General features: G+C 41.7%; 1 protein-coding gene across 1 annotated transcript; it reads right to left on the bottom strand.

The window, feature by feature from the left end:
* Positions 1–48,119: 48,119 nt before the first annotated feature.
* Positions 48,120–52,408, bottom strand: LOC143891383 (protein LIFEGUARD 4-like). The gene is made up of 4 exons (XM_077395959.1): positions 51,913–52,408; positions 51,631–51,756; positions 48,687–48,844; positions 48,120–48,535 (listed from the first exon to the last, which is right to left on the bottom strand). Exons 1-4 carry the CDS (start codon positions 52,139–52,141, stop codon positions 48,329–48,331), a joined length of 720 nt encoding a protein of 239 aa, XP_077252074.1. The 5' UTR covers positions 52,142–52,408; the 3' UTR covers positions 48,120–48,328.
* Between the last annotated feature and the right edge of the window lie 19,681 nt (positions 52,409–72,089).

Below are 72,089 nucleotides of genomic sequence, written 5' to 3'. Positions count from 1 at the left end.
TTTACATCTTTCGGAGGCCAAAGGAACCCCCTAGAGACCTTCAGGATCGTGAATCAACTTCAAAACTCCCATAATGAGGTGAAATCTACCCTAAAATGCATGGATGCCTAATCTAATGCTGAATATGGACTCAAGACTCAATGATACTACCGAATCTTTCGCTTTTTAAAGGGTAGCAAAATGGGGGTGTCTACACAAAATCTAAAGATTTCAAAAATACTTTCATTCTAGCTTTCCAATATGAATAGTTTGAGCCATTGAAGAAGGGAGGTCTAGTAGTGGATTGCCCCTCATTGCTATGAGAAAAGGTTGCCATTTGGATCTTTCCCTTGTAGGTTTTCAAAAAGAAATCCTATGTAAGAGCCTACACTCTGATACCAAGTGAAATTCCACTTAGCAACCCAAGAGGGGGTGAATTGGGTGTCTTTTCAAATTTTAAGGATTTTAAAAACTTAGTTTGCACTAGTTTTATATTGAATAGGAAATCAAAAATAGTATTCAAAACAATAGTAAAATACTTACAACAAGAGAAGAGGTGAAGAGACATAGAAGCTTTGACACAAGGATTTTATAGTGGTTCGGTCTTAGCTCAAGACCTACTCCACTCTTCTCAAGTTACTCTCCTTGAGGATTCCACTATTTTCTTCAAGGAACTTACATACGGCGCTCCTTCCGCCTTGTACAAATCGAGCTTCAAGCTCCAAGGGTCTTCTACGGGCCCTTTGTGCCAAATACAAAGAAGATGAAAGGTTTTAGCTTGCTTGCCTCTAGATAAGCTAATTTCAACTAAAGCTCACTCACTCTCACAAGAAAAAGATTAACAAATGAAAACCCAAAAGTCTCTCAAGAATAATCTAAGCTAAAGGCACAAGAGAGAGATGGAGAGTGAAAATCTTGAGGAGAAGGAGAATCAATGCTTTTTAGTGCTCTTAGAATATTTTTTGAACTCCTTGGTTGGTTCCCCAAAAGTCCCAAGGTTCATATTTATAGAGGGGAGAAAATACACCTATTTTAAGCTCCCCAACGGTCTTCTCGAACTCCGGGCTCGGAGCTCCGAGTGGGCCGAAATTCCTTTGTTTTTTAAACCTGGAACCATTCTCGGAGCTCCGAGAATATTCTCGGAGCTCCGAGAAGCCTATGCACAGCAGTTTTTCCTTATATTTTTTGCTGACTTTGTTTGGGCTTTTGGAACTTTATTTTATCAAGTTAAATGGAATGTCATGAGGGTTCAACAATGTTGGGACACCACTATGAACATTCACAAACCCATTAATAGTTTGATTTTAACTCTCCTTTGTGCCATAGACCTAGATTATACATGAAGGACCATTTACAATTTAATTCTAGTTGGTCTTCAATCTTGTTGGCACCTTGTAGAGGCTTTGACATGTCTTCACTCAACTCCATTGATGCTTGAGCCAAGCTTGAACTTTTGAGTTGTTTGCCATTCTTGTTAGGGAGTTCAACCTTGTCTTTGAATACCTTTGACTTGCCTTTGTATTGGTCTTCTCTTATCTTTAAATTTCCTTTGTGATGGTGATGCCTTCTTCATGCTTTTGATATCACTTTGAGCTTGAATGATTTGCCATTTGTCATGCAATCTTGAGGATGCTACGCTATGAACACAATAACTTTGCCAATGGAAATCATTAGTGTATAAAACCTTTTTTATAACAAATTGAGTTTGTTAATCATCAAAACATTTCAATAGGAGTACTTCTTGAACCCTTGGGCTAACAACCCTCCTCTCACAGGATGAGAAAAAGGACCACAAACATCAGTGTGGATCAATTCTAGTACACTTTCGGCTCCTCCAGTTTTGCCTTCGAAAGGAATTTTGGTCATTTTGCCTTGGAGGCATGGTTCACAAGTTGAAAAGGGTTCCACTTGGATAGAATCCAATTGACCATCTTTCACTAAGCTAGTGATCCGCTCTAGGCCAATATGACCTAATCGAAGGTGCCAAAGGTGTGTTGGAATTACTGTGTCCTTGCCCTTTTGAGGTTTGGAACACTAACACTTTGAATATTCTCAATATTGCTTACGTTCTCTAAGGCGTCTATTAATTACAAACCATTTGCCATTGTACCTCTCACTATAGAGGAATTTTTCCTTTTAATCAAAACAGAAGTTTTATTAAAATCTACCGAATAGCCATCACTAATAAGTTTAGAAACAGAAATCAAATTCCTTCTAATGGAAGGTACATAAAGATAATCTTTTAATAGTATATATCCGCCAGAGAACGCCAAAACGCAATCACCTACAGCTTGGACTAGGGGTGAGCATTAATTGGTTAGAACCGAATTAACCGACCGAACCGAATTCGGTCGATCAATTCGGTTCGGTTCCGAGGTGGTTTGGTTCGGATTCAGTTTTAAAGAAATGAAATTTCGGTTTTCGGTTTCGGTTTTCGGTTTGCAAGGGAAAAACATTCGGTTTAACCGAAAACCAAAATTTCACTGAAAAGGTTTTAATATCGATTTTCGGTGTCGGTTTCAGTTTCGGTTTTACAAATCGAACTTATGATCCATCCCCCCTTTTCACTTGGTACAGCCCCCACTACACTAGAGACACAAGCCAAGAGGTTGTCCCAAGTAAAACTTTCAATACCCATATGAAAAAAAAAACAACAGAAGTCACAAAATCCTTTCTATTTTTGTTTTTTCCTTGTCATTCAACAAAGCAACCAAAGGTCTAAAACCCAAAGCTAGGGTTTTTTTCTTCTTCTCTACTTTCTACCCTAGATCAGCCGCCTCTCCGAGACTCCGACTCCGGCGAGTGGCAACCCCTTCTATGCCTCACCGGTGACCTCGGATTGAGCCACCATTCCTCCATCCGACTCCGGATCCGCAGATTCACGGCCATTGAAACCCTGAAAATTATTCCGAGGTAAGTTTGTACTCTTCAAGGTTCTCTTTCTCTCTCTCTCTCTCTGATTTGTAGGAACTGATATGTTTTTCTCCCTTCTCTCTTTTTTTCTCCTTTTTTTTACCTTTTTCTTTTCTCTAGAGTTTCGGTTTCAAGAAAATGTCTTGTTTTCTTTGTCTCAGACTCTCAGGGACCTAGAAAGGTGTTTCGTTGATTTGTAAGGCTAGATCTTGCTGGATTCCTTGTTTTCTGCGTATTAGGTTAGGTATTGGTAACATAGGCTCTAGATTAGGGTTTTTCTATGGAGTTTTTGAGGAAATGCTTTCGGAAAATTGTAAATCTGGATTTTTTAGCTGATCTGAATGCGTTTTTTATGCATAGCTTGGATGAGTTAGGGTTTCTACTTGCTTTGAGTAGATTTATAGTGAAACTAGGCAGATAGTTGTAGTTGATGCATGTGTTGAGTATATTTATAGTGTTTGGAGATCTATATAACTTTCGGCTGTAAAATTTGGATGCCTAATGATTGTTTACGTTTTGAGTCCCTTGCCGATTTAGCTCTTTGCAGGAAAATTCTGAAAAAAACATTATAGATCTGTTTTTCTCTCTTCACAGGATTTTAGGTTTTATTTCTCGTTTCGTTTTTATGATTTAGGTGTTTTCTTGATAATCTTGTGTTGGAAAGCTTTCTGCTTTCTGCTTTACTGCTTTTGTTTTTGTAAGGATTGATGGGTAGCTTTGGTTGCTGTTGGTGTTTCTTAAGGTGGATTTGAGGGTCGAAGGGAAGGGTTAGGGTTTCTGTTGGTGGTATTGAGTTTCAACTTTCAAGAGAAATTTGTACTTCTAGTTTGGGTCTCTCTGCTTCTCTCTATCTGAGATTCTGAGGTAATACATCTGCTTCTCATTCGGTGCTTGTTCAGTTGTTCTCATCCTTTGTAGTCACATATTGCTTTTCAAGGTTTATTATTTTGTATATTTAGCTTTCTAGGATTTTTAATTTCCATTAGATTACCTATCATGCTGATATGAAGACAAATATGGTGTTGACTGTTGTGAATTGTGATTCTTTGAATCTACATTTTCTTCTGACAGGCAACAATTGTATAATGCGTTTTCTTCTGTTACAGTTACAGATATTGAATTATGCAAAGCATGCCAGTTTTGGGGAATTCGGGTTGAGCTTTTACCTTAAAATCCAGTAGGGTTCACTGGTTCAAATTGATTCCTGTTCTTTTTTAGCAAAAGCTCAACCCAACCTGACCCAAGTTGCACCCCTATTTAATTATTTATTGTTGTTCTTCGATGTGAAGATTTCTTTGATTTTTAAGTTTCAATATAGGGTTCTTACTTCTTTATTGATTTTCTTGATTGTTCCACCATAGATTCATTTACAGCGACCTCGAGCCACCACTCAAGGAGTCAAGGGGCAGTTAGTTAGCATCATTCTATCTTCTTTGGCTCTTTGTTACTGGGTACAAAGGTAACAATTAATCACTTATGACTCATCTCATTCTTAATTCTTAGGATAGTGATATTTGTGTTGGGTATCTTGCTTTTGCTGCGTATCTTATTTTCTTAGGATAGTGATATTTGTGTTGGGTATCTTGCTTTTGCTGCGTATCTTATTTTCTCACCCCTAGTCTTATACTCTTATTTCTATAATTCTATTTTTTCCGTAGATGTCGCAAGAAGGAGAAGCTCCTAATGTTATTTCTAGCGAGCAATCATCAAACCCCACAAACACAAACCAAACATTTGGGACTGTACAGAAGAGAAAGACGATGAAGTCAAGGTCAGATGTGTGGGACCATTTTACAAAATTTGTTAATGAGGTGGGTGAACATAAGGCTAGTTGTATGTATTGTGAGAGGGAGTTTTGTTGTGATCTGAAGAAAAATGGAACTTCCTCACTTAAGAATCACATCACTGCATGCAAAAAGTTCCCTGGCAATATGAACACATCGCAGTCACAGTTGAATTAGCAGCCGATCAAGGGTCAAGAGGGAGGTGGTAGTGGCACCCTTTCTATTTGGAAGTTTGTAAAAGAGGCCATTAGAAATGCCTTAACCCGTATGGTAATTGTTGATGAGCTTCCATTTAAGTCTGTGGAGAAGGAAGGGTTTAGACATTTCGTATCAATTGCATGCCCTCGGTTTCATATTCCGTCACGTTCGACGGTTGCGAAGGATTGCTATCAATTCTTCGAGGAAGAGAGGTCGAAGTTGAAAAAGTTGTTTAAAAACTCATGTCAAAGAATTTGTCTCACTACAGACACATGGTCCTCTCTACAAAGAGTTAACTACATGTGTCTCACGGCTCATTACATAGATAGTGATTGGAAATTGCACAAGAAGATACTTAACTTTTGCCCAATTTCTAGTCATAAAGGTGCGGCTCTTGGTAAGGCCATTGAGAAGTGCCTTCTTGAATTGGGGATTGATAGGGTGTTCACTGTTACTGTGGACAATGCTAGTTCAAACGATGTTGCGGTTGGATACTTGAAGAGAAGACTTGTCAACTAGGGGTCTAGCATTTTACAAGGAAAATTTTTACATGTGAGGTGTGTGGCACACATAATTAATCTAGTAGTGTGTGATGGATTAAAAGAAGTAGAAATTACAGTTGATCGTGTTCGGACGGCAGTCAGATATGTAAGGAGTTCTCCAGCTAGGTTGAAGCTCTTCAAAGAGTGTATTGAGAATGAAAGGATTCAGAGCAAGAGTTTGTTATGCCTAGATGTATCTACTAGATGGAACTCGACATACTTAATGTTAAAGGCGGCTGAAAAATTTGAAAAAGCATTTGATAAGTTTGAAGTTGAAGATCCTTTTCTTAGTAGTGAACTTGATTCAGGTGATGTGGATGGGATTAGGAAGCCGGATCATGAAGATTGGGAAAAGGTTAGGAGGATGGTGACCTTACTTCAAAACTTTTATGAGCTCACTGTACGGGTTTCAGGATCATTATATGTTACATCCAATACTTTATTTCCTGAAATTGTTGAGGTTGAGTGCCTTTTGCAAAAGTAGCTTGAGAGTGACGACTTTCACTTGGTAATGATGGCGAGGAGAATGAAAGATAAGTACGACAAGTATTGGGGCAACATTGAAAAGTGAATAAATTAATTTATATCGCGGTTATTCTTGACTCTCTTCACAAACTAGCTTTTGTGAAGTTTGCTCTTATTTCTATGTATGGAGAGGGAAAAGGCAACGAGTTGGCAGAAAAAGTGTTCCATGCCATAGTTGAATTGTTTAACGAGCTCAACTATAAGAACACAGTCAACACACCTCAAGAGAATCAAGTTAACTTGGGGCAATCAACTTCAAGAGAGCTTTCTGAAGAACCGAGACAACATGTGAGGAAGATGATGAAGGAAAAGTTTAAGAAGCATAAGATTGACTCCGGAGGTGGGGATAACAAATCAGAGTTGGAAAAATATTAAGTGAAGACACCGAAGAAGGTCCCAATGAATTTGATATTTTAATGTGGTGGAAAGTTAACAATCCTAGATTCCCTGTCTTGTCAGAAATGGCTCGGAATCTGTAGGCGGTTCCCATTTCCACCGTTGCTTCAGAGTCGGCATTTAGCACGGGGGGCGTGTTCTTGATGTATTTAGGAGCTCTTTGACTCCTAAGATAGCACAAGCTCTTATATGTGCTCAAGATTGGCTTCGATCATCGCCAATACCAGTTAATGTCGAAGAAGCATTAGAGGACCTTGAAAAGTTTGAGAATGGTAAATTTGTATTTACTTTATTTTTTATTTTTTCAGTGTGTTTCTAATTTTCAATTTATTGCTTTTGACTTGGAACTCGATATTTGTTATATTTAACTATTTGTATTCCTATTTTCAGAATTTTCAAATGTTGGGGATGTTTGATGTTTCTTCAAATTTTGAGTGTTGAAGCATGGAAGAGTGGAAGATGGTTTCAGGTTTGTAATTGTGTAGTTACTAGTTATCTTCATATCTTGTGACCCATCTTTGCCTTGTAATACTGGAATTTTTGAATTACTTACAAATTTGGTGTTAGAGATAGAAAGCCATTTTGCAATTCATTTACAACTTGTTCAGTTATTTTTCATTTACAATTCATTTACAACCTGTTCTGTTACAAACTTACAATTCATTTACAGCCTGGATTCTGTTACAATTCATTTACAACCTATTCATTTATAGAGAAATTGTTTGATGCCCGACTGTGAAGTACCGTCAAGGTGGTACGTCAGAGGTACTAGTAGCACCTCTGATATTTGATCCAACAGCAGCCTCTTAAAAAGTGGTCTGCTGTTGGATTAAATATCAAGGGTGGTACCACTTTGACGGTACTTCACGGTCGGGCATCATATAAAAACTCTCATTTACAAACTTTCTATTCCATTCTTAACCTATATTCTTATTGTTTTTTATATGCAGGTTGAATCTCTTTTGCATATCTGGAGTCCTTTGGAGGATATTCATGGCACAGCAACTCTAGAGTCTAGTCTGTAGACTCTCTACTAGGATGTTTGGCGATTTGCACTATTTGTTTCAGCATTGCTTCTTTTTCTTTGCATTTTGGACTTTCGGCTTTTGTTATATGTACCGTTTGTTATTTTACTCATCTCAACACAGAGAATAACAATTGCTATTCTATGGTTGTTGCCTGTTGGCGTTTTGGACTTGCTTGTTGGCTTGCAATTATGGTTTATGGCATTTGAAAATCTTCTCTAAAAGGAAGAAGAATAGAAGATAAATTGATTCTTAGAAAAATTTAATGGCTTCGGGCCTTCGGCTTGCTCATATTGTATTTTTGCCCAAATTGAATGGTTTATGCCTAACTTTGTATGGTTTATGCCTAATTGAATGGATTAAACTTTAAATGGTTTGCCCAAATTGAATGGTTTATGCCTAACTTTGTAGAATTGTATTGTATTTTTGCCCAGATGGAATGGTTTAAAATTCAAATTAGGGGTGGCAGGTTCAAACTGGAATGGTTTATGACTTTATGCCTAACTTTGTATTGTTCTTTCAAACTTTCAATGGCACGGTTTAAACTTTCAATGGCATGGTTTGCCCAAATTGAATGGTTTATGCATAACTTTGTAGAATTGTAATGTATTTTGCCCAGATTGGACGATAATATGATAGAAAAAATGAATTATCGGTTTATCACTGCACTGGCTCATATTGTTAGAAAAAAAATGAAGTTTTCTACTAAAATCGAAACCGATTAGCACTAAAAACTGAACCGAAACCGAAACCGAAAAACCGAATTATGCTGATTTTTAGTGAATTTGGTTTTCGGTTTTAACCGGAAAACAGATTTCGGTTTTCGGTTTCGGTTCGGTTCGGTGGCTAACCCCATCGGTTTCGATTTTGGTTAAAAAATATGGTAACCGAAATATTTTCGGTTTCACAATTTCGGTTAGTTCGGTTCGGTTTAAACCGAATAACCATCCCTAGCTTGGACTGCAACCGTTGCATCCGTTCCAACTTGTAGGTAGAGCTCACCCTCAGTCACCCTTCTGCTTTTCCTGAATGCCTGCAAAACATTGCATATGTGTGAGGTCGCTCCTGTATCAACGCACCAAGAAAAGACAGGACCAATCATATTGGTTTCAGCAACAAAAACTTACAACATACCTTGAGAAGGTTTGTCACCTTGCTTGCTTGCTAAGTAGGTCCTACAGTTGCGTTTCCAATGCCCAGTCTTGCCACAGTGGAAGCACGCATCGTTGCTTTTGGTATCAGGGCCCGGGCTGTGAAGTGACCCTAGCTTATTTTGTTCTGATTGATGATCCGTAAAGTCGGATCGAAGTATTAATGGCCTAATATATAAATTTCATGATAGAGGGGATCTTCTCATGGATTCTAGGGAATGTGAGGATGCTTATTTTACCAATGAAACTTCACGGATCAATACATTAGGCTATTGTTGGTTAAAGTGTAGCAAAATGAGGGTGTCTACAAATGCCCCTCTTTGGCAAAGGTTACTTAGTAACTGCATGCCAAAGCTAAAGAGACATTTTCATTTTGTGAAACTTTAACTGACAATAGTCGCATTCAGATGGATGATGTGATATATCAATTTGTATTTCTATGGCAATTTTACAAAACAACCCGATACCCCCCAATGCAATGCAATCCTAAATGCAGACAAATGCAGAATTTTTGTGATTTTTATTATTTTTTTCATGCAACATACTTTTCTATCCTAATGATGCAAAATGGGATGATAGAAGTATGGCCGCAGATTACGGATGACTGAAAAGATGATGATAGGAGACCTTGGTCTACTCAGACAAGGTTAGGGATGGAGTTTTGGTTCAAATGAATAGGGAATTCACCCGGAGGCCAAAATATGGTTCTTGTGGACGATTGTCCTGCCTGCGGAAGCGACTGTCTCCGGAAGTAGCCTGTCTATCAATAGACGAGGCCGTTAAGACTGGGGTCAGTGAGACAAAATGGTCAGGATTTGGATCTGCGATTGGGAGCAACTCAGGTCAGATTTTGAGGTGTAAATGGGTGCGGTTGCAACTCAGGTTAGATTTTGAGGTTAAGGTGAGTGCCGGCGCAACTCAGGTCAGATTTTGAGGTGCAGGTGGGTGCGGATGCAACTCAGGTCAGATTTTGAGGTGCAAATGGATGGAGGTGCAACTCAGGTCAGATTTTGAGGTGCAGCTGGGTGTGGGTGCAACTCAAGTCAGATTTTGAGGTGCAGGAGGGTGTGGGTGCAACTCAGGTTAGATTTTGAGGTGCAGCTGGGTGCGGGTGCAACTCAGGTCAGATTTTGAGTTGCAAATGGGTGATGGGTGCAACTCAGGTCAGATTTTGAGGTGCAGATAGATGCAAGTGCAACTCAGGTCAGATTTTGAGGTGCAGCTGGGTGCGGGTGCAACTGCGGTCAGATTTTGAGGTGCAAATGGGTGCAGGTGCAACTCAGGTCAGATTTTGAGGTGTAGCTGGGTGTGGGTGCAACTCAGGTCAGATTTTGAGGTGCAGGTGGACGTAGGTGCAACTCAGGTCAGATTTTGAGGTGCAGCTGGGTGTGGGTGCAACTCAGGTTAGATTTTGAGGTGCAAGTAGGTGCGGGTGCAACTCAGGTCAGATTTTGAGGTGCAAATGGGTGATGGGGTGCAACTCAGGTCAGATCTTGAGGTGCAAATGGGAGATGGGTGCAACTCAAGTCAGATTTTGAGGTGCAGGTGGATGCAGGTGTAACTCAGGTTAGATTTTGAAGTGCAGCTGGGTTCGGGTACAACTCAGGTCAGATTTTGAGGTGCAAATGGGTGATGGGTGCAACTCATGTCAGATTTTGAGGTGCAGGTGGATGCAGGCGCAACCCAGGTCATATTTTGAGGTGCAGGCGGGTGATGGGTGCAACTCATGTCAGATTTTGAGGTGCAGGTGGATGCAGGTGCAACTCAGATCAGATTTTGAGGTGCAGGTGGGTGTGGGACTCAGGTCAGATTTTGAGGTGCAGGTGGGTGATGGATTAAAATGACTTTGATTGAGATAGGTCGAGGTGACATGGATTGATTGAGATGGATGTAGACGAGTTTTGTTGAGATGACTTTGAATGAGATAGATTAAGATGACTTGGAGGAGAGATGGACATATATGGATCTTGAGGATTTCAACATTTTTTGAAGAATTGTGGATGGACAAACCCAACGGAGATGCTAGCCAGATACTAAGAGTGTGGAACTAGATCTTGGTTTGCTTAAGGTGGTAAAATGCTCCCAATTGCTCTTGTTATTTTCTTGGCTTTTATGACCATGCTTGATGGGTTACAAACATGTCCATAAGATGCCCCAGGTAAAGAATACTACTTCGATAGCAGGAATTTTAGGTCAAATGGCTAGACCAATGGGATTGACTTCATCAGGTATCTTCTTTTTACTGTTCTTGCCTGGACGCCGTGGTTCCCTATTTAGTAGGAGGTTCTGAGTCTTCTCTGCTTTCCTGGAAGGCACACTGCCGCTTTCTCCAACGCCGAACATTTTAGCTTCAGAAAGAGAGGAGAAAATGGAGAGGACTTGGGAAATGACTTGATTTGGTAGAAAGAGAAGTGAGAAAATGAAGTGGACCTGAGAAATGATTCAATTCGGTGGAGTACCTACTGGGATTTTCTGAAGAATTAGATTTGCTTCTGGACCTGATGCATTTCTATGTTTTAAATTGTGAGGCTAGCCACTTTTAGAATATTTCGAATATTGTGACTAAAGGCTTTACTTTCCTTCTTTGGTATTTCCGTCATGGTTATTATCTCCTTTCGGATTGCTCGGTTTCAATGCCCCTAGCTTAGAGAAGTATCAAAGTAAGCATGTTGGTATTTTTCGGATGCTGAAATTCTGCTTTGATGGTATAAGGATTCTTTTGTCGCTTGTTAGTATTTCTCAGATCTTGAATTCTTGTTCTGATGAGGGAAGAGATCCCTCGTTGCTTGATAGCTTGCCCTTGTGTGAAGTCATTGCCTTTTGACCAAATTGCCCTTTTAAGGTTTTCAATCTGGCGGACGAAATGCCTTAACTTTTGTCTGAACCGCCCTCACAGGTTTTCAGTTCAACAAGCTAATACCCTGATTTTTGCCTAAGCCGCCCTTGCGGGTTTTCAACTTAGCGGGTGAATGACTCTAACTTTTGTCTAAACTGCCCTTTCGAGTTTTCAGCCTAGCGGGTCTTCTGACCCCATCCTTTTTTTATTCCTTCTGTTTTTGTCTTGAACCTCTGTCTTTCACACCAGAAAGACTTTGTTAGTTGGATAGAGTTGATCAAAGAAAGGCTTCAGATTTTTTGCAAAATTATTTTTTTGTTTGCCTTGAAGCTTTGCTTTTTTCACTAGAAGGACTTTCAAGTGGGAATGGATTTCCAAAAGAGAGTTTAAATTTTTGTAAATTTTCGACCGAACCCGGGTGTCCAAGTTGCCTACGTATCCCAGTGTAGGAATCAGGTCGCGCAAAGTTCTAGCCGATGCCCCTGGATTCAGGATTCTAAAAAAATTGGCTTTTTCCTTTTTTTCATTTGCTCGAAGGGGTTTACAAGAGATTTTCCAGCATTGGGAGTTTTTCCCTTTTATTTCTTTTTTTTGCCTTTTTTTTTCTTTTTTTTTCATTGGCTTTTTCTTTTGGATACAGTGAATCGAAGGTGGCATTCTGGTGTTAAGGCATGGAATTCGGAATTGATAGAGGTTCATTAGCTTCTTTTTTTCTTTTTCTTTTCTTCTATCTTTTTTTTCTTTTTTTCAAGGAGTCTGGCGGCATTTCCAAGCAAGACTTCAATGGGATTTGAATTTGCTTTTTGGGATCATAAGCTAACATTTGGGATTATGCGACTTCTTGCACTCTTGGCTTCCAAATATTCCTGGGATCCTTGCTTGGGATGATCTTCAGATGGGTTTGGATATCCTAACACTTCTTGATAAGCTATCTTTCTCCATCGATTTGGATATTTTTCTATTGGATAATATCTTTGTGAATTCTGGCTTCTTTTAATAGGACCAAACAAGGCTTTTATGAACTTTCTAAGTAGGTTGATTGATTCTTTGTGCTCTTTAAGGAGATAGCATTCTGCCAATCCATACTTTCCAAATTCGGGTTTCGATACAATAGTCACAATTTTGATGTCTTCTTTATGTAGCTTTGCTTAATGAATCTCCTCTTACTTGACCATTTTCAGATCTTAAGGAGAGTTTCACAAGCATTCTCATTTGAGAAGGGAATTAGTTTAATTATAACATTAGGTCCAGAAGCAAACACTCAAATGTGCTCAAAATACTCTTTTATTGATTTGGAAATAAATGAAAATACATTGAGAACTGATCATTTTGATGCGCCCATCAATGGGGCTCCACATGTAAGAGAAGACTCTGATGGACATAACATATTTAAAGAAGACTTTAAATGGACTGATTGAGTATCCTAGGATACCCTTTCGTAGGATACTCAATCCTAGGGTACCCATCCTAGAATACCCTATCCCAAGATACCCAATCCTAGAATACCCAATCCTAGGATACCCTACTCCAGGATTCCTACCTCCAACTCAAATCCCATTCCTAGTACAATCCCATTGGGAGGCCCATTTCAAGTAGAATCCTTATCCTTTCCCAATTCCCAATCTTTAAACCAGTCCAAGTCCCTTTAGGAGTGAAACCCGTCTTATTAGGACACAAGTCATATTGGAACCTACAAGCACAAAGCATTCAAAACATCCAATTCTCAGTCAAATATCTAGAGCACAATCAAAAGACACTCAGACATATTGGAACCTACAAGCACAAAGCATTCAAAACATCCAATTCTCAGTCAAATATCTAGAGCACAATCAAAAGACACTCAGACACGGACATCCCAGGCTAGGCACATATGCACGTAGCTAGGCATTTAGGACCACGATACTCCTGTCCGCACGATTATAAATTGTGAACGGCTAAACTAAGTGCATAAATCATTAGGTCAAATAGACTGCCTTGGATAAATCACATCCCAAATAAGACATATTATCCCTTTTAATTAACACTTAAGTAAATAAAGTCCTTAAAAGTAAAGACCAGTATTTACCGGGCGAGAAAGATGCCCAACACCTTCCGTTCTCTTAACCAGGCAACAGACCCTATCATATGGGAACGCGGACTTAGTTCGCAGAGTCACTTATAGGTCCTAGACCCTAACTAGGTGGCGACTCTGGTCAGTCCTTATGCGTGGAATTCAGGTTTCCGGAACCAAGCAAACACTGACACCACCACTCTCATGGGTGCGAAGGGACGACCTCCCCACAGGCTCCACAGTAGGCACAACCATCAAATTGGCAAATGCATCTTCGTTGGGCCTAGTGCTCTCAGGGTGGTATGGCAGTATCGCGTGCCATAATTAAGACCTGCACAACCACCGACCATAGACGGGCTGTAGGCCGTGGGAGGCATAAGGCAAGGTAATGTCCATAGGGAAACCATGATTACCTCGGCTAAACCCATCTAGTCAATATGCACAAAGACCTGATAGACCACCCATTGTGGTGAGCCGTAGGTGGGTGGTTAGAATCTGAGCAGGTGGGGCACCACACCGTCCCGCTAAGCTCACCTAGCACATGTTGACTTACACATTGATACGCATATCGATTCACATGTTGAGATACATATTGATACACATGAAGACATACATACCAATTGGGAAAGGATTTGGGCAGCTCCAATTCCTCCTAGGATCCAAGATTTTATTGGTGAGTTCCCAACAGGATGAACATTTGATAGATTTGAAAGGAAGAACCTTGAAACAGGTGAAATATCCGAGAGCCATGGCCGAGGAGAGGAATTGTAGATGGCAAAAACGATTCAGAAGAAATCAGCGTTGATTTGCAAGATTTGAAAGAAATCATCAGGAACATGCGACCCAAGCAACAACACTAAATCAAACTAGAAAGGGGGAAACTGGGAAGTGATGAGATCTAGAAAAGACAAGAGAATAGAATCTGCTGCTCGATTAAGAAGGGAGATGAAATTGAGAGATTGGCAATGCATCAGATGCAACTTTGTGAATTTCAGCAGAAGGGCTTGCTGCTGGAAGTGCGAAAAAATCTTGTCGCGAAATGATCAGCCGATGAATGCAACAAAGAAGAGAGGGTTTATCAGGAAGGAGAAGTTTGTATTTCAGAAGGCTGTGAATTCAACCATGGAAGAACCATTTGTTGTGGCTGAAGACCAGAAGCATAGCCCTTGCGATGATAATCGTGAGCCAGTAGCTTCAGAAACCTTCCCAGAAACCATCCCAGAAATCCCTTGGCTGAATATGATTTCAGTGTGGTCAATACCAGACGCAAAGAGAGGATTATAGGGGAAAAGTTAAAGAGGATTGGTCGGGTACATCATCGAACCTGAAGGGTTGGTTGGAAAAAGTGGGAGGATCTGGGAGCACAGCATCAGTATATAAGCTTGCTCAAAAGGAAATTCTTCTGGTCTGATCTGATAGTGCGAATTTAGAATCTCTGCGAAGATTCTGGTTGTCCAACTCATCATATCCATTTGCAGAGATTCGGCGGTGGTATTCAAAGTTCCAAGGTCTTTCTTCGGCTTCTCTGTGGGAAATCACAGGAATTCCTCCACATGCCTGGTGGGAGACTAACTTTCGACTAGCGGGGGGTAGATTGGGAAGAGTCTTGGCAGTTGACGACTCTTTGGGACGGGGTATGCTTCGGGTCTCATTCATATCCAGAAACGACTCGGAGAAAGTCAGGTTCCCGGGGTTCGTTGATGAGGTAGGGTTCTAGATCACAGCTACGAATGCCAAGATAAATAATAGGGGAAGAGAAAGATCTCAGGAAACTATTGACGAAGAGGATAGTTTCACTGGATGCCGAGTTGCTTGGTGGAAGGGTGCATAGTCATCTGTGAATGGAAGCCAATCTGAGAATGTAAGGCTGCTGGAGACGACGATAGAGCAGGATAGCAAACCTAGCGCCAGAAATTTCGAATCGCGCTTGCTATCCTGCGCCTCTTCTAGTTGTCAGAGATAGGTGTCGTTGATTCAATCCAACCAAACAGCTGTAGAGATAAGCCCATTGAGTATACCACAAGATGGCGTAAGATCATTGGTCCTCAATGAGGTGGAGTCCAGATCACGTGATATGGCTGTGTACAACAGAGAGGCTTTGTTGCACCGAGATGTTTGGGCGTTGGGATGGTGATGGACGTCCCAGATTACTCCATCTCCTGTTCAAGCATTAATAGTTACATTGCAGTGGAGGAAAATTGTTTCACATGCATGACCTTTTAAAATGAGATTATCGTGGTGGGACCATCAGTATAGATACACTTAAAAGTGCACCGAGAAATCCCGGGATTTATCAAGCATGCATACCCACATGCCGGTTCCCATGTCTTTTAAGATAGACTTGGGCTTCAGATTTTGGGCCTTTTTTTATGGGACTATTATGGGCAGAGTTACACGCTAGTAGTGGATCCAAATTCTCGGGGTCCAGGGAGCCTAGATGTGAAATAGCCCAGAAGCTGGACGTAAGACGTGATGTGAAGTTGCCTTTGTCTTCTATCAGGCTTCCTTATCCTTCCATCCCATCTCTTCTACAACTCAAATCTCTACAAGCTTACTGTTAAGCCCAAAATCGGTTAACGGATATGGCAGTGACGTAAGAGCCGAGCTGGGGGGAAGTAGAGTCCGGACGAGCTGTGTGCTGCACAGGAGCAAACGAGGTCAGAATGACCGACCCGGAGTGTACTCCGGACAGGCCCTTCGACACTCAAGTCAGTATGAGCCGGAGTGAAGAGGGTGTTTGTAAGAGTGGTGGGTGAGAATTTTAATACCCTGATTTATGAGCTTTGAAGGCCCTTTTATAGGGAGAAATTGGGGTAGTTGGGGAGTTAATGCTCCCAGACAGGTGTCGACCAGCTATAGGCTCAAGCTCGCCTACTCTGTGTAATTACCAAACTACCCCTGCTGGTGAGGGTCCTGCGGTGGGCCCTCCTCTAGCCACGTGTTAGAAGCTAACAGGCTGCTGCGCTGTCGCACCCCATCAGTTGCCCCCCAGTTCTCCAAGTTATTATGGTGACTTGGGGAAATATGGTGGGGTACGCTTCCGATCGAGAGTGGTCGAGGCTTGTCCTGTGGCGGTCCTGAATCTGGAGGCAGTCCGGAAATTGGGGCAGTCCGGGTCCCGGAGCAGTCCGGAAATTGAGGCAGTCCGGAAATTGGGGCAGTCCGGAAATCGGAGGCAGTCCGGAATCTGGAGGCAGTCCGGAATCTGAAGCAGTCCGGAAATCGGAGGCAGTCCGGATTTTGGAGGCAGTCCGGAAAATGGAGGCAGTCCGGAGTTTGGAGGCAGTCCGGAAAATGGAGGCAGTCCGGAGTTTGGGGCAGTCCGGAAATCGGAGGCAGTTCGGAATCTGGAGGCAGTCCGGAATCTGAAGCAGTCCGGAAATCGGAGGCAGTCCGGATTTTGGAGGCAGTCCGGAATCTGGAGGCAGTCCGGAAATTGGGGCAGTCCGGGTTCCGGAGCAGTCCGGAAATTGGGGCAGTCCGGAAATCGGAGGCAGTCCGGAATCTGGAGGTAGTCCGGAATCTGAAGCAGTCCGGACTAATCTTTGTCGTTTAGCGACCCAGTCCGGCTTGGGCCGGACTGATTTTTGTCGTTTTGCGAAACGCGTCATATCCAGTCCGGCTTGGGCCGGACTGCCTTTTGTCGTTTAGCGACCCAGTCCGGCTTGGGCCGGACTGATTTTTGTCATTTTGCGAAACGCGTCATATCCAGTCCGGCTTGGGCCGGACTGCCTTTGTCGTTTAGCGAAACACGCCATATCCCACGGTCCAGTCCGGCTTGGGCCGGACTGCTTGGAACTTATCTCGAAATTTGTGCCCGCCGTTAATACGAGACACGTGGCACCCCTCGGGCGTCCTCGAGACGTGCGCCCTTCATTTAATGCACACCGCCTCAGAGAAATCTATATAAGAGTGGGTTTTGCCTTCTCACTTTCACTTTTTACTTTTCCTCCTTCTCCCTTCTTTTTCCTCTGTCGGTTCGGCGAAGGTCAGTTCGGGCCGTGTAGTTTTTGTGAACGGCGGTGGATTCGGGAGCATTCAGTGTGATCCGGTAATTTTTCTTGAGCGCGTCTCATTCATTTCTTTTCCTGCTTTCATGCCTAGTAGCTCTAGTTCTGAGTCCGGTTCGGGGGAATCGTCTTCTAGTAGTTCAGGATCTAGATCGTTGATTAGGATCGAGGATAGGCCTACTTGGTCACCGGCCCCGAAAATGGCGAGTGTGACTGTTATAGGTAGTGATGAGGAGGGGGAGGACGAGGCGATATTAGACCTGAACACCGCTCCGCTTCTAACGGATAGTTACGTTCCACAAGGGGGGAGTGTTGGTAGTGACGCCGGCGAGGCGTCCACAACGTTTCAACCAGGCCGGGCCGTTGAGGTCGTAGCACGGGCCCGTATGGATGCCAACCCTACCTACAACATACAGGCTCTCAATGAGGAGAACTACCTGGATGAGTCCGCCATGGCAGTGATTAGGGATAAGTACTGCATCCCATCCAGGTTTGGACTGAGGGAGGCGATGGAGGGAGATAGAGCCTGTAACGAGAGCTCCGACATTTGCATATATGACGAGTCACTGAGGGCCGGACTCCGATTTCCTCTACACCCCTTCTTCGCTTCGGTGCTTCAGCATTACGGGCTAGCTCCGGCCCAAGTGGCGCCGAACTCGTGGAGGCTGCTCACGGGGTTTGTATACCTCATTTGGGGCCGGCTTCGGAGGGGCTTGTCAGTACCGTTGTTCCGCGCGTGTGCGCAATTGAAGAAGCACAAGGGTGGGGGTTGGATTTACATTAGCCAGCGTCCGGAGATGAAAATGATCACTGGCATTCCCACCTCCATACACCTGTGGAGGAACAGGTTCTTTTATGTCGAGGACACGGAGTCTAGCGAGCCTTAGCCGGTCCCTTTGAAATGGGGAACCCCGGATACAGTTGCGATGAGTCGCAAACCGTTTCTCGAGGGTGAAGATGCGAGAACCCTCGCTCTACTTCGGGGGGTGCTGGACCATGAGGGGCCTGTTGATTGTTCAGACTTCCAAGGGGAAGAGGTTTTGGTTGGGTTGGGCCTTAGTACTGCGACCCGGGCACGTACGTAGATAGCCTCCTTTAAAATTCGTCTCTCCACCCCTTTGTTTTTTTTTTTTTTGTCCCTGACTGGTTTCGTTTTTGCCTATCTTTCAGAGATGCAGCAGCAGTCGTTAGTGGATAAGATGAGGAAGGGGGCCTTCGGGACGGTCCGTCAGGGCCAGAAAAGGAAGGCCCCAGAGACGGCGAGTCCGGCTCCGACTCAGGACGCACCGCTCCAGCCCAAGCCCAAGAGTTCGGTGAAACTGGTGAGTTCATCCGGCCGGGGCGCAGGGTCTTCGAAGACCGTGGCGACGTCTGCTGGCACCCTTCCGCCCCCGTCGAGGCACGGCGATAACGTTTTTCGGCCGAACTGGGCCGTCCAAAAGACTGATTCCGGCCTTGGAGAGAGCCGGGTGGCTGTAGAGATTCAAACTAAATGTATTCTTGACAAAGACAAGCAACAGGTTCTCCACGAGCCGCCGGCTATGGCCGAAGAGGCCGTATTCTCTTCTCTTTATCAGGTAAGATGGCTGACGAGTACGCTTACTCTTTGCTCGCGTTCTGCTTTGTTTGCTTGTGTTAACACTTGCTCCTCTGTATTTTTGCAGATCGGAGTGTACTTCAATGATCTGCGGGGGAAGAGTAAGAAATTCTCTGATGCTATAACTAAGTCTGAGGAGGAGAATGGGAAGTTGAAGAAGGAGGCGAAGGAGCTGAAGAAGTCCGTAGAAAAATCTGCCGAAGAGATCAAGCGGTTGGGAGAAGAGTTTGCCGCTCAGATGGCTGCGCAGAAGGAGGAGGCGACGGAAGCCCTCAACGCTCAGAGGGAGAGAGCCCTATCGAGGCAGGCGACTGCCGTTCAGGAGAAGGAGGACGAACTTCTTCTTCTATCTAGTGAGGCCTACAAGATAGGGTTCTTTGACTGCCTTGGGCAGGTCAAGGATTCCAATCCGGGCGTTGACCTGTCGAGGATGGTTATACCTGATCCGCCGACGCTCACTGGCGAGGAGCCGGCCGCAGCTGACGCACTCTTGCCCCCGGGGGCAGATCCAGCACGGGATGGGGGCGATGAGGCGCCCTGAGTTCTTTTCCGCCCCTTTTTTGGCGATTACGTGATTCCTTTTTGTAATGGCCCCTTGGAGGCCCAACTCCCTTTTGTAATGGTCCTCTGAGGCCCCAACATATGAATGGAAAGAACTTTTGTTTGTCTAACTCTTCAATGCTTGTCCGTCTCTAGTTTATACTGCTTTTTTTTTTTGTATGATGCGCAACTATCGCTCCAGGTTGGAGTCATGGACTCAGGAGGGGACTCCCGATTCTTTGCGGAGACGAACCATGGCGAACCCAACGTCGAGTACCCTAGTTTTAGTGAACTGGGTTTCGAAGGAGCTTTGGTTTTTTTTTTTTGTATCCGGGCTGGTTCCGGACCAGGAGTGGGCTCCCGGTCTTTGCGGAGACGAGCCGTGGCGAACCAAGCGTTGAGTACCCTAGTTTTAGTGAACTGGGTTTCGAAGGAGCTTTGGTTTTTGCATCCGGGCTGGTTTCGGACCAGGAGTGGGCTCCCGGTCTTTGCGGAGACGAGCCGTGGCGAACCAAACGTTGAGTACCCTAGTTTTAGTGAACTGGGTTTCGAAGGAGCTTTGGTTTTTGCATCCGGGCTGGTTCCGGACCAGGAGTGGGCTCCCGGTCTTTGCGGAGACGAGCCGTGGCGAACCAAACGTTGAGTACCCTAGTTTTAATGAACTGAGCTTCGAAATCTGACGGACACGAAGGCATTTGCCAAAAGAAAAGGTTCTTTCATTCACATTCAGGAGATATTTACAAAGTTTTTTTTTTGTGTGTCGGCTACTTTGCTACTGATGATATTTGCGAAGGTTCTTCGAGTTCCAGGCATGTGGTAATAGTTGTTCCTCGAGTGTTTCCAGTCTATAACTTCCCGGGCGAATCACCTCTTTTACTCGGTAAGGCCCTTCCCAGGTTGGGGAAAGCTTTCCGGCCTTCTTGGGTTGGGAGATAGCAGCTTTCCTTAAGACAAGATCTCTAACTCGAAACTCTCTAGGGCGTATCTTCGAGTCATGGTAGCGAGATACTTTCTGCTTGTAGGCGGCGACTCTTATTCGGGATTCTTCTCTGGCCTCCTCTAATAAGTCAAGATTCGCGCGGAGCCCGTCACCGTTGAGCTGTTCGTTGAAGTTGGAAATTCTGGCGGACGGGGTGCCTACATCGACAGGTATTACCGCCTCTGTTCCGAAGGACAGGTTGAATGGGGACTCACCCGTTGGTGTGCGCGGGGTGGTGCGATAGGCCCATAGGACGTGATACAGCTCATCTGCCCATCGACCAACTTTTTCGTCCAGTCTTTTCTTGATCCCTTGCAGCAGGATTCGGTTTGTGACTTCTGTCTGCCCGTTGGTCTGTGGGTGTGCTACGGAGGTGAACCGCTGCTCAATTTTCAGGTCGGAGCAAAACTTCCGGAAGTTTCGGCAGTCGAACTGTTTGCCGTTGTCTGTTATCATGGCGCGAGGAATCCCGAATCTACAGACTACTGATTTCCAGAAGAAGTTTTGCACATTCTGTTCGGTGATCTGGGCTAGAGGTTCAGCCTCCACCCATTTGGTAAAGTAATCAATAGCCACTACTACGAAGGTGCGCCTTCCGGAGGCCGGTGGGAAGGGGTCCAAGATATCCATTCCCCAAATAGCGAAGGGTAGCGGGCTGACAATTGGGGCCATAGACACGGCGGGCTGATGAATGGTGGGGGAGAACTTTTGGCATTTCTCGCATCTCTTTACCAGGGTCAGCGCGTCTTGTCTCAACGTTGGCCAGTACAGACCTCTAAGGAGGACTTTGATCGCCAGGGCTTTGCCCCCCAAGTGCTCCCCGCAAATACCTTCGTGTGTCTCCTGCAGGGCATACGTGGCGTCGCTGGGCCGGAGACACTTTAAGTATGGGAGAGTATAGGACCTTTTGAACAAGTTCTCGCCATCAAGTGAAAAACGGGCTGCTCTTTGGATCACCTTGCGCGCTTCTCTCTTGGTCTCAGGCAGTTTCCCACTACGCAGGTAGTCGACGATCTCATCCATCCAGCAGGGCTCGTGTTCCACCTGCATTATCTCAGCAGCCTTTCTTTCGATACTGGAGGCCTGTAGGAACTCCATGCATATATTCCTGAGAGTCGTGTATCCGGATGCGGCCAGCTTGGACAGTACATCTGCCTTTGTGTTGTCCGTTCTGGGGATCCTGACAACCTCAAAACTTCTGAACTTGGAGGATAGTTGCCGGACCTGGGAGAGGTATTTAATCATTCGCTCGTCGCGGGCTTCGTATATACCTTGGATTTGGTTGGCGACCAACTGGGAGTCACAGTAAGCTTTCAATCTCTGGGCTCCGGTCTGGACTGCAAGATTCATTCCAGCGAGGAGTGCTTCATACTCAGCCTCATTGTTGGAAGCACGAAAGCCGAACCTCAAGGCGTAGTCTAGTGTGAAATCGTCCGGCCCGGTTAAAACCAGACCGGCTCCGCAACCAGCCTTGTTTGAGGATCCGTCCACGTGCACTTCCCAAAGTGCTTCGGCGATTGAAGGATCATACTCAGCTGGTGGCATGGGGATGGTTCCTGCTCTGGCTTCATCTTCTGCGGGTTCTCCGGCTGTAGTAGTACCTTTCGCTGCTGGGGCTTGGGCGATTTCAGGTTCGGCGATCTGCTGGGGGATGGAGCACTCAGCTACGAAATCGGCCAATACTTGAGCCTTGAGCGCGGGCCTGGGCATGTACCGGATGTCAAATTCACTCAATTCCACGGCCCATTTAACCAATCGTCCTGAAGTATCTGGCTTGTGGAGGACTTGTCTAAGCGGCTGGTCAGTTAGGACCTTTATCGTGTGAGCTTGGAAATACGGTCTCAACTTCCTGGCCGCCATTACCAGCGCGTAAGCCAATTTCTCGACCCGCTGGTACCTTATTTCGGCGTCGTGCAAGGCTTTGCTAACGTAGTAGACCGGTTTCTGTTGGCTGCGCTCTTCACGAACTAGGACCGCAGCCAGAGCCAGGGGGCTTATAGATAGATATAAGATTAGCTCCTCACCGGGCTCCGGTTTTGTCAATAGCGGTGGAGAGGACAAATACCGCTTCAGCTCCTCGAAGGAGGTTTGGCATTCCTCTGTCCAGGGCGAGGTTTTGAGGCCTTTGACTGCGTTGAAAAAAGGGAGACACCTCTCTGCAGATTTTGAGACGAAGCGCCCCAGCGCGGCTATCATCCCTGTCTCTGATGGTTTTCGGCGGAGCGAGCTCTACCGCGGCTTTGATTTTTTCTGGATTGGCCTCTATCCCTCTCTGGCTGACCATAAACCCCAGAAACTTCCCCGAGCTGACCCCAAAAGTGCACTTGGTGGGATTGAGTTTCATATTATTGTCTCTCAGGACTTGAAACGTTTCTTCTAGATCGGAGACATGATCTTGCGAGCTTAGGCTTTTCACCAGCATGTCGTCGACGTATACTTCCATGTTGCGGCCAATCTGATTCCGGAAGAGTTTGTTTACAAGCCTCTGATACGTGGCCCCAGCATTCTTCAGGCCAAAGGGCATGACACGGTAGCAGTAAGTCCCCTGATCCGTTACGAAGGAGGTCTTCGGGATATCTGACTCATACATTCTGATCTGGTTATATCCAGAGAAGGCGTCCATGAAACTGAGCACTTCGTGACCTGCGGTGGCATCGATGAGCTGGTCGATTTTTGGGAGCGGGTAACTGTCCTTTGGACAGGCTTTATTCAAATCCGTGAAGTCGACGCAGGTTCTCCATTTCCCATTGGCCTTTTTCACCAGGACTACGTTTGCCAGCCAGTCCGGGTACTGGATTTCTCGGATGAAGTCAGCTCTTAGGAGTCTCTCCACCTCTTCTCTGATCGCCATCTGCCTTTCGAGGGCGAAGTGTCTCTTCTTCTGCTTCACCGGCCTGCAGGTCGGGTCGACACCTAGTCGGTGCGAACTGACCTCCGGGTTGATGCCGGGCATGTCCGTGGGGGCCCATGCGAAGACATCCGCATTGTCTTGGAGGAACCGGGTGAGGTTGTGCCGGACGTCGTCGTCAAGAGAGGAGCCGATCTGGACTACCTTTTCTTCATCTTTCTCGCAGAGGGGGACGGGGACAAGGTCTTCGGCGGGCTGAGTTCCCTGAGCTTCGTCCCTCAAGTCCAGTAGCTCGATTGGCAACGACTCCGTCGCATTTCTGCCCTTAAGCGCCATTGCATAACATTCCCGAGATTGCGGCTGGTCTCCTCGAACTTCTCCCACGCCATTGGGCGTTATGAACTTCATCTTCTGGTGATAAGCGGACGCGACGGCGCGGATCAGGTTTTGGCCAGGCCGTCCTAAAATAGCGTTATAGACCGAGGTGGCCCTCACTACTAGGAAGTTGATCATGGCGAAGGCCTGGCAGGGCGGTTCTCCGACGAGGACAGGGAGCTCGATTTGTCCCTCAACCTTGACTACTTCTCCTGAAAAGCCGAAAAGATCTGAGTTTGCAGGCTTTAAGCGGTCGTCACCTATCATCATTCTTTCGAAGGCGTGGTAGTACAGAATGTCGGCTGAGCTCCCGTTATCTACCAGGATTTTCCTCAGCTCCCAGTTTGCGACGAGCATAGTCAGGACTAGTGCGTCGTCATGTGGCAATATCAGGCCGTCAAGGTCCGCGTCCGAGAAGGAGATCTCATTCTCCGTCTTCTCTTTCTTGCTGCATGTATGCACGGCATTGACCCGGCGCGCATATGCTTTCCGAGCAGCGGAGGAGGTGCCTCCAGCCGCCGGGCCGCCCATGATTGTGCCAATGACTCCTCTTGGTTGGGAGCCGTGTGCTTCTGGCGGTGGACTGGGCGGCGATGGAGACTGTCTTCGGACTGCGGGCGGTTGAGACCGCCGAGGGCTTCGGCCTTGGGGACCCTTCTCCTTGGGGTCACTCCCGCGGGTGTCACTCCGGACATATTTTTTCAAGTAGCCTCTGCTGATTAACTGCTCGATCTCCTCCTTCAGCTGTCGGCAATCGTCTGTATCGTGTCCGTGGTCCCTGTGGAACCGGCAGTACTTCGATTTGTCTCTCCTGTTTCCCTTGGAGATCATTGGAGTTGGCCATTTTATGAACTCTTCTCCGCTGATGGCCGCCAGTATATGCCTCCGGGAGGTGTTGAGAGGGGTGAAGTTTTCTTCCCTCCTGTGCGGGGATTTGTCCCTTCTGACGACCTTGTCGTCCCTGCGCTGCTTAGCATGGGGCTTGTCTTGGTTCCTGTCATCAGAGGTTCTCCTCCGACTCGAATCCAGAGCTGCCAGTGTCTCTTCTACAGATATGTACTCCTCTGCCCCGGACATTAGGTCTGCCAGGGAGTGAGGATTCCGGCGGGCTACTGCTCGGCGGAAATCATTCGATCTAGCACCCACGAGAAGTGCGTTCGTAGCGGCCGAGGGGTCCAAATCTGGCACTTGGAGTGCCTCCCTGTTGAAGCGGCTGACGAAGGCTTTGAGAGGTTCATTATCCTCCTGCCGCAAGGTCATCAGGGATGCTGCTGTTTTCCTTGGCCTGCGGCTGCTCATGAAGTGACGAACTAGGTCTTCTCCGAAGTCCTCGAAGTTATTGATGGAGTTCGGTCGGATCCTTGAGTACCAATCCCTAGCTGCGCCTGTGAGGGTTGTCGGGAATGCTCTACAGAGGAAACCGTCTGACGCACCGTGGAGGAGCATCAATGTCCGGAACGTCTCCAAATGGTCGACGGGGTCAGTGGTCCCATCATACTGCGGGATAGCTGGCATTTTAAACCCCATTGGTGCTGGGGCACTCATCACATCGTCGGTGAACGGCGTTCTGCTCGAGAACGCCCTAGACACAGGCCGGCCTTGATCCTTAGCCAGCTCTTCGATTCTGTGGCCCATCTCCTCTATCCTTCGCATCACCGGGTCGTCTTTACGTTCTGGTGACCTGTTTCTCCCCACGGATTGGCCTGCGGCAGAGCCGGAGTGGCTCTCCGGGCTCCGACGACGGGACCCTGATTTCGCCTGTGGCGCGCGCTCCTCATGAGCCCGGCGCCTTTGCGCAGAGCAAGACCTAGACCTCCTACGGCGGTGCGGCTCTGTCTGCGCATGCCTGGCTATGGGGTGACGGACTTGTCCGGGGGAATGGTGAGTCCGGTCTTCACTACGACGCGACGACCCTCCCCTGTGGATTTCTGGCCTTTCGAGGACAGGTTGTGGAGCTTCCGGAGGAGGTCGGGGAGGCACCTGGAGCAGCTGCTGATACTGACCAACGAGAGCGGTCATCTGTTGGAAGAGAACTTGGACTTGCTCTGGAGTCGGCATGGAGTTGAGATTTACGGAGCGAGGCTGGTTTTGTTCAGCCGTGGCGGAGGCTGCCACTACCAGCGAGGCGAGTCGCTCACTCCGAGTCCTGCCGGGTAGCACGGCTCGGGTGGTCCGTGCGGTTGGCACCCGCGCACTCTTGCGTCCTGCCATTTTTGTGAAGTGGTTGAAACAACCTTTAGTTCAGGGGTCCCACGGATGGCGCCAATCTGTTAAGCCCAAAATCGGTTAACGGATATGGCAGTGACGTAAGAGCCGAGCTGGGGGGAAGTAGAGTCCGGACGAGCTGTGTGCTGCACAGGAGCAAACGAGGTCAGAATGACCGACCCGGAGTGTACTCCGGACAGGCCCTTCGACACTCAAGTCAGTATGAGCCGGAGTGAAGAGGGTGTTTGTAAGAGTGGTGGGTGAGAATTTTAATACCCTGATTTATGAGCTTTGAAGGCCCTTTTATAGGGAGAAATTGGGGTAGTTGGGGAGTTAATGCTCCCAGACAGGTGTCGACCAGCTATAGGCTCAAGCTCGCCTACTCTGTGTAATTACCAAACTACCCCTGCTGGTGAGGGTCCTGCGGTGGGCCCTCCTCTAGCCACGTGTTGGAAGCTAACAGGCTACTGCGCTGTCGCACCCCATCACTTACGGTGGGTGTGATCCTTTCATAAATTCCTTGTCCTCTTCACCGGATAGGATTCGGAAGTTGCAAAAGGGAGTGAAAGCTCATCCTCTCAGGATCAGGAGGAAGTAGCAGAACCTACTTTGTTATGCTCAATGGATTGCTTCAGGGATGTGGAGTGCAATTCTTCATTTGATTCGGAGCACTCTCATAGTGCCAAAGGTACGACATTGGATGATGATGATTCAGATTATGGATTGCATTTACCCTTTGACTCTATGCAGGATCTCGATGCAATGGTGAACTATTTAGCACAGCAGAGTTGTCATTATCCGAACCTGTCTTGCACACAGATCCAAACCTTCGAATACTCTCTAGGACTTGGGGAGAGGAGTTAAATAATTGTGTTCAAATTGAGAGTAATCAAGCGATTAATGCAGAGATATGAAAACTCCCACAGAAGGACAGAATTGATATGATGGTGAAACGGACGGTGGAAACCAGCAGAGAGTTGGGATTAATTTACTCGGTGTTGGAAGCGATTAAAGCAGGGGAAATCAACAGGCTTCGAGAGGAGACTGACAAACGGAAGTCCGGCATGCCACTGCTAAAGGAAAAGTTAATCCGAGATAGTAAAGGAAAAGAATTTATTGACAAAGGAAAGGAAAAGGAAAAAGATCCATTGAAAGATCCAGCTCTCGAATTTGAATTGAATAGATTACCCCTAAATGAATCACAGGTGTCAGTGATTAGAATGACGAGCCCTCAAAGTATAAAAGAAGGAAGGCTTATTTTGAACGACAAACAGATTGCATTAATGTTTACGACAAGTGGCACACAAGGGATGGCCAACAGAAATCGAGCAGGTGACAAAACAAATACGAAGTCGGCTGGAGTCTTGACGGACTCAAGAAAAATTAATGATAGCTACAAAAAGAATTTTGGAAAATCTAATAGGAAAGAAGCTTACAGGAGGCATAATCAAAGGAAAAGTGTCAAATCAGCCCAGAAGCTGAAAAGTTTCCGTATTGGAAAAGCTTCCTCCATGTGAGGTGGCCTCAAACCCAAGGATCATAATCATCACTTCAAACAGACGACTCTTCAGGCTACTAAAGGCGGCTTATCCTTCTTTAAAAGAAAGCTACAGAGTCGCCTTATAAGGGAAGAGAAGAGGGAAAAAAACTCTGTCTCTGAGATCCAAAGCATGCTGGAAAACTTTGATAAGCGGAGCGACTCTTCCTCAACCGATAAAGGTGATGGAGTGGACAGAAAAGGCAAAAGAAAAGCAATATGGAAAGATGATCCATTAGAAGAAAGCAAAAAGGTGCTAATGACAAGGAGAAGAGGACATATGAAGGTCCACCAACGCCCAAAGAGAGAGAGAGATCGAGATTCTGAGGCAAGAATGGAAGGAATTCCAAAAAGCTGCTAGAGAGAAAGCAGAGTAGTTCTTCCATTTGACAGGCAAGAAAAATGTTAAAGAAGCTTGTATCCCAGTTTACAGACTCCCGCACTTTAAAAAGGCCTTGGAAAAAGAACGGAAGGAAACAAGGCAGTGCTGGGAGTTAGAATAGAAGGGTTCAAAACTAGAAAAGGAGTAGTAAGGTCAGATGTTGTCTTGACAAGGGAAAAGAGGAGAGTGAGAAGGATGAAGTGGTAAACCTAAAGGAGATCAGGATTTTCAAGCCATGGAGGAAGTCAATGCCTCTGATGAGGTTGATGAAATGCTAGCTATAGGTGATGTCTTCGGGATAGGATTTGAAGAGACTCAGAAGAGAAGAAGAAGAGGTTCTTGGGAATGGAGAAAAGGGATTTGAGCAAGAAAAAGGTAAAAAGAAAAACTCAGTGTCGGGGGTGTTAACTTACCAACTTCTCCAAAAGCTTAAGCTGTTGGAGAAAGGCGTTATTTATCTTTTATACTTTAACACTCCGCCGCACGTGTGGCCCACTTGGCAAACACGTGGCACATGTGGTCCCACTTTGGGCCGACCATCGCATGTGGATTTTTGCTATCCGGGAGGTTTGAACTCGAAATCTTTGGCTCTGATACCACGTTAACTTACCAACTTCTCTGAAAGCTTAAGCTTTCGGAGAGAAGTTGGTAAGTTAAGCTTTCGGAGAAGTTGGTAAGTTAACGTGGTATCAGAGCCAAAGGTCTCGAGTTCAAACCATGCGATGGTCGGCCCAAAGTGGGACCACATGTACCATGTGTTTGCCAAGCGGGCCATACGGCGGGGGAGTGTTAAAGTATAAAAGATAAATAATGCCTTTCTCCAACAGCTTAAGCTCTGATATCATGTAAAATAATAGAAAATTATATTAATCTTAGATAATTTACATTAAACACAAGGAGTGTTTTTATAGAACACTTAAATGATAAACATAGCAAGAGAATAAGATAATTATGGAAAGACACTATCATAATCTAATTCGCTTGCCTAATCTAACCCAACCAACCAATATAGCCTAATAAATCAAATCTTCTAATCTCAGAATATTTGATCTTGATTTGATTTCATTATCTAATGATAGCTTTTGGAGAAGTTGGTAAGTTTACATGGTATCAGAGCATAACGATCATCTGCCCTGAGCACAACAGAGAGTATTGTCTTCCTCCTCCGGCGGACGGTTGATGTAGCCGTCCGCCCGGCCCAAATCTCTTCACATTCTTCCGCTCTCTCTTAATAGCTCCACTTGTCAAACCATAAGTTCAGCCTCTTTCCCTTCCTTTATAATTTCTAGTTGAATTCCTTTATAAGTCTAGCATCTAGCCCCACCCACTTTTTAATGCCCTGTCCATTTTTTTTTTTTGGCCGATATTTGCTTCATCGTTTTTGTCGCTAATTGATGCCCATCCCTTTGTTTTTTTTCCCTCATCTTTGTTGCCCATTCCAGTATTGGTCCATCGTGACCTATTTCTTGCCTATTCCGGCATTGGTACATAGTGACCCTTTTCTTGCCAATTCTAGCATCGGTCCATAGCGACCCATTTCTAGAAGGTTCGGTATTCAAAATCGGCCTAAATATGACTCGCTCATTCAGACTTGAGTCAAACCATGTTCATTGAAGCTCTTCGCGGCTCATCTTTCATGCGGCACATTTTTCAACAACATGCGACAATCATCTTCGGCAATATCGGCAACATACATCAAACAAACATCAATCATGGCAGTGTGCATCAAAATTTACAAATTTTCCTATTTCTTTTTGGGGATATCTATTGTAATCAAACATATATCGATTTTCAATCCATATTCGTTTGAGGAGGCATATTAGAGAACAAAATCAAATCGAGATCAAATATTTTGAGATTAGAAGATTTGATTTGGTTGGTTGGGTTAGATTAGGATAATGTCTTTCCATAATTATCTTATTCTCTTGCTATGTTTATCATTTAAGTGTTCTATAAAAACACTCCTTGTGCTTAATGTAAATTACTAAGATTAATATAATTCTCTATTATTTTACAGGAGGGAAGGGAGAGCCTAATGCTCCGAGGAAATAGAGTCATTATCCCTTATTTATATAGCTTTTTTATTAGGGGCTTTTGGGTCTTTCTTTTTCTTTTCTTTTATTGTGTTGTGTCTCCGGGTAAAGCCTTTATTATTGAAGTTAGGAGAAGGAGGGTCTTTCTGCAGCAATTTGGTGCTTGGAGGGTTTTTGGGTAAGTTGGAATTATGGTTGGAAGAGTATGTTGCTTTCAGGTTATATGTGTAGCTAGGTGTTAAAAGAGAGAGGTTAGTAGTGGCGGTTGTTGTTTCTTCACTGGAGTGTTTAAAAAATGGTGGTCTGTGTGATCAGCGTGTTGTTTCCTTGTTGAAGATTAGGGGTTCAGTTGTTGTCTACTTTCTCAGTTATGGTGTAATTATTCCTTAGGCGGGATGCCTTTATTGTCTTTTCCATTACAAAGGTAAAGGAGGAGGTTCAAATTTCGGAATTGGGTTCCTTTGTGGAAGACAACCTCTAGTCCTTGTTCAGATGCTAAGCTCTTATGTTATTCGGGCGGGGAGTAGTAAATGAAGTAGATCCTCAATAGCTTGAGAGACCATGATCTCTCGCTTTGTGAGGCTTTTTTGCCTGGATGTTTCTTCATATGTTCTTGTGATGGAAGTTTAGAGTTACTAGAAAAGGAGTGTGAAGTTTTTGATTGCGAAGCTGGTGAACGATCCTTTTGTATGATGATAGTGGAGGACAGATCCGTATGGTTTTGAAAGGGGTTCCTTTTTTTGTTTGGCAGCAATGCATGGTCTGTGAGGATGGCATAGTGCAGGATGGCGCGACCTAGACTTTTTTCTATTTATTTAGTGTTAGCTTTCCTGGCTCAGGGGTATGCTCCTGGGCCAGACGTACTCGATACTATGTAACGCAAGATGGGACCTCTGGTCCCCAGTGTACCTTTCATAGTATCAATGAAAATATTTGTATCAATGAAAATGTGGTACCTTTGGAAATCTGTTGGGGAGCAGAGACTCAGAGATTGTGGAGAGTATCAACACTGGTTCTTTCGGCCTTGATCGTTAAACGTTTCGTTTCGACCGAAATATTTCGGTTTCGGCACAAACCAAAACGAAATTCATATGAAGTCATTTCTTTACAAGATTTCACCGAAATTTCAAATTTTCACCGAAATGTGGCTGAAATTTCGGTTGAAATTTCATTTTTGTACTTTTTTACAAAATGTCCACCGAATTTTTAAAAATGTACACCGAAATGTTATAATTTCAACCAAAATTGGCACCGAAATTTTAGACATTTCGGTCGAAATTAAAAAAATAAACGAAATCATAATCAAATTTTTACATGATTTCGGCCGAAATTTCAGCCTGAAACCGAAACATTTCGATTTCAGTGGTGGCCGAAACCGAAATTTAAAACCTTGGGGGTATCAGAACAGGCCCTTGCCTCTTGGGGAGAGAGCGCCAATTGATTCTCACTGAAGATTTTGTCTTGGAATATTTGGGTATTAGGGTCATTGGAGAAGAAGGCATGGGTGAAACAAATACTGAGGAAGCTAAAATTGGAGATTTTGTCTATTCAAGAAACGCAGTTGACGTGTATTAGTAGAGTAAAAGGAGATGGGGGTTAGTGGATCATGGGACTATGCCACAATTAACGTTGTGGGGGCAGTGGGAGGAATTCTGATCGCTTGGGATTTTGCCTACTTTGAGGAGGTTGATAGGTTGTCCGGTCGCTATGCTCTGTCTATAAATATTGAGGAGGATTATTGATATGTCTATATGAACTTTCACAGGGGTCTATGGCCCTCATCGCCGCTCGGAAAAACCGCAATTATGGGTTGAATTGGAGGAGGCTAGGGTGAGATGGATTTATCCATGGTGTATAGGAGGGGACTTCAATGAGATCAGGGGAAGCGTGGGATGTCGCAGAATCAATCAGAACAAGATGGCCTTCCAGATTTTATAGGGAGAAATGAAATGATTGATTTACACCTAAACGGTGCGTGTAATGTTCCTTTTTAGGAACATTGACAGTGTATTATGGATCGGACGGAGGTGCAAGGATTCGGCAGTGTGGGGCCACTTTTTTGTGTTTGGGCATCATCCTTGGAGCCGGAATGTGTGGAGTGGCCCACTTGTAAGGCCTATGAATGGAAAATGGGGAAGACCACTCTATTGGTGTTGTTTCTACCTTGTGCTAAAATGATATGGGCACCCTTTTGTGTGTGTGTGTGTGTGTCCATCATTAGGCGAAGGCAATTCTCTTTTGGTCATCTTAGTTAGGGCGCTAGATTGATATTGCCACCCAAATGGATTTCATGTGGGCATCATTGTAATTTCTTCTCAAGAAGTGCACGGTCGTCAAGGGCTCTTTGGCCATTCTCATTAAGTTGGTAAACTGATATGTGCACTCACATGAGCTTTCAGTGGGCATCTTTCAAGACATATAAGAATAGCCAAGTGAGAAAAGGGATGTATGTTTTTATGCCATTTTTAAGTTCTGTTCTTTGGGTTATCTTGGGCTAGTGAAGCCAACCAAGAAGTGGATAGTGTATCCCTTACTTGCAATTGAATGCAGCGAACATTCCTCTCTTACTCTCCATTGTATGATGAATGTAACTATTGCTCACTTGTGCCTTTTCATCTACATGGTTGTGCTGTTTGGTTGAATTGGGTTTGCGTGATTGGGTTTTCATAGACTTACAAGAAAGTGATTACCAAGGGTCTTTACAATAGGTATCAGAGCTGCATCCTCCCAACCTTGGCAGCTTCGGATAGTCATGAAGGAGTTGCGAGAAAAAAGAGTTGTGTGTTTGGCATTGAGTTACTGGACCGCTCTAAAATGTCCACAAACTGTTCGAGGAAAGACCCAAGAGAAGTACAAGATTCTGACGAATTTTGTGCTGTTGAAACACTCCAACCACGACGCCCCCCAAGTGTTCGAGGAAAGGTCCAAGAGGAGGACATAGTTCTGGTCAGATCTGGGCTGCAACAACACCCTTCCAAAGACATCCCTTGTTGTTTTCTGAAACACCCTAGAGCAAGACACGTTCTGTGCAACTTTGGGCTTCAAAAATGTTTTGCCAATGAGCGCCCCCTAGCTGTTTGATGAAATGCGCCAAAGAGTCTGGCAAACTACCAGTTGCAAGAACATTAAGCCATAATGTCCCTCCCCAGGTGTTGGAAGAAATGTCTATGTGAAGCATCTACGAAAGAGCATATGTCAAATCTGCATGCCTTAATCAACACACTTGCTTGCTTAAACCTGCACACCAACTGTTCGTTGGATGGTCAATGAGAAGTTAGAAAGGCTTGCACACCAAGCGGTTGCTTTTTCGTCTGTGACGCATCTGGAGCTGATATAAGTGTTGTTGTTAGGTGGCCTGTATTGTGTCTTGCCTGCACATGAGGCTATACGCCAATTGTTTGTTGGGTGGCCTGTGAGGTGACAAAGGGGCTGTGTAACCATTGCTTGTTGGCTACCCTTTGAGGCATTAAGCATTTGACTTTGAAGCGGCAATTTTTGGGACTCGATCCTACAGTTACAAGTATTTTACACGACCTTCTATAAGAGGGTAGCAAGGTCTTCTAGTCTGCACGCCAACTGTTTGTCGTGTGGTCTGTGAGGGAATGCGTATCCAATACAGGACTGCACACCACCTATTAGAAGGACTACATTCACATTAAGTGGACTTATTTGGACAGACCTCATGGAGTCAACTTGGAGGGGATCTAGGGACAACAATGCAGAGGCACGGTTGGTAGCACGCTTCTCCACCGCCATCGACAACCGCTTTGCCCGTCTTGAGTGCACCTTACTTGAGGCTTTGGAGCGGTTGGCAGCTCACTCGAGGAGTGGCAATTGCAACACAGTGATTGAGGCCTCTAGAGAGCACCATTTCACCATCCTTCACCATAAACATGCCAACCCTTCATCCATCCCGACCAATAGCTTCCAGGGATACGCCATTGGTCGAGAGAGAAGCAAGTGCCTTGCAGACTTGCACTCCTACACCAACACGACCCCTGCTGAGTTGCCCGCCTACACCAACACCACCTCCGTTGACACAACACAGGCCGGCGGATATTGGGATCATTGGGGCTGATTCAGAGGCTTTGTGTGAAGAGGCTGTTGATGATGGAGGTGATAATAAGGATGACGTGAAAAATGAAGGACCAAGCCTTCATGTGGAGATGATCGATGCTCCTCCATATGAAGAGGAGGCAATCGAGGTGCATAGTTTACCAGACCAATTTATGAAGATATAACCTTGCACACCCCTCTCTTCCTGACTCTCTCATTGGCAGGAGCACCTCTAGGCGCGACATCTAGAGGAGCTCAGTTGATAATTATTCCCGATTTTGGGGAACCGGCGTGGGACCCTTGGAACCCCAACATTAATTGACAAGGTTGTTGTCGGTATTTGCATAATTCACATGTGCAGCATCAAGTCATAACCCCTACGTACCACCTCAGTTCCCATTCGATCGTGGATGAAGCAATAGTGTGGTAGTATTATTCCTCTTGCGGTTGCTCGAGGGCAAGCAATTCGGGAAGGGGAGATTTGTAATATTCCTTTTTAGGAACATTGACCGTCTATTATGGATCGGATGGAGGTGCATGGATTGGGCAGTGTGAGGCCACTTTTTGTGTGTTTGGGCATCATCCTTGGGGCCGGATTGTGTGGGGTGGCCCACTTGTAGGGCCTATGAATGGGAAATGGGGAAGACCACTCTATTGGTGTTGTTTCTACCTTTTGCTAAAATGATATGGGCGCCCCTTTGTGTGTGTGTGTGTCCATCATTAGGCGAAGGCAATTCTCTTTTGGTCATCTTAGTTAGGGCGCTGGATTGATATTGCCACCCAAATGGATTTTATGTGGGCATCATTACAATTTCTCATCAAGAAGTGCACGGTCGTCAAGGGCTCTATGGCCATTCTCATTAAGTTGGTGAAATGATATGTGCACTCACATGAGCTTTCAGTGGGCATCTTTCAACACATAAGAATAGCCAAGTGAGAAAAGGGATGTATGTTTTTATGCCATCTTTAAGTTCTGTTCGTTGGGTTATCTTGGGCTAGTGAAGCCAACCAAGAAGTGTATAGTGTATCCCTTACTTGCAATTGAATGCAGTGAGCATTCCTCTCTAACACTCCATTGTATGATGAATGTAACTATTGCTCACTTGTGCCTTTTCATCTACATGGTTGTGATGTTTGGTTGAATTGGGTTTCTGTGATTGGGTTTTCATAGACTTACAAGAAAGTGATTACCATGGGTCTTTACAGTGCGCAATTCACTTGGGCCAGAAATCGTTGCAAAAGTTGCATTTATCAATTCCTTCTTTGCCCCAGATGGTTGGATAAGTTCCCAGATGTTTGTCAGACAGCTTTCTCCCATCTACTTTGGATCATTGTCCCATCGTTCTTGACCCTAGATTACAATCTTGGGGCCCAACTCCTTTATGCTTTGAGTTAGCATGGTTGGCATGGTTGGAGGAACCAAAGATAGAAGAGAGACTTGGAAAATGGTGGAACGAAATCTCAGTCAGTGGTCCTGCTGATGTGGTAATTGGAAATAAACTTAGAGCTCTTAAAAGCAAAATCAAGGTTTGGCATAAGGAAAGAAAGAGAGGAGCGGCAGAAAAGAAAGAGGGCCTGTTGAGGAGAATCCAAGAGATAGCTTCGAGGGATGACTCCAACGTGGCAAGTTTGGAAGAATTAGAAGAGTTGGGGTGAATCAAACAGGAACACAATCGTATTATTCTCCAGGAAGAAATTGCTTGGAGACAAAAAAACTCTAGTAAGGTGGCTTTGGAAGGGGACGAAACACAACCTATTTTCATGGGATTGTGAGTGCTAGAATAAGGGGAAATTGTATTTCTAAGATAGAGGTTAATGGGGAGGAGGTAGAGGACAAAGCAGAGGTGGTGAAGGAGATAGTGGCTTATTATGAAAATCCCTACATTTCTGAAGGATTATTGCGGCCTAAACCAGATGGTATTGTTTTCAGTATTCTTGGGGAGAGGGGAGAGAGAATGTTTGGAGAGACATTTTGGAGAAGAGGAATTGAAATGGCTCTATTTTGCTTTCGATAGGGACAAGGCCCCTGGCCAAGATGGTTTTTGCCTAGCTTTCTTTCAGGAGTGTTGGGAATTTGTTAAAGATGATATTATGCAGTTCTTCTTAGAATTTTATGATGGAATCCAGCTGGATAGAGGCACTGGAGCTACTTTCATTGCCCTAATCCCAAAGGTCAAATGGGCATCTAGCTTGAAAAACTTATGTCCCATTAGTCTGGGGGGTTGCCTTTATAAAGTCCTAGTGAAGGTTCTTGCGAAAAGGTTAAAGAAGGTGCTTCTTGAATTAATTTCCCCCAGTCGTTCGGCTTTTGTAGGGGAGAGGCAAATTAGAGATTGTGCTTTGGTTGCTAATGAGGTGGTCGACTACTACTTAAAGAAGAACAAAAAAGGAATCATATGGAAATTAGACATGGAAAAAGCATACGACAGAGTAGAATGGGACTACCTAGATTATTTGAAATTCCAAGGGTGGTCCCGAGTACTTAACTCCAATGGCAGCTAATGAGGAGGTAAAATTAGGTTGCTAATAAGTTTTAAGCTTTTGAAAACTTCTAACCCAATTTTGAAGATTAAGAGATCAAAGATGAAAATTAAGCACAACAAGTTAAATCCCAAGTGCAATGCAAATGTAAAGCAAGAGACAAGAGAGAGTGCACCCGAGATTTAAAGTGGTTCGGTCCTCAAAACGTGAGGCCTACTCCACTCCACCAACCAAACTCGTTGATGGCTTCACTATTTGATCTTCTTAACTTCGGCGAAGATCGGTGCTGATTACAATTCCAACCGCCTTTAACCTTGGTGGCGATCCTCACCACGGAGAGTGGGCTCCGCTTCTCCGAACACTCTCCCGAATACATTGTTCTTGATAAAGAAAGAAAGAGCAAAAAATCCCTCACAAGGGTTTACAAACTTTGTAGAAGATGTACAAATTTGAGCTTAATGATCAAAATCCTAATCTTAGAGAATGAGAGGCATAAACAAGCTTAAATCACTCTTAGGATGTTCAAATAGAGTTTTTAAGTGTGATGATTGATGATTGGGAACTTTAGAATGCCCATATATATAGAAGAACCAAAATATGACCGTTTGGTGGCATAGTGATAATTCTGGCAAAAACACCAACGGCTCTTTTTTCTTCCCGAAATAGTGGTCTCGAAATTTCGAGAGAATTCTCGGAGTTCCGGGAATACAAACAGAAGTTGGAAAAATGCTACTGGACCATTTTTAGGAGCTTCGAGGAATCTCTCGGAGTTCCGAGAAGCCTATGTTAAGTAGATTTTCAATTCATGTTTTTGGGCTTCCAACTCTACACTAAGTTGGGATTGTTATGAGGGTTCCAAATTGTTGGAACACCACAAGAACAACCACCTAAGCATTTAGGGTATGTGGATACTTATTTATGCCTCTTAAACTTAAGCTAAGATTGGATCAATACAAACTAAAAAAGACTTAAAATGGTCTTCACTTGCAATGCTTCAAGTCTTCTAGAGTCTTGGATTTCCGACGACTTTGGCCTTCTGAATGTGGTCAAATGAGTGCTTCTTGGCCTCAATCCAAGCAATCTTGTCTTTACACATTCATGATCTACAACTTAGACAAACAAACACATTAGTGATATAAATCACTTGTGTATTGGAATCATCAAAATAAGATGGGAATGCCAAGGTGGGAACCATTGGGCTTACATTATTTAATTTGTTTTTTTTTAATGGTACCTAGATTATTTAATTCTAAGAATGGGATTCGGCCTGAGATGGTGTTCTTGGATATTATCGTGCATTTCTTCTGCCTGGTATTCAATCCTAGTTAATGGATCGCGAAAGGGTTTCATTAAATCCTCTAGGGGTTTGAGACAAGGGGATCCCCTCTCTCCCTTCTTCTTTGTAATAGTTGTGGAAACTCTTAGCAAGTTGATGGATAAGCGTAAAGAACCGGGGCTAATTGAAGGATTTAAAATGTGCGGCATCGGTTCTCAAATTTCTCACCTTCAATTTGCAGATGACATTTTTGTATTTAGTGTGCCAAATGCTGAGAAGGTGATGAAGCTTAAAGCCATATAAAGATGCTACAAAGTGATCATAGGTCAGAGATCTAATTTTAGCAAATCTAAAATTCTAAGAGTTAACGTTCCTCATGGAGACTTGGAGGGGCTGGCATGTCTGTTGGGCTGTAGTATTGACTCCCTTCGCTCTACTAATCCGGGTCTCCCTTTCGTAGGGGGAAGACCAAGAAAGGCCCAATGGGATCCTATTGTAAAAGGGTGGAAAGAAGGCTTGATACTTGGAAGCGCAAGTTTAGTTTCCTTGGGTGGTCGAATTACTCTTGTTAAGGCAGTTCTAGGTAATATTCCGATTTACCAGCTGTCGATCTTTAAATGTCCAATGACTATTATTAAACGGATTGAATTTATTCAAAGAAGATTTCTTTGGGGTGGTTTGGATGAGAAGAGAAAAAAGTCTCGTCAAATGGCGGGAGGTGTGCAAACCGGCAAAGTAGGGAGGTTTGGGTATTAGGAGATTGAGAGAGGTGAATTATGCTCTTTTGGGGAAATGGCTCTGGAGGTTTGGGGAGGAGAACCGAAGCATGTGGGTAGGTATAATTGGAAAGAAATACTGGATGTCACCTGGCAATTGGATTTCAGAAGATAAATTTAGCATCATAGCTATCATAGTGTGAAGAGACATTCTCAACCTAAATTTTAAATTTAATGACGGTATCCGATTCAGAGTATATTCGGGGGAGAGGGTTAGCTTTTAGAAAGACAAATGGTGTGGAGACGTCACATTGAAGGATTTGTTTCTTGATCTTTTCAACATCTCTGTTGAGAGGGAGGTGTGGGTCAAGGAGTTTTCGGTGAATGGGGAAACATCAACCTTAACTTCAGAGGCACTTTTTCGATAGGGAGTTAGATCAAATATCCCGGATGTTGGAAATTCTAGATTTGCAATACACTAGTTGCTCCGGGGCGGACAAGAGGGTTTGGATATGGTGCACCTCTGGGGAGTATAGTGTCAAGTCATTCTACCACCAAATGTCATCTTGCTTGGGATCTTTGTAGGCGACTAAGTTATGCACCATTCCTACTCCTCCATTTGTTTGCGCTTTCAGTTGGATGGCCGTCTTAGATAAGATCCCCACTATTAATCACTTGAGACATCATCATATGTTGATTGTCGATCATTGAGCACTTTGCATTGAGGACGGCGAGACAATGGATCATCTTCTCTTGCATTGTAAGTTCGCTCATTATGTTTGGAGTAGGACCTTACAACGGTTTGGGTTTAGTCGGATTTTCCCTGCTCAGTTGGTGGACCTCATTAGTTTTTGGGCTTTCTCTCACCTTGGAGGAAGAGAGGTACGATCCTACGGAATTTATCTTTGTTAGCAACTATATGGTCTTTGTAGAATGAAAGAAATGCTCTCGTCTTCAAAGGTGTGAACAAAAGCTTTCATCATATTTTCATCTCTGCAATTGCTTTGACTATTTCTTGGGCAAGATCCCTTCCCAAATTTAGATTCATCTCTGCGTATGATCTTTGGTACGGTTGGAGGGAGGTCTATTTTGGTACTGACTAGATAGAGCAAGGTGGTCCTCAATGGTGCCCACCCCCTCATGGCTTCTCCAAACTAAACTTTGACAAATCTAGCTTTGGCAACCTGGGGCCCTCAGGGATTGGTGGTCTTCTTAGAGATGAGGGGGCTACGGTTTGGGCGTTCTCTGGTCCAATTGGATTTGCTGATTCTAATGACGCAAATGTTAGAGCAGCTCTCCAAGGTATTAGGTCTCTTGAGTCTTATGATTTATCTAAGATAATAGTGGAGGGCGACTCGCTTAATGTTATTGGTTGGCAGAAGGATAGTAAAGCCTTCCCCTGGAGATTTGCTCGCTGGTTTGATGAGACTAGGGATCGCATTGGCAGGTCAGAGGTAACTTTTCAGCATGTTAAAAGATCCGCTAACACGCTTGGATTGACTTGCCAAGGATGGAGTTGAGAGGCAGGCGCTAGAGCTTTTCGATTTCCTCCCTCCTTGAGAGTTTGGTATTTTATCTTTTTTGTTTGTCTTTTCTTATTATTTCTCTCTTGGGCCAGACCTTCCCGGTCGTCCTTGCATATTCCCTTCTTTTTTCTCATATATATAAGTAATTACTTTCCCTTTCAAAAAAGAAAAGAAAAAGAAATACATACCGATACATATTGCATCGTTTAGTCATTTGAGATAACTTTCTTTATGAATGATGTGGACGTTTGGTATGTTCGAGCATGATGGCATCATTCAACCGTTTTAGCATTGAGCTTGACATATGATTTTCTCCTACAATATTGCAGCATGTCATGATTTACAACTTAGAAATTTGGTTTTAAAAGGGTTAAATTGTGTTTATCCAACTTATTCTTCTTCTTGTATGACTTCCAAATTCTTAAATAATAAATAGGGGAAAGAATAGTAGTACTTTAAATTTAAAATCTTATCATCTTATGATGTTTGGAAATTATGTCGTAGGACCCTCGGAGTTTCTTGATGTGAGACTCACGCCTATATAAATCATTTCTGGTTATGTGGTGTATGATGAGGCGGGGTCAAATGGGGATACTTAGTAGAGTACGAGTGCGGTGTTTGTGAGAGTGGCTACATGACCTTGACGGGTGGCTTGTCTTGCTTTATCTTTATTTTAGTCTGTTCTGTCTAGTAATCCTGTAAAACTCTTTAATTTTGATGTTGGTAGTTTGATAATAATCCTCAGAAGAAGGAACTATATATGCATGTTTGGAGTTGATTTGATTTTGATTTAATGGTAATTGAGTTCTTAGGTATATCTTGTTTCAAAAAAATTGCGTATTTTCATGCAGGTTATTTCTTTATTTTCGAGCGAACCAGTTTCGGATTCTGGATCGTTCCAGCAGAACTCGTCAATGATGTAGTCTTTTGAAGTCTCAACCTCGAATAATCTGCTGCAAAAAGTCTCAATAATGGAGCCCTCATCTACCCCCATGTAATCAATCTATTCACATGGTATGGACTCCTGATAATCACGCATAACATGATCCTCTGTATCAAAACCAAGTTCGATAATCTGCTCAATCAAATCAGCAGTATGGCAACCCTGTACTACATGCTCTAGCTCATCTGTCTCTGGGAAAGTATCCTTCGGAGGCTCTGTTAAAGTATCTGACTCGGCTATGGAAATATCAACCTTTGCCTCAATATGCTCATCAATGTCGGCCTCAACATGATCATCCGGCTCTTCACTAGTTTCGACAACAGCACTAGTGTCAATCTCATCACCATCAATGTCAGGTGGTAAAATGGTCTCGACAACCTTGCCTTGCTCGTTATGTGAATCCAGAGTATCTGATGTGGCTGCTTCACTTCTTGAGAACCAGCCTCATCATATGGAGATAGAGGGGAAGAAGTGGCAAATTGACTGCTCTGGGCAGCTAGCTAACTCATCAAAAGCTCTAGCCTCAGCATCATGGCTCTAAAGTCGGGAACAAACTATTGATGAGCTGACTCCTATCGCCCCAACTGTCGCCGGTACCGACAATACGCCTCAGGATCATAGGCTCTCATGAACGTGGCATCTTGTACCCCAACCTCTCTGAATCAGTGAATGGTAGCTCTATGATCGTAACCATAGTACGCACGGTATGAATCTAGTGCGTTGATCGACTTTAGACATGCTGTCTTGTACTCGCCGCAGTGGTCACCTCCCTCAAAGTCCAGCACAAAAGGTGGAGTCATCTCAAACCAAAGTCAACATTAGCCGATGTACACACTAAACAAACGACGGACATGAAATGGGACAATGTACGGCCCAACCACAAACAACTTCCAATGAAAAGCAAAGCAGCCATTAACAGTCCAATCTATCACCACATGTAGAAAATAAAGCCACACAAGCTGAGATAAATGCCGAGAAATCCACAACGGTACTAACACTCAATCCACACTAAAATCTGCTCAAACACTCTGGAAATCACTTCTTCCAGGATTAGTAAAGCTGAGAAGCTTCACTAGCCTGCTCTCATACCAATTTGATGGGCAGAAGCATTGCTCAAGGTAGGATGAGGTCAGGTGCGAGATGCAATGACAAACTCATAAAGAATGATGAAGGGGCAATCAAAATTATGTCTCGGTGCAAAAATTCAGAACTAGAGCAGCCGATTTAAAACTGTAGCCAAGTTTTTGACTTAATTAATGACAGCGGACAGACTCTTAAATCTGTTCGAAACTAATAAGGTAGCAATATGCTCTCATTGGTAACGTCAATCTCCGCTCCCTGGAATTGCACTTTAAGTCGGCACAACTTTGGATCAATACCTTGAAGTACAACTCCTAATGGTTATTAAATAACATGCATTCTGCTACATAACTGAACTGAAAAAGCACATTCATTGCAAGTTGCATGCACCGAATTTAAATCCCATAGATCATGTGAATTCTTAAGGAGATATCCAATATGGTAAATTTTCAATCTCTGCAACACCTAAGGAGATATCGAAGCGAAGTTTAATTCATTAGCTTGTTGGGACTTGGGAGATGAGCTCATGTCTATGGCACGAATATAAAATGCATGAGGCTCACAAAAAAAGACCCAAGCCTATTCATACATTCCAGTAGTAAAGAAGCTTCATCAATTATTCAATACTTTCACAAGTAACCTAAGAGAAATCGTCTCTGAATTAACATCCAAGCACTGAATCCAGTCAGCTGTTCAATTGGCCAAATTATGATATTTCAGATCTTTGGAATTGATTCAAAACAATGCATTCTATGGCCTTCAAATGGTTTATACATGCACAATAATTCAAATGTATCTACTGTTGTCTGTATTGAAACTGAGGGCATGAGCTATGTAAAATTTCATTTAATACCTTCATTTTCTTCCACATTCCAAAGGATTTAAAGGCTGACAGAGGGCAGTGAGTAGATCTACTTACAAATTGTAGGAAATGGACCTTCACAATCGAAATTCTTTAAGGAAAACATTAATTTCAACTGTTGTTAATGAACCTTTGTGTGCATGGTCCAGCAACGAAAATAAATCTTGCAGGCTGATTCAAAACAGAGTTAGATCTTCAATCTTATGCACTTAGATGAGCCGCTTCAACATTTTCCACCTTGATTTTCCAATGCAACCAAATTTAACAATCAGCATTAAGAGGATCGGCTTCAAAATTTAGAGGAATTTCACCCAAGCTTCAATAGTTGAATATTCAAGAACAAAACTGGCACAAATTCTTGGGGTGTGCCAGAAAAGAATATTGTAAGCCCAAGGGTGCACATAGGTTCAATCATTCACCTTATCTTCTTGTTTTGATGCTAACAAACACAAATTGATTAGCAATGACAGACTAATGTGTTGCTTTGAGATGTGTGTTGTATACAGAACTTCCATGTCATAATCGCCATTACACAACTCTTCACAACACATGACTTGTGGATCAAGGATCAAATGAACCAAGAGCTTGCACCTACAATGAAGACATTCTCATTTGAAGATGTTCAAGTCAAGAAGCTCATCATGAAGAAGATCCCACAAGTTCCCTAAGCAAATGTCAAGAAGAAGCTTGGTGTTGAACAAGTCATTGGTGACACCTCATGCACCTCACAACATGCAGTGAAGATTGGAGGATGTCACAAGAGCCAAGACAAAGTCAAGATGTTCACCCAAGCCGAAGAAGTCCAAGAAACTGCAAAGGAGCGAAGACATTCCAAGAAGACTCAAGGTTCTTATTTTTTGAATGTATTTGGAGTCATCTTGATTTTATATAAAATGCACTTCCAAAAGATTTTCAAAATGGTTTTTACACTTAACATTTTACATCTTTGAAAACCATCAACACACCCAAAAATGTGTTTGAAAACCTTAGACTAAAGCCCAAAAACCACAGCCCAAGAGCCCCTGGATTTTAAAGTTAAAATGGAATTTTACTCAGGGCCGGTCGACCGGGCTAGGCTGGGCGACCGCGGGATGGAACTTGGAAATCTAGGCCATCTCGAAGCGGATACGTTTCTGTTTCAAACAGAAATAATCCAGTATGGTATGGGCGGTCGATCTCCATGGGTCCGGTCGACCACGATAGTGTTTTGAGTGAAAATTTAATTCAAATAGTAAGCCCTCGCCGGGCGATCGCCATTGGGCCGGTCGACCGCGCCGGTATGAATTTTGAATATCAAAAGAAGAGCCCGATAAGGGCGAGCGACCGCCGTGCCTCGGTCGACCGCAGCAACTGGGAAATAGATCCGTTGGGACTTTCGCAAATTGACTTTTTTAACCCTGTAAATTACAGTTTTACCCCCAAACGGTCATATTTCCTTGTGGGCTATATATACACTATCAGAAACCTTTCTACACAACCTTTTGTAAGATCAAATCCCATCTTCTTGAACTTAAACTTTTATATGAAAGGTTAAACCTCTTTGAACTTGATTTTTACATTCTATCAAGAGGATCTCCATAGGCTTTACATTTGTATATATTCCTTGGAGAGTTTGTGAGCTTTAAATGTTGTAATCAGCCTATCAAGAGGCATTGAGAGTTTTTTTCTTTTTATTTCTTCATTCTATGTTTGAAGGTCTCCGATTTGGCCCGGAAAGAAAGGTAAATCAATTGTACGAGGAAGGTGTCGTCGGAAAGGCTTCGTGCAGAAAAGGGTGTGATCCCTTTGAAGAAGGAGTTGGTGTAAGGCTTTAAGATTCGCCCTTTGAAGAATCTTATTGGTTAGTGAAGAACCCCAAGGAGGAAAACTTAGAAGAGTGGAGTAGGTCAAGTTGTGACCGAACCACTATAAATCTTGTGCCTTGTGGATGCTTTCTTCTTCTGCTTCTCATTTGCACATTGTGGTGATTGGTAATCTCTAACCCAACTTATGTCTATGTTTTAATTGAACAAGGGTTAGTGAATGCATATTTAAAGTAACATCCAAACCCTAGCTCTTAAAATCCTTATTGATTGATTAAGGGTTAAACTTGTTAAGGCTTAATGTGTAAATTGATTTTAGTAACTCAATTAATTAAGTCCCAAATTTTTAAGTAGCCAATTCACCCCCCCCCCCCTGGCACCTTGTATTTCAAATATCGAGGGTGATTCTGAACTGGGTTGGGGTTTTCGCTGGATGCATTGGTCAAGACATGTGCCCTATGCTATTATGTGGAACCTATGGTTGGAAAGAAACAACAGAATATTCATTGGCAAAGCTCGGGTGCAGAACAATATGGTTCTCAACGTTAAGCTCTTGATCATTGCCTGGATGAAATTGAAGGGAGTCACGTCGTACTCAACGGGCTCTATTCTTCGCAACTGGAACATTGTGGCGCGAAAAAAAAAAAAGATTAATCAAGGTATCATTCCTCGTTGGGAACCTCCACCGGAGGGATGGCTCATACTAAATTTCGACAGAAGTTCTTTTGGGACCCCCGGCCGGGCGGGTATCAGAGACGTCATTCACGATCACGATCACAAACGCAACATCGTATTATCTTATTCGGGACCGGAAGCATATGTGATGCGAACGAGGCAGAGGCGACGGTTTATTATTCGGATTAAGATGTTATCAAAATCACAACAGGTGCCACTGCTGGTGGTGGGTGATTCTAACAATGTGATTGCGTGGGCTTCTTAGCGTCACTGTGGGCCATGGCGATTGGCTAGCAAGCTTGATGAAATCATGACCTGGTCCGCTCTCTTCACCCTATTTTCCCCACAGACGTTAGTCTGCAAATTCTATTGCCGATACACTGGCAAAGGCCGGAGTAGACCGAATTGCTACTGTCGTTGCAGAGGGGCTGTTGGTGGTTTGATATGTAGTACCACCAACTTATTGTACTTTTGGTTGATCTTTGTACTTTGCGGTGTGCTGGGGACTCCTGGTCCCTAACTCATTTTTGCTTTTCTTATCAATAAAATTTCAGTAACGTTTTCAAAAAAAAAATGGCACAAATTCAATTCAATCCTTCTGTCTATTGATGATCTTCAAACGAACAGACGCAACAAGGCAAGGAGATGCAACAAGGCAAGGAGATGCCTAGCTGTTGAATGGAGATAGAATTCGTTGCAATAGTGATGAGGAAGGGGAAGAAGGTTGTGTACTTGTGTTGTCCAAGCTCTTCTGTTCCTTCTTTGGATGAATCTTACAAGGGAAATTTTCCCTCCAAAAACACCTAGATCTAGATTTATGAGCCAAAAAACAAATTCAAATGTAATTCAAATTTCAAAGTCTTTGTTAAAAAATGAGAGGGAAATGGCTATTTATAGCCAATTTCAAGGTTAAATGACCTATGTACCCCTAGTTATGGTACATGACAAAAAAACCAAGAATAATTAGTCAAAATAACAAAACTACTAATAAGCCAAAAAGAAATAGAAGGACATGGAAAAGAGTAAAAATGACAAAGTTACCCTACTAATACAAGTAAACTAGGAACAAAGATGGCCCTACACTAATGGAGCAACGCCGGATGCAGATGGGAAAAGGAATACCCTAAAAGTCATAAGGTAGATTCTTGCTAGCCATCCTCACCCTTGGAGATTTGTACATTTGGTAGATGAGATTTAGGATTGTGTGAAGGATTTTCTTGTTTCCTTCGAGCATGTGAGAAGATCCGCTAATAGTTATGCGGAGAGGCTAGCTCATTCAGAGGTTAGTAGGACCTGATTGGAGGTTTTTGACTTACTTCCCCGTGAGAGTTTGAGCTTCTTTTATTGTATCTTATTGTTTCTTTTATTTATGCATTAACCATTTCAGTTATCCCTTTGATGTCTTCTAATGAAATGATGTACCATTTCAAAAAAAATGAAGCTATGGAACTGTTTAATTCAAATGGGCTAACCTCTTGTCCAAATGTCGATCTAACTCAAGATACTACTTTTGAGACTTAAATCACATTACAAATTTGCCTTATAATTGGTTCAAATGCATAATTATTTGAGATTAACTTGGATGATCCAATTAATTCCAAAAATTATGTCATAGTGAAGCAAGGAAGTTGTTTGATTCTTGCATGAGTGTCGATTTAAGTCAAAATTTTCTTTTGGGGACTTCAAATCACGTTGGATGTCTGTCCGAATGTCAATTTACATGCATTTAGTGCATCATTGTAAAGCTAGGGAGTTGGTCAATTCAAACGGGCTCCTTCGCTTGTGTGATTGTCAATTTAAGTCAGGTTTTTCTATTGAGAACTTGAAAAATATTAGATATTTGTCTCCGAACTTGTTTAAATAGAAAAATAGTTAAGATTATGGTAAATCTAGAGGGCTTTGCCAATCAAAAAAATCTAGAGGGTTTTTGTATTCATATGGGTTCAACTTCTTATGAGGGAGCCGACTTAACTAAAGTTTCTATTTGGGGACCTAAAAAACATTAGATGTTTGTCTTACGAGAAGGGAGATGTTTGATTAAAATTGGAACTTTTTGCGTGAATGTCTATTTAACTTTTCTCTTTTCCAGACATACAACACTTTATGTAAACTGATCACCACCCTCACTTACTATGTTTTAAAGGCAATTTTAGCGTTTGATGGTTGTTATAAATGAGAGTTCTCTTCTATGAAGATATAACAGAAAACCTATTCCCTTTTCTACAACAGCTATTCCTCTCTATTTTTTCTCATTTTTCTCTAATCAAATGCATCACAAAACTTGTTTCATTGTGATTCTGATTTATGTATCTGGAAACCACAAAAAGCAGAGTTGTTATATACTGCAGGCAATCGAAACCGATCCCATCTGCACTATCGATCTTATTAAGGTGGGGGTGATATTTGGCTTAAGGACATCGAGTTTTGACTTTTGACTCATGACATGACTAAGTGATAAGTGCACCCATCTTCCTTTATTTCAATTCATGATTAACTAATATTTTTTTGATATAGACGATATATTTTGTTTTCATGGGATTCATTATTTATTATAGGATTGAAGGATTATCTCATACAAGTTTGAAATAGTAACTTTGATTATTTGATGAGAATATATCATTGCATTACTTGACAGTTTAGACTACATTGGTTTTCTTCTAGCCAAAACTATATCAGATTCTACACATACTTTTGAATAATTGAATTGCTCCTCTTATTGATTTATCTGTCACTTTTTAAAAAAATTCGGTCGTTGTAGCAAATTGCAAGAACCATCAACTGAGAAAAGAGAAGTTGCTTTGATCTTTTAAAAAAAGTCTCTCTTCATTTTAGGCCAATTAGATAAACAGGGAAAGGTACATATACTAGAAGCAGTAAAGTTGTTTATAGTAATAAAGTAAAACAAAAGTCACATAAGAATTCTAACATCAAGAAGTAATTTGAGATTTACTGGATGATTATCTTTGGTAAGCAACGGCTTCAATAACAAGCTCATCTTCCTCCTCTTTAATTGTCTCCTTGTACTCCCAAATGGGTAAGAATAAGAAGAAAGATAAACGATGTCGGTCCATAGAGAAATAGAAGCTCATATGTATTCATCTTAGGAAAGCGCTTGATCAGGTTGTCGGTTGTGTAGACAATGCAGCCACTGAAATTGATCACACACAATGCCTTAGAGATCATCGGCACAATCTTTTCCCCTGGTAAAAAGATCTGCAAAGCACGAACAAAAAACCCTTGACTCAAAATTTGATAAGCATCTTATCATGGGAAGTTTCCAGAGAGAGAGAGAGAGAGAGAGAGAGTGGAAACAGACCCAAATAGAGAAATGGTGGGAAGAGGTAACCAAAAAAATCTGGTTTACCTGGATCATGGCACAAACAAGTAGCACTATTGCAGTGCCAACTGAAAAAGCCAAAAGGAAGCGAAAATCATGGCCTTTCCTAGCCGCCCAGAATGTGCAGAGAGTAAGGCTCATCACCAACACAGTCGTTATAATCATTGATTCTAAAATAACCCTCCCTGTTTGCAACAAAGCATTAAAAAAATCCAAATAAAAAGATTCGGATTTATTGACATTATCAAGGTGGAGGGCCAAAACATGGACAAATGCATGTATGTAGTTTAACTAGGACGGAAACCAGAATTATGTTGTTCCTTTTGAAGATGATATTTGCATGGCAGGAACATTAAGTAAGCACATAGAAACCACTGAAGTCAGCAACTGTCATGGAATACAAAACTAGAGCCATGACTGCCTATTGTTTTTATTATATGTCGAAGTACAAATAGATCTTGAAGAGAACACATTGAATATGCAAATGTAGGCATCATTCCTCTTCTTTTAATGTTTCAATGTCCAAAACAGGTCCAAAAGTTGAACTAAGCTACTTCTGTTTTTTTTCTTTAAAAATCCCACGAGTCTTGATCTCTAAGAAAACACTATGATTGGAAACGTTAGATTTAAAGTTATAAATTAAACGTAAATCAAAGATTCTCTATGGGATGAATCTGAAGTCAAACCTGAGAAACTGAAAGTCAAGACTAAAAAATTCACTGAATTAGAATTCTAATTAATCCTGATAAAGAAGTAGACGATATCTTCATTGGTAAACCACCACATAATAAACTCAAAGACAAATAGGGATTTAAATCTGAAGTCTTTGACTTTATTGGGAACGGAATTCTTGGTTTTTAAAAATCATCTTTTTGGGGAAGATTACTTGGAGGTCTCTACCAAAGCAAGTGATCACAAGTTTCTAATCCTTTTCGCATTATTGTATTAGAGAGTTTTATCATATGACAAAACTTATCAAAGACAGGATTTAAAGAGCAAACTTGACAAATGGGATTTAATGAAATATGAATCAAGAAACTTGACGAAGAAAAGAATAAAAACTTTTCACAAAGTTTTCAAGATAAACCAAATAAAGGACCGGAAATTCACGAGACCTTCATGAAACCAGAGATAAAGGAAGAGATTGCACGAGAAACGCGCACCCATAAAGAAAAATCGTGGAAATTAATATTGGAACATGCTTTACCATCTAGAGATCTTTCATAGACTTGAATGATACCAACTATCACAACTGCTATCAAAGCTTTTCCGATTGTAGTTTACACATAAGGGCATGTATGGCAGCCGGGATTTTTTTTCATGATAAATTAGTTTCTCCTAGGAGGCAGTCATGCTGTACAGCACAGAATGTTGGGCCACCAAGAAGCAGCATGTGCATAAGATGAGTGTAGCGGAGATGTGAATGCTTAGATGGATGTGAGGCCACATAAGGTTAGATCGAATAAACAATGAAGAGATCCGTAAAATGGTGGGGATGGCACCAATTGAGGAGATGATGAGAGAGCACCGCTTAAGATGGTTTGGCAATATCCAACGTAGGCCTTTGGATGCTCTAGTGAGAAGAAGTGACTTGTGCGAAGTTGATGGAGTAAAAAGAGGTAAGGGCAGACCGAAAACAACTTGGGTAGAAACAGTGAGGAAAGACTTGAGGGCTAGGAACATAACAAAGAACATGACCTTGAATAGGAGAGAATGGAAGAAAATGATCCATGTAGACGAACCCAACTAGTGTCAGGATTAGCCTTAGTCAAATTTGAGCCGGGTAGATCCTTTCACCTTCTTCATGAAAATTTTCTAAAGGATTCATTAGCCGACCCCAACTAGTTTGGGACAAAGCCTTAGTTGAGTTGAGTTGAGTGGAGTTATAAATTAGTTTCTCCTAGGGCACTTTTTTGGCTACCAGGAATCTGTTTTCATGATAAATCGGTAGTCGCCAAGTGGAGATGAGGGTGAAGTTTCTAAAAATCAGGAAAAAAAATCTAGAAATGGGGTGCCTCCGGCGATGAGATGCGACTAAAAATCAGGAAACAAAATGCTCTACTCAAAATCTGATTGAGCTTTTTCCCGATTTTTAGCCACATCTCATCACGGGAGACACCCATTCCTGGATTTTTTTCCCTTATTTTTAGCAACTTCACCCTCATCTCCACTTTGAGACTACCAATTTATCATGAAAACAAATTCCTAGTGGCCAAACATGGCCCTAGTGGTGAGTAGATGGGAGAAGGAGAGACATGAGAGGGCACAATTGAGTAGATGGTGAGAACTGAGAAGTCACCAAAAACCAGGAAAAAATCGATCAGACTTTAAGTAGAGTTTTTTGTTTCCTAGTTTTTCAAGCTTTTCTTACCCTCTCGTCACTCAGTCGCTCTCATATCTATCCCTCTCTCTCCCACCTTCCCTCACCTTTGGATAAGCTAAGTAGCTAACATTCAAGGAAAAAAATCAGCGTATCCAAATGTGACCCAAAATGCAACATGAAGATGCACAATTGCCAAAATTCAATCCATTACCACAACCCAAGTTAGGGATTTCTTCTTCCACTAAATTCTAGGATTTGAATTTCATCGTCAAGATTAACGAGAATAGATTACTGTGTCTTTGATCTATACCTAGAAACCATAAATTACAGTTCCTCATTCAACAAAATTCTAAGGCTAGGCCATTCTCAACTCAACTCAACAAAGCCTTTGTCCCAAACTAGTTGGGGTCGGCTAAATGAATCCTTTAGAAAAAAAAATTCATGAAGAAGGTAAAAGGAATCTATCCGGCTCTAATCCTAGCTCTATTTGGGTTCTTCTACGTGGATCATTTTCTTCCATTCTATCCTATCCAAGGTCCTAGCTAAAGGCTAGGCCATTCGGTTTTTTTTTTTTTTCTAAGGCTAGGATTTCTTTCCAACAGACTAGGGTTTATAACTTACCAAGATCGTCAAGGATTTATATCTTACCATTTGCGAACGGACATAACAACGGCCATACCAACCCTACGGTGAAGCTTATTGAGACCGCAAACAGCGTGAGGAGAATAAAATTGATGGAATGGCGCTCTTCGAAGACGTGTAAAAGAACCCAAACTGCAGGATGACAGAAATTAAAAGAAAAAATAATCAGAAGATGGCAGAAAACAACAAGCCCGGACTGTAAATTAAAGAAATTTAAAATAAAAAATAACAAGAGATAGCAACAATCAAAGAAAACCCAGGTGGAAATTTCATTGGAGAGTTAAATACCGATACAAGTAAAGACAAGTATGGAAATGTAAACCACTTGTCCAGCGTGGGAGGTAATGAAGATGTGCTTAATGGGATGGTGTTGGACGTAGATAAGGACTGAGTAGACGGCAAAACTCAGCACTAATTCGAAGATCAAAATCCCATAGAAGAAACCCCATCGGAGTTCAAACCTCTGAATGGGCTGATTTTTGGCTTCAAGGTCAGTGGCAAATTTCCCCTCAGCCATATTGGAAGAAAGGGGAGTAGAAACAGAGAGAGAGAGAGAGAGGAATTGGAGAAAAGGGGGTTTGAGGGATTCAATGACAAAAAGAATTCACGCCCAAATGAGAAAATAAAGGGGTAGGTAACGAGGGGAGCTTGAAAATTGAAATTTCCAATTGCAGAGCTTGATTTCTGTACTCCTTTATTAGTTGCCTCGATCCATTTTGGAAAACACTTCTAAGATCAGTCGTCCTGATTTTAAAGAGATGCATCTCGTGGGGCCCAACCACCATTGAACGTGAAAGTGAGTTCTAAATGGTGGAATGTCTACACACCGTTCCTACTCCTCTGTCACTGCTTAGACCAGGGCTATTCAATCGCTTATAAGCTAACCGAATTTACCGAAAATAACCGAACCGAAATATTTCGGTTACCTAAATTTGCTAACCGAAACCGAACCTAATTAGTTGCTAACCGAACCGAAACCGAAATATAATTTCAGTTGTTCGGTTAGAGCCGAATAACCGAAGTATGTGCCTAATCGGTTAAAACCAAGCCGATTTAACCGATTAACTGATTTAACCAATATGTTTTTGTGTCCAAAACTGATTATTGGACTCAAAATTAAAAGCAATTTTGAGTCTAATAAAGATTTTGGACTCTAAAGCATTTCTCAAAAATGGGAATGATAAACTTGCCCCCTTTTATTGGCTGTGTTTTAACTTTTAAGTTTTAACAACTAGTAAAATAAACTCCACAGCTAGTAAACTAAAATTCAAGTCGAACAAGATACACATCAAATCCATCCATAAATTCAAGCTGTAGAGCAGTAGATGTTGGTACTAATACCTCTAATTTCATGGAGTTTTGTATATACTACAAAGACCCAGATGCAAATGCCATCATTTAGAAAGACAGATGCACATATTTAGAAAGACAGATGCACATAAATTGAAGATAATATGAAAATATTTGCAAAATATCTCACATTTTGTGCATTTTATGTACTTCTTTCTGCATATGTAGCGGATATGCGGGATGTTGAGCTGCTCCAGTAATTCATACATTTCACTTTCTATAAGATGAAACATGTGAAAAAATTTCATTTGCAGACATGGGTTATGATCATTCATTCATTCACATCATATTTTCAATAGAACTTAACAATGGGGTTGTGGCTTGTGGGGTTTCTACTTATAAACCAATCACCATTAAAAGAGGGCACATCCCATGTAAAAGAGGTAAGAGGAATTGTGAGCATGTTATGAAATCTCAGAATCTGGATAGTCGATGCTAATTGAACAAGGTTGAGCATCTAAAATCAAAATGAACCATGTGCCCTGCATAGTGCCGTGTATACCACAACACAATTAATATTTGTTCCATATGTTTGTGTGTGTATGTGTGTCCTGCGTAGTGCATTCCATACCAAAATCCCTTCAATATCATCATCTGAAGAGCTCAAAAATACCCACAAATCTAGAATGTTATTAAAATTACTTCATTGTGAAGTGGAACACTGCTTCTACTACGAAACAATAAAGGTGGTTTGAGAACTCATCCCATTGCTATGTGGAACACTGCTTCTACGACTTGACAAATGAATCTCTATCCTTTGACTGCGACCCAACATGAAATAGAAATGCAAATAATGAATAAAATGTAACAGGAATAGAAGGCCCTCGTAGATGGTGGGGTAGCGTTCAAAATTGAACTAATCAGATTGATCCATATGCAATCATCAACTTCTCTCAAAAGTCAGGAAACCTTCATAAGCTCAGAAGATATTCATCTAAAACCACAAATCGAAATCTAAATTCTTAGAAAGAGAGAACTTTAAGAACATGTTTGCAATCAGATAATTATGGTAGCCAATCATTGGCGTGTCAGAACAATGATCTGCAACCTAAATAGAAAAACAAAAATATTATTTAACTGTCAGTGCAAATCATCAAGCTTTTCCACATACGTAAATAAGTAGCAATTCAAAGATGAAGAGTCATATCTTGCACATGTAATACCAACCAAGAAACAGAACTCTTGATTGCATAGAAATATCTAGTCTTTTAGTTTTTTACCATTCAAAAAAAAAAAAAAAAAAAACAAAAAAGAAATAGCTAGTTTTTTTTAAATGTTTCTGCCATTGAGCCAAGCAGCCTAATTTTTTTGTTCTTTTTTTATTTTGGCTGCGACCCAACCTGAAATAGAATTGCACATATAGACTAAAATTGTAACAGGTTTTTTTTTTTTTTTTTGAAAGAGTATTGTAACAAGTTGTTTTTTTTTTTTTTTTTGCTACAACCCAAATTGAAATAGAATTGCACATATAGACTAAAATTGTAACATGTTTTTTTTTTTTTGAAAGAGTATTGTAACAGGTTGTTATATTCTCTCATAGAACTAATATAGAGTTTTACAAAGAAGATGAAACCTTCCAAAAGGGAGCTCCACAAACTTGAAACCTCATTCCTCCTCTTCAAAGATCAATATTTGAAGGAAATTCTCCAATAGTTGAAGTTGAAAATTTTGCAAATAAGAATACAAATATAAAAATAATCAAGTTCCAAGTAAAAAAAATAGAAACAACACACTTAAAATTTTTAAAATAAAAATATACAAAGCTTACCATTTTCAACAATTTCAAGGTCCTCTAATGCTTCTTCGACATTAATCGGCATTGATGACAATCGAAGCCAATCTTGAGTGCATATAAGGGCTTGTACTATTTTAGGAGTCAAAGAGCTCTTAAATTCATCAAGCACACGTCCCCCTGTGCTAAATGCGGACTCCGAAGCAACGGTGGAGATGGGAACCGCCAAGACACTCCGAGCCATATCCAACAACATAGGAAATCTAGGACTATGTAGTTTCCACCATGCTAAAATATCAAACTTGTCACTATCGTCTTCGACATCTTCACTCAAGTATCTATCTAATTCCGATTTGTTAACCCCACCTCCGGATTCGATCCTATGCTTCTTATACTTTTCCGTTAGCATCTTCCTCACATGTTGTTTTGGTTCTTGGGGTTGTGACTTTTGAGAATTCTCACTTGAACTTGAATCCCCCAAGTGAACTAGTTGATTGCCATGAGTTGTGTTGCTTGTGTTCTTATTGCTTAATTCATTAAACATTTCAAATGTGGCATCAAACACTTTTGCCCCCAACTCCATACCTTTTTCATCTCCATAAATATCAATAAGAGCAAACTTTACAAAATCCAACTTGTTTCGTGGGTCAAGAACAACCGCAATATAGATTAACTTGTTCATCTTCTCAATATCGCCCCAATACTTGTCATACTTTTCTTTCATTCTCCTCGCCATCATTACCAACTTGAAATCACCACTCTCACTCCATTGTTGCAAAAGGCATTGAACCTCACTAATTTTATGAAATAGAGAGTTAGATGTAACATACAATGAGCCCGAAACTCGTATGGTAAGGTCATAGAAGTTTTGAAGCAATATCGTCATCCTCCTAACCGCTTCCCAATCTCACGGTTGGGCTTCCTAATCCCATCAAAATCTCCCGAATCAAGTTCACTAGTGAAATAAGGATCTTGATCGTGAAACCGCTCAAATGTTTTTTCAAAATTTTCCGCTGCATTTAGCATCAAATAAGTTGAGTTCCATCTTGTAGAAACATCCAGACACAATGACCTCTTGCTTTGAATTCTTTCAAACTCAACACACTCTTTGAAGAGCTTCAACCTAGCCGGAGAACCCCTCACATATCTAACCGCCGCCCGAACACGGTCAACTGAAATTCCCACCTCTTTCAAGCCATCACACACAACTAGATTGATTATATGTGCAATACACCTCATATGAAGGTATTTGCCTTGCAAAACACTAGTCCCCCAATTGTTTATTCTTCTCTTCAAGTATCCCACTGCAACGTCATTTGAACTAGCATTGTCTACGGTAATGGTGAACACTTTATCAATTCCTCATTCAAATAGACACTTCTCAACTGCTTTACCAATTGCTTCACCTTTGTGACTAGAAATTTGACAAAAATTGATTAATTTTTTTGTGCAATTTTCAGTCATTGTCTATATAATGAGTTGTGAGACACATGTAGTTAATTCTTTGCAATGAAGACCATGTGTCTATGGTGAGACAAACCCTTTGACTTGATTGTTTAAAAATCTTTTTCAACTTCAACCTCTCATTTTAGAAGAACTGAAAGCAATCCCTTGTAATTGTTGAACGTGATGGAATACGGAATCGAGGACATGCGACAGACATCAAATCTCTAAACCCTTCATTCTCCACAAATTTGAAAGGAAGCTCATCCACAATTACCATACGAGCTAAGGCATTTCTAATAGCCTCTTGATCAAAATTCCAGTTAGTAAGGGTGCCGCTACAGTCCCCCTCTTGACCCTTGATCGGTTGGTAATTCAACTGTGTCTGCTATGTGTTTATATTGGGGGGGAACTTCGTGCATGAAGAAATGTGAGTCTTAAGTGCGGAAGTTCCATTTCTTCGTGGATCACTATGGAACTCCTTCTCACAGTACCTACACCTAGACTTATGTTCACCCTCTTCATCAACAACTTTTGTATAGTGATCCCACACATCTGCCCTTGGCTTCATGCTCTTTCTCTTAAGTGAGGTTGTAATCATTTGACTTAATTCTATGGGGTTCGAAGATTGATCGCTGACATTAGGAGTAGAAGCTCCTTCTTGCGACATCTTAGGAGAAAAAGAAAAGCACACATTAAACCACTTCTCATTTTCTCAATAACAATAAAAGACAGCAACACAAGATATCCAAAAGTTATCATTCCATCAGACCCCTCAAAACTCAATACAATCAAGTACTCCAAACTCCAAACCATTCAATCCATGCAACTATGTAAGTAGAAATTATTATCCTACAACATTTAATCTAAAGAGACATATCATTTATTAAGGCAAGATTTTATATGGTGTAAGGCCTTACAACAATGCGGTAGGGGTACCGCCTTGATATTTGATATTTTGATCCAACATCAGCTCACTTTTTTGAGGAGCTACTGTTGGATCAAATGTTAAGGGTGGTACTTCCACCGTACAAACTACAAAGGCCTTATTGTTGTAAGGCCTTACACCATAATATTTCTCTAATAAGGCATATTTAGAGAACATGAAGCATGAAATTACTTCTCAATGGATTGCATCATTGCAGCAATGGATCAAATCTCCAAACAGATAGAATATCATCATCAGAAACAAGAAAAGTTAAAAAAAGAACATTTTGTATGAAGAAATTTATTAGAAAATAAAAAGAAAAAGAAACCCATAATCTTAGTCGGATCGTTCTAACAAAATAACAAGCAGAACCATTAATTATAAACCCAAACCATTAATTATGAACAAGCAAAACCATAAATTCAGTAAACAGTATAAGATGAACCCTAATTAGCATTCTATGATAGAAAAGAATAAACAGGGAAACAAAAAATAGCATTCTATGATAGAAACTAACATAAGATCAAAGAAGAAATCCTAATTAAGCAAAGAATAATAATAATCAAAATATGACTTTCTGTGAGAAAATGACCAAAAGATAAACAGGGAAATGAAAAAAACTAGCATTCTTTGATATAAAAAATTTCACAGTAAAGGGAAAAGAGCAAAAGAATGATAGAAACAACATAATATTAGAGAAGAAGCCCTACTTGGCTAAAAAAACCAATATAAGATAAGGGTAGTGATATTCCCCCCCCCCTCTGATGGATATTCTCCCCCCATTAGGATATATAGAGGGGTGGAGGAGCCACCATCAACTCCAAAATGCTTAAAAGTTAACGATTTTTGTTAAAAGTTAACATGAAAAATATTTTTCTTGGATGACATGCTAAAATAGGGAAACAAGAAAAAGATTTTTCTTGCCCTAAGATAAAAAACAGGGAAACAAGAAAAGTATTTTTCTTGATCGGTTGGCCTTACTTGCCCTAAGATAAAAAAAACAGGGAAACAAGAAAAATATTTTTCTTGGATGAGATGCAAAAATCAAGCAATGAAAAACTCTTCAAATCTCTGCAAGAAGTAAAACAAAGTAACAAAAAAGGCAAAAAAAGGAAAAAGGAAAAGAACCCATACCTTACAACAAAGTAAAATGAAAATGAGGGAGGCTTTGGCCGTGCTCTCCAACCTTTCTCAGACCAGAGAAAAGGAAAAGAACTCCTAAAAGAAAGACTGAAAGAGGGGAGAGAAATCAAAAGATTTAAAACCCTAAAATGAAAATGATAAAGAAAGAAAAAAAGAAGGGAGAGAATCTTAGACGCTTACCTTTGAGAGAAGAGATGGCCGGAGTATTTGAGAGGTGGCCGGAGTTGGGAGGCGAAGCCAGAAACCCTAAATTTGATGAAATGAAAAGAAAAGAAAAAAAATCCTAACTTAGCCTTTTGTTTTTAACTTATCCACCCCCTCAATTTTACTCGGGACAACCCCTATCCGGCTATCCCTTCACAAGTAAAAAAAAAAAGGGCTGGATAATGAATTTATTATATCCCTTTCAAAATTCAAGGGTTTTAGTTTTCGGTTTTTGAATAATAAAACCGAAAACCGAATTTGAAAACCGATTATAATTGGTATGGATTCTGGGCTGTTCGGTTATTCGGTTAACAGAAAAAAAAATCGATGAAAACTGAAATCGAAACCGAAAACCAAAATTTATGATGAAACGAAACCGTAACTTAACCGATTTTAATTTTAACCGAACCGAAATAACCGAACCAATTCGGTTCGGTCGGTTATTTCGGTTAAAACCGATTAATGCACACCCCTGCTTAGACCTTTCTATGTGGAAAAAGAGTAGTCAAAGAGTAGTCAATATTATAGGGTTGCAACTCTGGTAAGACTCGAAAGGTTTTCCATAACGCTACCCTACTCGAGAAATTCTCCCAGGTCAGATCGGGTTGAATCTTTACTGCTATGTTTGGTTGCTTGGAGTGGCTAGGAGAGTAGTGGAATAGGAAGTCAAAGGGAGGAGACGAGCATTTTGATTTGCCTAATTACCTTGGAAGATTGTGTAGTAATGTTTCGTTGCGCGGCAAATACTCGGAGAGTGGGAGAAAAAGTAGGGGGTGTTATTACCAATATAGGGAGAGAGAGATAGAGAGAGCATCATTCCCTAAAAAATTCAACCATCATTATTTGCTTTTGGAAGAAGGGGACAACAAAGAGACAAGCAATTATTACATGATAGAAATCCAAGGGAATCAATGGGAGTCCAATGCATTTTGGAAACCAAACATGGAACGGCATGCCAAATCCAACCAAATCCCGACAGCTGCGGAGCTTCTGTGCAACCAAACGAAGCACAAGATTCATAAACCTGATCCTACCTGAGATAGTTTCCCGGGTTGGGTCATGTTGGGGGTAAAATCTGTACCTCCCTAGATGACTAACACGTAGCATTGTCCCAAGATTGGAAATCGAGTGAATCTCCCATTAGACGAAGATCTCGAAAGATTCTCCTCTATCTCAAGAATAGCAACGCATCCAACAAGGAAAGTGCTTCCATGGGAAAGTCCTTGTGAAAGGTGGCAACTTTCCTTCAAAGTCGAAACTCCAATACATAAACCAAGCCCCACGAGAAAACTTGGTGTTGAGCTAGAAACCGAGCCCCATAAGGAAACTTGGTGCTGAGCTAGATAAACATGGAAACTATCTCTGAGGAAAGTCGACCAATAAGGAAAGACTCCTATCGAGGTAAGTTCCCTAAACGGTTGTGGACTTCTCCCTATAAGAGATCCCCATGCTCAAGGAATAGGGATTCATTAACTCCCTCTGGTAACACATATCCCATTTCTTCTTCCTCCTCTCGTTTTGCTTTCCTCTAGTGTTGCCAATTTCTGACTTGAGCGTCGGAGTGGTCCCCCAAAACCACAACTCCGGGGCCCTAACTCTTTCTCTGTGAGGGCAGATTGGTCGCAGATTGGAGCTCTACCAGTCGTCGATCCTAAAAATAGATTTCAGCATCATCAGATTTGGTGCCATCTGTGGGACCATGCAAACTTCAAAGTCAAAAATGTCGAAGGGCGCGACCAACACCCAACAAGGCAAGATGATGAATATGAAAAGCCAAGCCAACGTCACTGAACCACCATCACCGAGAGAGAATCAACCCCCGGTGGCCGATGAAAGTCCAGTAACCTTGGAAATGTTTAATGACTTGTCACAACAGTTCGGAGATTTCACTTCCGAACTCTAGGAAGTTCTCCGGAGGATGCCCTCTCAACCTGTGATTCTGATCGTAACTACCTCCCCTCGGGTCCCCAACATTCCCTTCCAATCGTCGAGGAAGGGGATGAATCACTTGAGGGATGGAATCCTCGGAGGCGAAGGCAACCCTACCATGGAGCCTCTGCATCGATCACTAGCCCGGAACCGAGGCTTAACGTAAGGGCTAACGACGGAGCCCAATACTGGGGGACGGCAGAACCTATGTTCGCCAATCCAGTACTCGCCAACCCGGCCCCCTCTAATCAAGATGTCGAACAACGAGCAACGAATGCCATGGACCTGAGTACCGATGCCGTCATTGCCAACCTCTAGCATCAACTATGGGAGGTACAATAGCAGATCAAAGGACCGTCCCCCAATACCGGGGGACGGCAGAACCTATGTTCGCCAATCCAGTACTTGCCAACCCGGTCCCCTCTAATCAAGACGTCGAACAATGAGCAGCGAATGCCATGGACCTGAGTACCGATGCCGTCATTGCCAACCTCCAGCATCAACAATGGGAGGTTCAATAGCAGATCAAAGGACCATGCGATACCTAACTCCTTGTCGAAAGGGAAAAGGAGACAGTTTCACCATTCGCCGTTGAGATCGCAAATTCTCCTATTATTTCAAACTTCGACATACCTTGGCTGGATTTTTATGATGGGATGACCGACCCTCTCTAATATCTACAAACATTTCATCAAGCAATGGTATTCAGAGGATCACTAATGGAGTCATGTGCAAGGCATTTCCTTCTTTCTTGAAGAAAGCTCAAGCAGCTGGTACAGACTGTCACGCCCCCAACCCAAACCCTTTGGGCACGTGGCAGGCGCCGGACGCTCGCTAGGCGAACCTGACAAGCGTTCAAGGCCTCTGAACATATAATCATCCAAATAAGCATGGTAAAATATAATATCCACAAATAACTAAGAGACATGAAATAAAAGAAACTCTCTTTCATTTACACAACCTCTCAGGTTCTATACATAAACGGAAAATAAATACAATGTACAAGCCTATACTCACTCTAGAATGGTCACACTCTCACTGCCTCAACAAGGCTCGCAAACAGGCAAACTACTTCGGATCTGAAATGTACAACATCGAGAACATTAGCAAATAGCTAGTGAGCAAAATAGTAATCTAACAGTGTATCATAATCTGTTACTAGTTTGTATCATATATATATATATATATATATATATATATATATATATATATATATATATATTATCTCATATCATTTTTAGTTATACTTTCAAAGATTCATATCTTTCTACCGAGTTAAACATAATAAACAATGGTTCGAAGTTCAGATTCATTATTCATATTTGTTTACCAATACGTAAAGGTTCAGATCTAATATCTAAAGAGTCATTCTAAATGAGCAAATCACAAGTCACGTGTCACATAAACTAGGTGGCTGAAAATCTATTACACATGCTCTTTCTCTAAGTTTTCATAGGAAATGTATGGCAAATTGAAGACATTTACATAGAAAATCGTATCTACCTTATTCACATATAGAATCAATATTCCAAAATCGTATCTACCTTATTCACATATAGAATCAATATTCCAAAATCATATCATGCACATAACTACAATTGAAGTAAGTTATGTATCATATATATTAGCTAGTTAACTTTAATCACATCATCATATGATTTTCTCCAAAGAAGTGTGTAACACTGAAAATCAAAGACATACATATAGAAAATAATATGGGACACTCATATACCTAATCAATCATTAAGATTCAAAAGTCTTATCGTACATAAAACCACATCCGGATGGGTCCAAAAACAATTACAGAGGACTTGTGCAAGCCACGATCCCCAATTGCCCTTATGGCAGGGATAAACATAGGCCTCACTGTTAAAATCACAGAGCAGGTACTCATAGGCCTCTTTATCTTCAAGGCATTAGCAAACATAGGCCTCACTGTTAAAATCACAGAGCAGACACCCATAGGCCTCTTTATCTTCAAGGCACTCATAAACATAGGCCTCACTATTAAAATCACAGAGCATACACTCATATACAAAATATATCACATTCATATGAGCAAACACTAGTGTATCATAAGATGTTTTACAATCTTGTCTGCATAACATGTTGTTACATATTTCATGGCAAAACTTTGAGTGCAAAATACTAAGACTGATACATCTGAAAGCTAACACGTAAGGGATCATTTAAAAATATATTTCACTTCATTTAGATCTACCATGACAAAGTTATACACATTCTAATTAGAAATTCCCATTGTATACTAATCAATTTGTTTCTTATATCCGTGTGATCTTAAAAAATCAATATCTATATACCTATTAACTCATTTTCTTCTTATCAATCATGTCTTTTATTTACATGGTTTGCATAATAAAATATGCACACTGAAAGTTACCGAGTTACTTACATATATACATATATATAACTTTCTCATCAATCAGGTATTTTATTCTCTTAGTTTGCATAACATACTATGCACATGGAAAGTTACTGAGTTACTTATATACATATATAACTTTCTTATCAATCATGTCTTTTATTCACTTAGTTTGCATAACAAAATATGCACATAGAAAGTTACATGGTTACTTACTGGAATACATATATAACTTTCTTATCAATCATATCTTTTATTCACTTGGTTTGCATAATAAAATATGTACACTGAAAGCTACTGAATCACTTACATACATAACTTTCTTATCAATCATGTCTTATCATTTGGTTTGTGTAACAAAATAAGCACACAGAAAGGTACTGAGTCACTAATTGGAATACATATAACTTTCTTATCAATCATGTCTTTTATTCACTTAGTTTTCATACCAAAATATGCACATGAAAATGTACTGAGTTACTTACATATATACATATATAACTTTCTTATCAGTCTTGTCTTTTATTCACTTAGTTTGCATAACAAAATATGCACACTGAAAGCTATCGAGTTACGTACTGGAATACATATATAACTTTCTTATCAATCATATCTTTTATTCATATGGTTTGCATAACAAAATAAGCACACTAAAATTTATTGAGTTACTTACATATATGCATATATAACTTTCTTATCAGTCTTGTCTTTTATTCATTTTGTCTGCATAACCAAATATGCATACTGAAAGGTACTGAATCACACTTACTAGAAAACACTTTTCCTTTTCCTTTCCTCTTTCTTTCTTTTCTGTCTCTTTCTTCTTTTTCCAACCCTACATATTAGGGTTCTCATATCAATGCCAAACCCATTTTAAATGTATCATGCACAACCTACTCGAGGTGGAAAACAATGGTTCAAAACCTAAGACATAATTTAAGTGTGGATTTTGCAAATACTTTTATACATCCTAAATGACAAAATCACAAAAACTCTTAAACATAAAATTTGTTACGTGTAAAGTAAGGAACAACTTTTCAGTTATCAACTCTGGCCAATTCCCATCAGAAATAGCCGAAAAAGTCAAATCTTCGATCAGACATGAAAAATACAGATTTTCATGAAAACTGAAATCTTCAAGCTTGAATAACTTTTTATTTACTTAAAACTAGACTTTTCATAAAATATAAGAGTTGTTGATAAAATATTTTCAACAACTTTCAGTTTGACACCTCTAGCCAAATCTTGCCGAAGGTGGTTGGAAAATGCACTTTTCCAAACTGATTCTTCAAAAGAGGGTTTCATGGTAAACTGAAATCTATGACTTAGTCTATCTCTTTATACACTCAAAACTAGGATAATTAATAAACATAAAATTTATTCCTAATATTAATATAAACAATACTTATGTTGATACCTCCGACCAAATCTGACCGGAGATGGCCAGAAAATATGGAAATTATAATTTTAATTCCTTTTTAAAACTGAATTCTTATAAGTAACATAATGTATTCAATACTTCACCATATTACGCATACCGTATATGAATTTGGATCTACGAAAAAAATTTTACAACTTTAATGTTGAACATTTCGGCCAATTCTTGCCGAAATATGTCATAAAATCCAAATCAATTACAAATAATAGCGAATTTCTGGATTTCAATCTTTTACCTTGGATTTTCTTCCACCTTCTCTTCTTCAATTAAATCCTTTCACCAAGATTTTCTTATCTTTCTTTTTCTCTCATTTTTCTTTGATTTTCTAACATTTAAATGTATTTCTCTTCTCATTTGTCTTAGATAAAGCTAGCATGAAAGAGAAGTGACACTTGGATTTTCATGAGTCACTCTCATAACAATCTCAGCCATGCTAATAGCTAATGGCCAAAATACCCTTCCATTCTCTCCTTGACTTGTTTTAATTACCCTTGCATCCCATAACGGAAATTACCAAACTACCCTTGTTCATCTATAGTAATGACACTCATATCCCTTGATGAATTTATCAAAATATCCTCCATACTTCATTAGTTCTTAAGTTGTACATTGATTACGCTAATCATGTTTAGTTCACTTAATCACTTTGGGTTAGGGGAAACTCAAGATTTGGTTATTACACATATGCCTCCGGCCGAACTCGATCGGGTCATATCATGAGCTCGGTAGGGAATTCGTCACCTTCTTCGCCAACTACCGACCTTATCGAAAGCCTGCAGATGCCTTGTTAGCAGTTTAACAGGGAAAATACGAAGCTCTGAGTTCCTTCATCGATCGGTTCAACCTCGAGCTGTCTCAAATTAAAGAGCCCAACTACGACATGGTGAGGGCAGCTCTTAAAATAGCAGTGCGAGACAGAGACCTGAAGGTTTCACTCAACGTTGACCCACCGAGAGATCTCCAAGAGCTCATGACAAGGGCCAATAAATATGTTAACTTCGAAGAATCGTTCGCCATGGAGAGAGATATGGAACTCACCAGGGTCGGTGTAGACAACCCATTTTGTCCAAGACCGTGCTAACGATAGGTTGTGATGAGGACGAGTCCTATGATGAGTTCCAGAGCTTCTCTAGTATTTCTCTCCTCTCTTTGGTTTCTAGAACGAAAATGTTTCCTTAAAATGAATTTGTTCCAAGGTTAAACCCAAACCCGTCCTAGTACGGTACCCGCCTTTTATGGCACCACCAAGAGGCCCGTTTTTACACGGCACTAAACTAAAAACTAACTTTTGGAGCAAAAAAACCACTTTTCGGGAACCAAGAATCACTCTCGGAGGCCAAAAAAAAATTTAAGGAATAAAAAACACAAATTTTTAAAGCAAAAACCACCTCCTGCGATTTTCCCAAATCGCAATCTGAGATTTGGCCTGCCAACCTGACATGGTGTCAGAGCCAAATCGCATATAGAGGGTTGGTTTTGAGTTTTAAAGATAGATCAGAAGTGGATCAAATCAGAACTAGATCAGATTCAGATCAAAATAGTCTAGAAATAGTTTTCTACTTAGATTTTAGTTTAGAAGCTTTTATTTTCTCAGAAATTAGTTTATTTTCAGTTTTCTTTTCTTCGGAAAAGAGAGAATGAGGGAGAGAAATATTAGAGGAGCTGCTGGAGTTCCCTAGAAGCTAGTATATAGTCATCCCTGACTGCCCAATTTCTTCCAAAATTCCTTAAAAACCCTGGGTGTCGGCACTCTGCCGAAATTCCGAGGACTCAGAGCGACACCACACTACTGTGAGCTCTAGGATGCCGGCACTCCGAAGAAATTCCGAAAGCAACACCACTTCCTTTCTAAGTAAATTTATCAGCTTTCCGTATTTTATTTACAAAATTCGGAAGTGGGTGGCTATAGGGTTTGGGGATCCTCTGGCCCCAAACCCTTAGCGTAAATCCCGTCCCTTTCCCTTTTCTATATTAAAACAGAGGTCATTTCCTTAAGTCTAGTTATTTGTACACAACAAACAATATAATTCATGATGGACCATTCTCCTCGGTATACGTAAGCGACAACGGGGAAATATGGGCCTTGATCCCCCCTCGATGTCCAGAATCCATAGGGAAGTTTATTTCAATCATTTTAGTATTGTTGTTTATAAACACACTAGATTAAGGAAGCCTCCCCTCTATTATTAAATAAAAAAAACCCTTTTCATCCTTTGTAAAGACTGTTCTTTAATTCTCACCCATCGACTTCGGTAATCGACTAGCTTGAGATTGCCTCCGCTTCTACGTGCTCATTTGACTTGTTCAAGAGGGCTTACGCCTATGAAGTAGAATTAGGGGTAATCTCAATCTCATGAGCACTACCGTTCGTCAAAGATTGAATTAAAGAAAGCCCTTTACCTCTTTTTTATGTATTCAATAAATAAGCAAAAGACCTAATTTCCTTACTATTTCTTTTGTTGTTTCTGTTTGAAACCCAACTCCCAATAAGCTTAAACCGTAACAAGGACTTAAAAACAAATTTTGCTAAGATTTCCCAAAACCACCAAGTCAAGTCAAGAGATTGGGTTTACCCGGGCATGAGGGGTACCTAATACCTTCCCTGAATGTAACCATATCCCTTACTTAGATTTTTATCGAGACCATGCCTAAACAAGAGTTAATTACGGATTCTAGGCCCTGCCATCGATGGTAACTGTGGTAATCACCTTTCTTATGAAATTCACATCTTTATTCATAGTTCATCAGAAACTCAGGCACAGGTTCTAGGCCCTAACCTAGATGGTGACTCTGAGAATCTCTTTTCCGTGGAATTCGGATCTCTATCCAAAGTCCACAGGAAATTCAGACACTTACTAAACACCCCGCGACCAAAGAGGGAATGAGATAAATGATAAACGAACCAGAAGCACTCCTACGTGCTCATTTGACGGCGGAGGCAAACGCAGGGACCCCTTCGACCATCCAGGATCCATAGACTAGCGACTTTGCTGGGGAAACTATGAAGGATATAACTCTAAAATGACTTGAAATGGTTGATTTTTCAAAATTTTGGCAAAAATTTGGTTTTTTATTTTTTGTGGGTAAGCTTACACTTGAGTTGCGTTCATAAGTAATCGTAAGTTGTGAGTTCTTTGCAAGTTGCGGCTACTCCTCGCAAACGGAAAAAAGAAAAGTCTAAGGAAAATTGGTTTTTTGTGGCATCATTGCCAAAACATAATTTTTCTGTTAAAACAAAAGAACCTCTTCCCTTGAAAGTTGCTAAAAGAGCCAATGCTCAAAATTGCTACCAAATTGCACAAAAATGCACTGGAAGGCACTTAGGGATTCCAGTTCTTTTATATTTCATACACTGCACACACGGTATAGTATAAGTACCCCATTACCCTCAAGAGCTAGTAACGCTTGGACTGGACCCGTAGCTTACAAGAGGTGATGACATTTGTGCTGTTGGTCACGGTATCTGAGACCGTGAACACTCCACCCCTTCGCATGTTACCTTCGGGTACGTTAAAACGAACTGTGTCGGACTTCTCGTTGCGTCAGGGCCTACTGGTAAGAGATAGTCGCACCACGGATTCGGCTTAGGGGGACCTTGAGCCTTCATCCCACTGCATCGTCCAGCATATTCACATAGTAGTATAAAAATGCCCATATAGGGTATGTTGAGCTTACAGTTAGGTTGGACAAAACCCATTATTCTGAGAGATGTGAGACAAGACATGCGATGCACAATGCTATAAGAGTCTAGAGAGAAGTGGAAACTCTTCCGATGTACTTTCCTCTACCATCAAATTGAAAAGCTCGTATTTGCTTATTGAGAGCGACTTCAACATTACGTTTAAAGTGAATAAAGCATTTAAGAGCATCACATTTTTGAACTAAGGGGTATAGCCAAGTGAAATGAGATATATCATCAACAAAACCATGTAAAATCGAAAACCATCATTAGAGTTTACGAGTTCAAGAGAATCATGAGACATAAATGTAGATAATGGAAATGGTAACTTAGACATTTTTCCAGCAAGACAATGAGAGCATTATTATTCGAAGAACTAGTAAGAGAAATGAAACTATGGTTGATTAGTAACTTTAAGAATATGAAAATGCGGATGTCCCAATCGCATGTGCCAAACATATATGGAAACATGATGTCCATGAGAAGTGGAATGATCCAGTGAGTATGGATTGCCATTGGTATGAATGGGGTATAGGCCTCCATCACTTGGTCCGGCATGCAGAAGTCTCCTTGTGGCTCGGTCCTTGATTATGAACCCATCAGAAGTGAATGTAAAAACACAATTGAGATCACGTGTCAGTTTTGCAACCGAGAGAAGGTTCTTTGTAATAGCAGGAACACGTAAAACATTATGCAAAGGACTAGTAGAGAGAGGTGTTCGAAGTTGCACCGTACGAGTATGTGTAATGGGAAGAGAAGTACTGCAATTCCACTTAGCAACCCAACAGGGGGTGAATTGGGTTTCTTATCAAATTTTACGGATTTAAAAACTTTGGTTTGCACTAATTTTAGTTTGTTTAGAAAACTAAAATTAAGATTCAAATAAAAAAGTAAAAAGCTTACCACAAGAGAAGAAGAGAAGAGACAAGATGGTAGACACAAGAATTTTTATAGTGGTTTAGTCTTAATCCAAGACCTACTTCACTCTTCTCAAGTTGCTCTCCTTGAGGATTCCACTATCTTCTCCAAGGACCTTAAATACGGCATTCCTTTCGCCTTGTACAAACCGAGCTTCGCGCTCCAAGGGTCTTCTACGGCGCCCGTTGTTGCCAAATATACAAAGAAGAAATGAAGGTGTAGCTTGCTTGCCTCTAGATAGGCTGATTACATGTAAAGTACACTTACTCTCACAAGAAAAAGATGAACAAATGAAAAGCCTAAGGTCTCTCAAGAATAATCTAAGGTAAAGGCACAAGAGAGAGAGGGAGAGTGAAAATCTTAAGGAGAATGAGAATAAATGCCTTTGAATGCTCTTAGAATGTTAGCTAAACTCCTTAAGTGGTTTCCTAAGAGTCCCAAGGTTTATATATATAGCGGAGCAACAAATATGCCTTTTTAAGCTCCCCAACGGTCTTCTTGGAGTCCGGGCTCGGAGCTCCGAGCGGACTGTAGTCCCTTATTTTTTTGAACCTGGAACGATTCTCGGAGCTCCGAGAAGCCTGAAAACAATATATAATTTGTGTTTTTGTTGCTGTTTTGGTTTGGGGTTTGGGAACTCAATTCTATCATGTTAAATGGAATGTCATGAGGGTCCAAACATGTGTAGATACCACTATGAAGATTCACTAACCATTTAAGATCAATTTAGGATGATTTTAACTCTCTTTAGTGCCTTTGACCTAGACTATACATGACAAACCAAATACATTCTAAAATTACTTGGTCTTCAATCTTGTTGGCACTTTGTAGAGGCTTTGACAAGTCTTTAATCAACTCCTTTGATGCTTGAGCCAAGCTTGAGCCTTTGAGTTGATTTGCATCCTTGTTGGGCTTGACTTCAACCTTGACTTTGAATAATCTTGACTTGCCTTTGTGTTGGTCTTGTCTTGCTTGATTCGCCATTGTGTTAATGATGCCTTCTCCAAGTATTTGATCTCACTTTGAGCTTGAATGATTTTGCCATTTGTTGTGCAATCTTGAAGGTGCTAAAGCTATGAACATAATCACTTAGCCAATGAAAATCATTAGTATATAAAACCATTTTATGTCAAATTGAGTTTGTTAATCATCAAAACATTTCAATGGGAGTACTTCTTGAACCCTTGGGCTAACAATCTCCCCCTTTTTTATGATGACAAACACAATTAGCCTTAGGAAAAGAGCTCCCCCTTAAGGGATGAATATAACAAATAATGCTCCCCCTAAGAGATTGATTAGATTGACCATTTAAAGCAACAATTACAATGATTGAATTTGATTGCAAAATTATAAGCATGGAGCTTTGCTCCCCCTCAATATATGCATATTATTATGACTTGGTAGCTTAAATATTCTCCCCCTTTTGTCATCACCAAAAAGGTGGAACAAAAGGAAAGAGGATATGTGAGAACCAAGGAGACAAGTAAAGTGCAATGCCATAGAGATAATATAAAGCGAGTACCCCATAACACAGCAAGGAGTCTAAGAAGATAGAACCGTGAATACAAGTGTAGAGCAATATATATATATATATATATATATATATATATATATATATATATATATATAAAGTGAAATGGATACATAGAGAGATAATCCAAAGTACATCCAAAGGTTATCCAAAACATAGCTAGAACCATCCAAATATACTCCAAGCAATAGCCATACACATGAACAACATCTACATAGAGATGAGCCTAATACATCCAAGGAGAACCATACAAGCATCCAAAATGATCTGAAGGATCCAAACCATCATGAGTCCAAATAGAAACAGCTAAATACTAAGATAGTGAAACGAACATGTAGAAAGGTAATCCTAATATGTCAGAGGAGTCTGATAAAAAAGATGTCCATCATCAGCAAATAACGGAAGCCATCTACTGCTCTGGAGGAGGCGATGGTTGATAAGATGAACTGCCCGGCTACTGACCCCACTGGCCATTGGAGATGTAGTGGTAATAGGCTGCCCACTGGTCATCAACGTGTGTAGTAAGAGTCTGGAAGCAAGTAGAGATCTCAGAGTTGACATGAGTAGACAGCCGCTCAAATTGTGAGGCCATGGAGCGCTCAATGGCTTCCTGCATGTGGGCCAAATCCTGTCGAGTGCAGAACTGAGAAGTATACTGTGATGCCTAGGGTGCCTATGCATCCAGGTCCTCCGCTTTGGCTTCTTCTTCATTGTCGGAGTCGGCGTCATCAGAGACAATTTCAACCGCTGCTTGATCAAGTGCTATTCGTTTAAATGTCTAATCATCAAACGGGGCAGTAGGAGTCATGGTCATCTCACCATCCAAGATGAAGCCAAAGTGGCGGAAGACACAGGTGAGAATCATGCCATATGGCAAGGAAGAGCGGTAGCGGCCAGGTGTCTGAAACATGTATCGAAACATGATATAGGGGAGACAAATCTGGCAACCCTCTAGGATGCAGTAGATAAGACAGGCCTCTAAGGATCTCAGGACTTCACGAATCCTAGCACGAGGGGTGAAGATGTGGTACATAAAATTATGAAGCATTCGCCCAACCGGAATAAGGTTGGCAGCTTTCACGGGCATATTTGGTTTGTAGTGCTGGATATCCTACCATAGACAGTGTCATGATTAAGATCATCAAGTGAATGGGTCCCATCTTCCGGCCAAAAATAGTGTAAAAAGTCCTCATGGCTAATCCCAAGAAGAGCGGCAAAAGTGTGATAGTTGAGTTTGATGATAGTTTTCTTGACCTTAGATTCTATTTTGAAGAAGGAAGGGGAGATTATGAGATTGGCGTAGAAGAGACGCACCAATCGAGGGTAAATGGGTTCGCTGATGTGAAGGATGGGCGTCCAATGTAGGGCAACAAACTTGGCTTGTAAATCAAAATATTGAAGGACAAGGGGATCAATGTACCTACCGGTGAGGATGCCCTTAGTACCGACATCAGCCCATAGTTTGTTGGCCTTATCCACAGTAAAGTAGAAGTTAGGCAAAAGCTCTGCTGCCACAGCCGAGCCTTGGCCTTTGCCCTCTTCCATGAAGGTCCTTCTTCGTCAGGATCATATTCGTGTTCTTCAACTTGGGAGGAGCCTCCAATGCTTAGATTTTTGGTTTTAGGAGCCATGGTGAGAAGGTAGGGTGTGAAGAAGAGAGAAAAAGTGAAGAAGAATAGCCCAAAATTGGAGAAAAACTAAGAGGGAATTGACAGAACCAATCAAGAATGGGAGGAAATGGAAGAAAAAACAGTGGAAAGGAAGGAAGAACACTAAAAAACTAAAGA

This window comes from Tasmannia lanceolata, unplaced genomic scaffold (assembly GCF_043159265.1).
Source record: "Tasmannia lanceolata isolate RefF3 unplaced genomic scaffold, GAP_Taslan_0.1 ptg000013l, whole genome shotgun sequence".
Lineage (NCBI taxonomy): Eukaryota > Viridiplantae > Streptophyta > Magnoliopsida > Canellales > Winteraceae > Tasmannia > Tasmannia lanceolata.
The sequence above is the reverse complement of the archived record's forward strand: the minus strand, read 5'-3'. Positions and strand labels throughout refer to the sequence as shown.

What these genes read in the sequence shown, in the direction of transcription:
- LOC143891383 (XM_077395959.1), bottom strand. Translation starts at nt 52,141, where the DNA reads ATGGCTGAGGGGAAATTTGCCACTGACCTTGAAGCCAAAAATCAGCCC. An exon ending in ACTTGTCTTTACTTGTATCG is followed by an intron (nt 51,757 to 51,912) that starts GTATTTAACTCT and finishes GTCATCCTGCAG; the next exon opens with TTTGGGTTCTTTTACACGTC. An exon ending in GTTATGTCCGTTCGCAAATG is followed by an intron (nt 48,845 to 51,630) that starts GTAAGATATAAA and finishes TGTTGCAAACAG; the next exon opens with GGAGGGTTATTTTAGAATCA.